At 39.5% G+C, this 71,862-nt stretch overlaps 1 protein-coding gene across 1 annotated transcript; it reads left to right on the forward strand.

Moving 5' to 3' along the window:
- The first annotated feature begins 33,793 nt into the window (after nt 1–33,793).
- DYNLT3 (dynein light chain Tctex-type 3) lies at nt 33,794–43,329 on the forward strand. Its single transcript, XM_004587839.3, has 5 exons — nt 33,794–33,907; nt 35,964–36,005; nt 40,112–40,235; nt 41,139–41,216; nt 41,536–43,329. Exons 1-5 carry the CDS (start codon nt 33,878–33,880, stop codon nt 41,610–41,612), a joined length of 351 nt encoding a protein of 116 aa, XP_004587896.1. The 5' UTR covers nt 33,794–33,877; the 3' UTR covers nt 41,613–43,329.
- The last annotated feature ends 28,533 nt before the right edge of the window (nt 43,330–71,862 follow it).

The following is a 71,862-nucleotide window of genomic DNA, read 5'->3' on the forward strand; positions in this document are numbered from 1 at the left end:
TGTATGAAAATAAACCTACAGATGCTTGTATGTTCAGCTCCCAGATTAGTTGCCGACCTTCCATTCTCTCATGCACTGCTAACCAGTTAAGACAGTAATCTCTGCCTCACATGTACTTGTTTTCTCATAGTTCCTGCCATAGTGCAATGCTGATTACGGTGCTCAGATACCAGTTGTTGAATTAAATCACATTATAAGTTGCCTCACATATTTCATCCACATCATACTTTCCTAAAGAAATGAATAATTTAGTTCAGGTTTATCATGCATGTTTTGTTTCCTAAGCATTCCCTGTTCACTGATTTACTTTTCCCTATATATATATTGGATGCCAAAAAATATAAGGTAATGCTAAAAGGCAGTTGCAAAGCACTCAGAAGATACAGAACTATGTTGTTCTTCTTAACAGGTATACCTATGGTATTGGCTCTAAAACAATGCTCTTGGAACCAGCATGGCAGATTAAGCCACAGACTGTAATGACGGCATCCCAAATTAGTGTTAGTTCAAATTCTGCTGCTCCACTCTAATCCAGCCCCCTGCTAATGCTAGGAAAATAATAAAAGAAAGCTCAAGTACTTGGTTCCTGCTATACATATGGGGGACCTGCATGAAGTTCCAGGCTTCTGGCTTCAGCTTAACCCAACTCTGGCATAACAGTCACCTGGGAAGTGAACCAGTAGAATGGAAGATTGATATTCTCTCTCTCTCTCTCTCCCCCTCCTTCCTTCCTTCCCTCTCTCCCTCCCTCCATCATTCACACACAAACACACACACACACGACATGGAAATGCATATTATAAAAAACTATACATGAATTTAAAAACTTCGTACCAAAATAAATGTATCCTTTTTTTTAAAGATTTATTCATTTTATTGCAGCCAGATATACACAGAGGAGGAGAGACAGAGAGGAAGATCTTCCATCCGATGATTCACTCCCCAAGTGAGCCGCAACGGGCCGGTTCTATGCCAATCCGATGCCGGGAACCTGGAACCTCTTCCGGGTCTCCCATGCGGGTGCAGGGTCCCAATGCATTGGGCCGTCCTGCTCTGCTTTCCCAGGCCACAAGCAGAGAGCTAGATGGGAAGTGGAGCTGCCGGGATTAGAACCGGCGCCCATATGGGATCCTGGGGCTTTCAAGGCGAGGACTTTAGCTGCTAGGCCACACCACGCCGCCGGGCCCAATAAATGTATCTTTTAATTCCACTTTGTAGAGATTTTTCTAATCCCTTCATGTGTGTACTGTGTACACATAAGCTTCATTGAGAGATAATTTAAAGATGTGACTCACGTACTTAAAATGTATAATTAAGTGGTACTTAGTATATTCACAACTTTAAACCCTCACCACAATCAATTTTCAAACATTTGATCACCATCCCCCAAAAAACATATAACCACTATCAGTTAACCCACATTTTGTCCTAATCCTCAGACTCTAGGCAAGGATCAATCTAATTTATGCCTCTGTAAAATTCCCTACTCTGCACATTTTATATAAATGGAACCACATAATTCATGGTCTTTTTCGAGTGGTTTCTTTTGCTTAGCATGTTATTAAAATTCATACATGTAGCATATGTACATACTTTATTCATTTATTTTATTGGATAAAATGTTGTGTTATAAACGAAGCACATTTACTTCTCTAGTTATCAGCGGTAAACATTTTGGTCTTTTCTATTTTTTGGTCATCTTGAATAATGCAATGCACCTATGAACATTCATACATCAGTTTTGCTGTGGACAGGTAGTTTCACTCCAGTTTCTACCTACAAACGAAATTGCTGGATGATACTCAATATTCTATGTTTAAGCTATTTCTCTACATTCTCATCCAACACTTAAATCTGTTTATCATTGCTGTTATGGTAGCCATTCTAGTGGGTATGAAATGGTATCTTGCTGTGATTTTGACTGACATTTCCTTAATAATTAATGATGCTCAAAATCTTTACTTGTACTTAATGGCCATTCATGTGTCTTTTTTGGAAAAACAACTATTTAGATCCTGTGCCCATGTTTAATCAAATAAGTTTACATGACTCTTACACAGAGAAAAATATGAATACAAAAATTTAAAGAACATATGATTCTCATTTGATTTTTTTCACAGTGGCAAGGCCAATATACAAAAAATTTCAAGGATATCAGGCGTCAGCATTTCATAATGAAGACGAAATGGAGAAGGAAACCTCAATGAAGTACAGTTGTAATATGTTTTCTACTGTTTTAAAAACAAGTCAACTCCAGCTCTGCAAGACTGCACATATACCTCAAGCATTAGCAGCACTCCATTTATTTGATTTTCTTTCAGCTGAAAGCAAAGAAACTGTTAAATTGCCAACAGGCCTTCATTTTGTCAGAACTGAGATAAAAGTACCCAAGAGGAGTTAAAACAAATTTTTCCACTGTCTGAAATATTATTAGGCAAATTGGGCCCGGCGGCATGGCCTAGCGGCTAAAGTCCTCGCCTTGAAAGCCCCAGGATCCCATATGGGCGCCGGTTCTAATCCCGGCAGCTCCACTTCCCATCCAGCTCCCTGCTTGTGGCCTGGGAAGGCAGTCGAGGACGGCCCAAAGCTTTGGGACCCTGCACCCATGTGGGAGACCCGGAAGAGGTTCCAGGTTCCCGGCATCGGATTGGCATAGTACCGGCCCGTTGCGGCTCACTTGGGGAGTGAAACATCGGATGGAAGATCTTCCTCTCTGTCTCTCCTCCTCTGTGTATATCCAGTTTTCCAATAATAATAAATCTTTAATAAAAAAATATTATTAGGCAAATTGTATTTCGCTTTTCAATGTTTGTAATTAAGACTCCATATGATTATCCCTAAAGATAAACCAATCTCACATATAGGAGCTATTTGGTTCCAAACGACCTTATTATAAAAAATATTAAAACCCATGTATCATTCAAAATATTCTAGGATTAATGTGATTAATGCATATGTAGTAGAAAAGCTGGCTTATCTTTTTTGTTTGTTCTCTAGTGTGAGCCTCCAATAAAAAGACATAAACAGTTGTCTTTAACTGGACCACTACATAGGCTGACACAAACTCTCAAACTTGAATGCATACTGGCCACACAGGATGCAAAAAGGCTTTTATGAGAGAGAAAACTTCACTAAACAACCTGAAACAAGAAAATGTTTCCAACTGAAGTCCCACAGTGCCCAATGCTATCTCAGCACTCTCTGAGTATTGTCTGGGTTACTTAGAACTCCTGTTACTAACCCTGCAGAACACACCTGCTACCAGTAGTGCTTACTTACTCTCTTTGTTGCTGTTGTTAGTTAAGCAACCTTTGCCAGTCCGACATCTTTCCCTTAACACCTAAGTCATCTCAAGCTGCCCTCAATGCAGCATTCTCAAAAGAAGAGCAAGGTTCTTCTTCCTTGCTGCTCATGACTCCATTTCTTTTTACTGGCTCCCACAATTTCTACAGTAAAATACCAGACCAGAGATTTTCACTTCCTAAGACCTCCTTGTTTATGTTGAAACTACATCTAAAAACTGTAAGCCCACTCTGGAATAAGGTTAAGGTAGACTTTTCTCGTCTGTTCTTAAGACTTGAAACTCAAAGGGATTAGAATGTCAAGTTAGAGTGTAATAAACAACATCAAGCCTTAGAACTGCCCACTGGGAAGCTTTAGGGAGGTATATTATGCCACCTTCAATTTTCACATTTCAAAATCTGCTGTAGTTTAGGCAAGAATGTAATTTTAAAGCAATATATAGAAGCCTACAAAATGCCTAGAACCACTGGAGGACTAGTCTCCTCGTTGAACTCCCAGTAACAATCTGCAAGGCACCAGACACAATAATCCTCTTCAGTTATCTTATCAAGCAGACCAGCTTCCCTACACTCGGCCTTTTTTGCTTCTACACTGACATTTTAGTATAGAACTGTTTAGCATTGTACAGTACAGTTTCGGTTACAAAATAGATCTAGTAGCATTAAAAATACTGACAGTGATCACGTGCTTTTGAAGCCTCGAGTATTTCATAGGCAGTCAAGATAGACATGTGAATAGATTGTTAAGTGGAACCGAGGAATCCAACTCCAAGCTGCTTCACATTCAATTTTGATAGCCTTTATCTCCCACCTCTCTCCAAACTCTCCAACCACTCCAAACACATCTCCTCTGTTAATAGCTCCATATGTCTTCGTATGTAAAAATCAACTTACTATCCTCACTTCTTCTAATTCATCTCTCCACCTCATACCATACTATCAATTCTCCAACAACCCAAAGGACTTAAAAGGTGAAAGGAAAAAGACTGGAAACACAGATAAATCACAAAAATTGGTTCCTATCATAGGTAAAAGTAGGACCTCAGGATGCTTGTGGGCAAATATTAACTCAGTCCTGTTTACTCTCCTCTCCTAATTAAGTCCTGCTGGGGAAAAAGTCAGCTTATTATAAAAGACTTATCTTCCCCCTCTAAACTAAAGCTCTCACACTGTACCTTTCGAATATTTAAGAAATTGAAAGATTATAGGTATTCTGCTTAGTATTACAAACCTTCTAGCTCAGGCATTCCCCATGTTTCTAGAGTCTGCTTTAAACACTGAAAATTCATGTACTTGGCCTCAATATTATTATAAATATTTGCACTAAAGTAGCTCTTATTCCTTTTAGACTGAGGACTGTCCTTGAGGACATTACTGTATTTGTTTTAGGACATAGTGTCACATCACTTTACATATAGTATGTTCACATGATCAAAAATTCAGAAATAAACTATTTTACAATGCATTTGTAATTTTATTTTTCTTCCTTCTGGAATTCAAATGTCCAACATCCTAACATATTATTTGACAGTTTTTTTCCTACTCTAATAAAACCACAAAAACATAATTTTTTATCATCAAACACCAAGAATTTATGCATAACCTTGTAATGACTTTTCTGATCTGAAGGAAACAGTTGTTAAAAACAGGCAACCGCCACTTTTATAAGGAGGAAGTAAACACTTCAACATCCATGATCCTGGAAATAGTTTTAACTCCAGCTTTTATGTTCTCAGTTCTAACATGAGGTTATAAAACAAAATGTCTGAGCATATGTTCATTTAATATGTCATATCTGTACAATACAATCTGTGACTATACTATGCTCATTATAGTTTAATAAAAAAAAATCACTGACATCTAGCATGGATGATCACTCTGCAAGCAAATATTCAAGCACTGCATCCAGCAGGCAGAATTATCTTCTCTTGCTTTTGGAGCTATTCCTGAGAACTGAATTGTAGATTTTGGTGTATTACTCAAAATAATACCCACAGAAGCAGCAGATGAGAAGTATTTGGGTCATTGTCACCCACACAGGAGATCCAGATGGAATCCTATATTCCTGAGTTCAGCCTGGCGTTTGCAGAGTAAACTGATGGATGGAAAATCTCTCTTGATTGCTCTTGCTCTTCGTCTCTCTTGCTCGCTCTCTGTCTCAGTCTCTCTGCCAAATATATACCAACTGACTTAAAACCTTAAACAAGACTGACTTGAAACCTTGAACTTTAAGTATTAGATTGATGAAAGGAGGAGGAGCCAAGGTCTAGGTATTTCCAAATTCCAGTTCCTTAGCAAATCAAAAGCATAGACTTTTATTACTGAGGGTTTTTAATGTCTTACTTAGCATGTCTCTGAATACAGAGCCTGGTATGGAGTTTTCTGTAATCACACACCAAATAGGTACTAAAATTTCTCTTCTGAGCCTATTATCTCTACTAATGAACTAATCACAGAGTGGATTAAAGTACAGAAACCGGTACAGAGGTCGCTCTTCTATATTAAATTACGAGGGTACTAACTGAAAAACAATATACATTCTTCCCTTCTTCCTGCAAAGGAAATCCCTAAATTTCAAATAAATATATAGTCAACTAGCTGGAGACTATATATATCCTAGCCTCTATGCAGCCAGATGAGACCACGGATAAATTCTTGCCAAAGAGTGGATATGATGGGAGACTCGCAAGATGGCCGACATAGGAGGAAGACCTTGAGGGAGCTCACAGACAGAGAGGGCTAGAACGTGACAAAAGCATAAGTGGAGCAGCATAGAACTACAGGGAGAAGAACGTGAAGTTCCTGGACAGTGTGGAGCCAAAAAAATCCACACAACTCGGAAGAGCAACCAGGCAAAAACAAAACAAAGGGCAGGGAAGACGACTTTCCGCTCCTGACCTGCTGAGTCACCTTTGAGTGCAGACGCTGAAAGCCGCAGACCGACCCGCAGACCGACCCGCAGACGCTGTGGCCGTGAGGACTGGCGGTGATTGGGACCCGCTGGCATCTGCTCACCCTGGTCACCAGGAACCGCCAGGACCTGCGCCCGCTGCGGACACCAGGACCCTGAGTCATCGGGACCCGCCGGCATCCGCCCACCCTGGTCGCCAAGCCCCGCCGGGACCTGCACCAGCCGCAGCCTCCAGGTTCCAGCCGCCTGCACCCACCGGGACCAGCAACGGACGCAGAGGCCGGGAGACGCACCCGCAGCTAGGGTTCCCACCAGAGGAAGAGGCAGACTGCAAGAACCTGAGGTTTGAGTGAGTTGGGTGGGGACAGTGGTGGGTTGGAGGCTTCGGGAGTTGGCCCCTCAGGGGCATGCACAGAGCCTGAACACAATTGGTGCTCGTCTCCCCGCCCCTCCCCCCCTGAGACTCCAGCGTCCTTAAAACTGCCAAAACTGTGTCTGGGAGAAAGGCAAAAGGCACACTGAATACTCCACCGTGCCTTTGCGGTCTGGCACTCAGCTGGGCGGTGCTATCCCACAGGAACCCAAGCACGCCTCTGGGCTGGGCAGTCCCGTGCTAGCTCTGGGGCAGTCGGTTCCCTGCAAGCGCTGGGGTGGGTGGGCCTGCGCAGGAGGCACTTCCAGAGAGCACCTGGAACACCCCACGCCCTATAGTCCTGTGCTTGGGAGACACACCAGGAGAGCACTAAGGACCCGCGTGCAGGAGGCGTTCCCAGAGAGCACCTGGAACCTCCACGCCCTGCAGTCCCTGGCACTGGGGACACACCGAGAAAGCACCTAGAATCCTCCGAGTCCTGTGATCCCGCGCACAGGGGGCGCGCATAGAGAGTGCCTTCACTCCCCCACGCCCTGTGGTAGCATACCTGTAGGGGACGAGTTGAGAGTGCACTTTGAATCCGCTGGGCCCTGGAAGTGGCGCCCTGAGGTCCAGTGTTCTGGAGACGCACCAAAAGGGCCTTGAAAATTCCCACACCCTGCTACTCCACGCCTGCAGACTCCGATCTCTACAGGATAGTGCTTGGAGACCCCTCAGCACACTGGTGCCTAGGTCTCTCAAAAAAGAAACACTAACACAATGGGAAGAAATACCAGAAAAGGTAATGATCCAGGTGAGAGTGCCAACACCCTACCAATAAAGAATCAAAAGCCAATGTCTATTTCGGAGATGTGAGATGAAGACATAGAAGATCTACCAGACAAGGAATTCAAAAAAATAATGTTAAAATATGTCAGAGACAATGAGAAGAACTGGGAGGACTTCAAGGAATTCAAGAACCACATAGCCTCAGAAATACAACAAATGAAAAGTAAAATCCTTGACTTAGAGCACAAAATTGAGAGCCTAACCAACAGAACAAATACAGCAGAAGAGAGGATCTCTGAAACGGAAGACACACAAAACGAACATACCCAGTTCATTAAACAGCTGGAGACAAGTCTGAACAAAGCCAATAAGACCATACAAGAAATGAAAGACAACCTCAGAAAATCAAATATTAGGATTATTGGCCTTCCTGAAGGAGCGGAAAAAGAGTCAGGAATGCAAATGGTGCTCGACGAAATTATACAGGAAAACTTCCAAAACACTTGGAACATGAACCCAGCCCAAATCCAGGACGGTCAGAGGACTCCCAGCAGATATGACCCAAAGCGATTTTCACCCAGACATATGGTGCTCAAGTTCCACTCCAATGAAGACAAAGAAAGAATCCTGAGACAAGTACGAAGCAGAGAAAAGATCACATACAGGGGAAAACCAATCAGGATCACTGCTGACTTCTCTGAAGAGACTTTACAAGCAAGAAGAGAATGGACAAAGATCTTCCAAATCCTGAATCAGAACAACTGTCAACCAAGAATATTGTACCCAGCAAAGATCTCATTCGTATTTGAGAACGAAATCAAATACTTTCACAGCAAAGAGAAATTAGAAGAATATGCCAGCACAAAACCAGCTCTACAAAATCTCCTTAGAAATGCACTAAATCCAGAAAAAAAGGAGGTGAATCATAAGCAAAGATGGCAAACAGGAAGGTCTCCCCACTAAAGTCCACACAAGGAAGGGCAATTACACAGATATCAACACCCACAAAAACAAGTATGGCAGGGCAAAATCACAACCTCTCAATTTTAACTCTTAACACAAATGGCCTGAACTCACCAATCAAAAGGCATAGATTAACAGAATGGATTATCAAACAGCACCCAACTATCTGTTGCCTACAAGAGACACATCTAACCAGAAGAGATTCGAAGAAGCTGAAAGTGAAAGGTTGGAAACAGATATTTCATGCCAATGGATGAGAAAAAAAGGCTGGGGTAGCTGTCTTAATTTCAGATGATGTGGACTTCAATCTGACACACATCAAAAAGGACAGGGAAGGACATTATATATTGGTGAAGGGACTGATCCATCAGGAAGTAATTACCATTGTGAACATATATGCACCAAATTCAAATGCACCTAGCTACGTGAAGCAATTACTCACAGACTTAAGGGGAGACATAGATATACACACAATAATAGTGGGTGATCTTAACACCCCACTAACAACAATAGACAGATCAACAAAACAAAAACTCAACAAAGAAACAACAGAGCTCATACAAACAATAGAACAACTGGACATGATAGATATTTATAGAATTTTTTACCCTAAGGCCACAGATTATACATTTTTTTCAGCAGTGCATGGCACCTTCTCCAGGATCGATCACATGATAGGACACAAAGCAAACCTAAATAACTTCAAAAACATAGGAATCATACCATGTACCCTCTCAGACCACCACAGAATGAAACTGGAAATAAGCAATTCAAAATGCCCCAGGAAATACAGAAACTCTTGGAGGCTGAACAATATGCTATTAAACGAACAATGGGTCAGAGAAGAAATTAAAGATGAGATCAAAAAATTTATGGAAACCAATGAAAAGTCGGACACAACATTCCAAAATTTGTGGGACACTGCCAAAGCAGTGCTACGGGGTAAACTCATCGCAATTGGAGCTCATGTCAAGGCTCATGAGAGGCGCCAAATACAGGAACTAAACACACACCTCCAGGAATTGGAAAAACAACAGCAGAAGAGCCCCATACACAATAGGAAACAAGAAATCATCAAAACAAGGGAGGAAATCAACCAGATAGAAATAAAAAAAACCATACACAAAATCAATGAATCAAAAAGCTGGTTTTTTGAGAAGATAAACAAGATAGACACCCCACTGGCCCGACTGAAAAAGAAAAAAACAAGAGAAGGCAAGAATTAACAGCATCAAAGATGAAAAAGGCAACATAACAACAGACACCGCATCCATTAAGGCCATAATTAGAAATTACTACAAAGCACTGTACTCCAACAAATCAGAAGATCACCAAGAAATGGAAAAGTTCTTAGACTTCTACCACCTGCCAAAACTTAGCCCAGAGGCGACAAACGACCTGAACAAACCCATAACTGAAGTAGAGATTGAATCAGTGATTAAAGACCTCCCAACAAAGAAAAGCCCAGGCCCAGACGGCTTCACTCCAGAATTCTACAAAACATTCCGAACAGAACTGACCCCAATCCTCTACAAACTCTTCAAAACAATAGAAAAAGAGGCAACCCTTCCAAACTCATTCTATGAAGCCAACATTACCTTAATCCCAAAACCAGACAGAGAACTAACAGAGAAGGAAAACTACAGACCTATCTCTTTGATGAACATTGCTGCTAAGATTCTCAACAAAATCCTAGCCAACAGAATTCAAAAACACATCAGACAGATCGTTCATCCAGATCAAGTAGGATTCATCCCTGGAATGCAGGGATGGTTCAACATTCGGAAATCCATAAATGTGATACACCACATCCAAAAACTGAAAAACAAGAATCACATGATAGTATCAATAGATGCAGAAAAAGCTTTCGACAAAATCCAACACCACTTCCTACTAAAAACCCTAACCAAGGTAGGCATAGATGGAAAAATCCACAACATAATTAAAGCCATATATGAAAAACCCAACGCCAGCATCATACTGAATGGAGAAAAGCTGGCATCCTTCCTACTGAGATCTGGAACAAGACAGGGATGTCCACTTTCTCCACTACTATTCAACATAGTCCTAGAGGTACTCGCTGAGGCCATAAGACAAGAAAAAGAAATCAGAGGAATCCAAATGGGAAACGAAGAATTCAAACTCTCACTATATGCAGATGATATGATTCTTTATGTAGAAGAGCCAAGAGACTCAATACAGAGACTGCTAGAACTTGTACGAGAGTTTGGTAGAGTGGCAGGGTACAAAATTAATGAACAAAAATCAACAGCCATAGTGTATGCGAACAGCCCCAAGATGGAAAAAGACTTAACCAGCAAGATACCATTCAAAATAACAGAGAAAAGTATGAAATATCTGGGAATAAATCTAACCAAAAATGTAGGAGACTTATTTGAAGAAAACTACAAACTACTTAAAAAAGAAATTGAACAAGACCTCAAAAGATGGAGTAACATCCCATGCTCCTGGATAGGTAAAATCAATATCATTAAAATGTCTATACTGCCAAAAGCAATATATACATTCAACACAATCCCAATCAAATTGCCCAAAACATTCTTCATGGAACTGGAAACAATGATCCAAAGGTTCATCTGGAAGCACAAAAAACCACGGATAGCTAGAACCATCCTGAAGAACAGGAAGTTAGCAGGGGGAATCACAGTTCCGGACCTCTGGACATACTATAGGGCAGTGGTTATCAAAACAGCGTGGTACTGGCACAAAGATAGAGAGGAAGATCAATGGACCAGAAAAGAAACACCAGAAGGAAACCCACAAAGATACAGCCAAATAATCTTTGACAAAAAGACAAACAACAATCCAGGCAAATGGGAAGGTCTGTTCAATAAATGCTGTTGGGACAACTGGTTAATAGCCTGCAGAAACAAAAAAAATAGATCCACATCTCTCACCATACACTAAGAACAGATCTAAATGGATAACAGATCTAAACCTACATCCAGAAACCTTCAAACTTTTGGAAGAAAATGTTGGAAACACACTGGAACACTTAGGGGTAGGCCCTCACTTCCTAAAAAAGACTCCAAATGCAGTAGAAATCAAGACCAAAATAAACAATTGGGACCTCATCAAACTAAGAAGCTTCTGTACAGCTAGAGAAACAATCAACAAAGTAAAAAGGCAACCCACAGAATGGGAGAAGATCTTCGCACATGACATAGGTGATAGAGGGCTGATCTCCAGAATATACAAAGAGCTACAAAACAACCAAAATGTCAAAACAAACAAGCCACTCAAGAAATAGGCACAGGAAATGGGCAAACACTTCACAAAGGAACAAACCCAAATGGCAAATAAACATATGAAAAAATGCTCAAGTTCCCTGGCAATAAGGGAAATCCAAATTAAAACATCAATGAGGTACCACCTAACGCCAGTAAGACTGGCCCACATGAATAAAAGCACCAACAACACTTGTTGGCGAGGTTGCGGGGAAAAGGGATTCCCTACTCCACTGCTGGTGGGGCCTCAGGCTGGTACAGCCTCTATGGAAATCAGTATGGAGAACATTCAAACAACTCAAATTCAACATACCGTATGATCCAGCAATAGCACTCCTAGGAATATATCCAGAACAATTGTTTTATGAGAAACCAACATGCACTCCTATGCTCATAGCAGCACAATCAGTAATTGCAAAAACATGGAAGCAACCAAAATGCCCATCAACAGAGGATTGGATAAGAAAGCTATGGTTCATCTACTCCATGGAATACAACTCAGCTATTAAAAAAAACAAAATGCAGTTCTATGTGGCCAAATGGGCCAAACTGGAAACCATAATGCTAAGGGAAATGAGCCAATCCCAAAAGGTTAAATACCACATGTTTGCCTTAATTTAAGATGATATGATGTTATGTATAACATGTTATGTTTTGAATGTTATATGTTGTGTATAAACTAAAATTGAAGTATAGGTGAGGTGGTCACAGAAGGTGGCTGGGAACTCGCATTTACTTTTAACATATTGGTTACTCATTACTATGTCAATTAATTCCATAATGATGTAAATTTTTGCTGATGGTATGTTGGAGCTTCCAATTGACTGGGATGATACTCTGCTGGCTCTGTCTTCAGGCCAGAGAGGGTATACCTAAGAAGCCGTTGAATATGACCAGACAATAAGATGCTGGACTCTATGTTTGGTATACGCTTGCAATGGGGGAATCTCAACTGAACTTGAGCTGTGGTTATGCAACAAGGTGGAGGAATCCACCATGGTGGGAGGGTATGGGGAGGGGTGGGGAGATCCCAAGTATCTATGTAATTGTGTCACATAATACAATGTAATTACTGAAGTTAAATAATAAATAATTAAAAAAAAAAGAAAAGAAAGATGGAAAGGGAAGATGTCGGGGGGGAGGGGTGACTTTCTTATGAGAAAACATTATCAGCTCCACATACTCTAATAACAGTAAATTGTAATTTATGGTACTTCTTTGTGGTTCAATTTCCTTGGTAATTATTATATTAGAGTGACACTTCTATTGAATTATATGTTCCAATTACTATTAAAAAATCGAAGTCCTTAAGTTAGAGGAAATTATGAAAAAAAAAAAGAGTGGATATGATGATATACTTGTAAATATTTAACAACCAGCTCTTTGTTGGGGACAATAGATGTGTGATGTGTGTCATTCACTGACTTCTGCAATATAAAATAGTACCAGCAGGTCTTATTTCAAGCAATCATTGCAAAGATTTGCAGAACACTATTGCATACTGTTCACCAAACACTGTTACATATTATTTACATGATACACATAACAAACATGCAAATAAGCTCGAGAGCATAGATATTAGCAAAATATTTTTGCACTTGATTTTAGCCAAAATGCCAAGAAGTGATAGTAAAATACTTTTAAAAATCTAAAGATGGGCCCAGCATGGTAGCCTAGCAGCTAAAGTCCTCACCTTGCACTCACCATGATCCCATATGGGTGCTGGTTTTAATCCCGGCAGCTCTGCTTCCCATTCAGTCCCCTGCTTGTGGCCTGGAAAAGCAGCTGAGGACAGCCCAAGGCCTTGGGACCCTGCACCCATGTGGGAGACCCAGAGGAGGCTCCAGGCTCCTGGCTTCAGATCGTGCAGCTCTAGCCATTGCAGTCGCTTGGGGAATTAATTAACAGATGGAAAACCTTCCTCTCTATCGTTCCTCCTCTCTGTATATATTACCTTCCAATAAAAATGAAATACATTTTTTAAAACAATTTAAAGAATTTTTCAATATTCACCTTATTTGTAATACAAAGTTATTTAATGGTAAGTGTGTATAATTTAATTTTTTTATAATGGAGATTTTTCACAACTAGGTCACATTTTTAAAGATTTATTTGTTTTTATTGGAAAGACAGATTTACACCGGGAAGGACAGACAGAAAGAGAGAGAAAGATCTTTTGCCCACTGGTTTACTTCCTAAGTGGCTGCAATGGCTGGAGCTGAGCAGACACAAAGCCAGGAGCCAGGAGCTTGTTCTGGGTCTCCCACGTGGGCACAGAGTCCCAAGGCTTTGAGCCATTCTCCACTGCTTTCCCAGGCTACTGGCAGGAGCTGGATGGGAATTGCAACTGTTGGGACACAAACCAGTGCCCATAAGGGATGTTGGTGTTTGGAAAGGGAGGATTAGTCAATTGACCCATCAATCCAGAACCACAAAGTTTTTGTTGTTGTTTTGTTTCATTTTGTTTTTGTCTTTTTAATTTGAAAGGAAGGGGATGATGGAGGGTGAAACAGATATAGGAAGCTCCCATATGCTAGCTCACTTCCCAAATGCCTATAATAGCTAGGACTGGGCCTGGTTGAAGTCAGAAGCTCACAGTCAATCCAGGTGTCTGAGAGAGAGAGAGAGAGAGAGAGAGAGAGAGAATATCTTACATTGTACCCATGGCTGGAGCAGGCCTAAGTCAGGAGCCCAGAACTCTACCCAGGTCTTCAACATAGATTGCAAGGACCCAAGTATTTGAGCTACCATCTGCTGCTTCACAGGATGCCCATTGACAGTAAGCTGGATCAGAATAGGAATAGCCATGACTAGAACTAAGGTACTTTGTATAGGATGCAGGTTTTAGAAGGAACAACATAAACATTCACCAAATACCCACATCAGATGATGACACTTACTGAATCCTAACAAACATTTGTTCAAGTGATTATTAGTGCATTTGAAGGTAAGCTATTTACCTAATAAGTTGGTAGCTCCTGAGGCAGAGGTTAGGAAAGTCATTTTGTTGGTATGTATTGGCTCCTTTTATCAATATATTACAGACAAGAATTAAACAGACACAAGAATGGACCAGTTGAAAACAAAAATTAAAGGAAATAGAAATATTGTGCTAAAAGATTTTCTCAGTCTACTGTTTACAATCTCAATCAAGAATCAGACAGTTTGTAGCCTTTGCAGAAGGCAGTTTGGAAAAGACAACTGCTTTCATACATCCGAACACTACAGATGTGACAATGGCTCCAACCTTTTCTCAAGAGCATATCATGTAACAGTTTTTGGCTAGGCAACAGGAAGCCAAACCAACACAGAAGTTCAGCTTAAAGATTTTGTCTTCCAGGCCCAGTGCAATGGCTCAGTGGCCAAATACTCACCATGCAAGCCCCAGCATCCATGTGGGTGCTGGTTCATGTACAGGCTGCTCCACTTCTCATCCACCTCCCTTCTTGTACCTTGCAAAGGCAGCAGAGGATGGCCCGAAGCCTTGGGAACCTGCACCCACATGGAAGGTCCAGAAGAAGCTCCTGGCTCCTGGTTTCAGTTCAGCTTAGCTCTGGCCATTGAAGCCACTTGGGGAGTGAACCAGTGGATGAAAGATCTTTCTCTGTGTCTCTCTTACTGCAACTCTACTTTTGCAATTAAAAAAATAGATCTTAAAAACAATTTTTTGTCTTCCCTTGTAAACTCCTTTAGTGGCTCCAAGCTGTTCACCATCACACTGAGGGAGCACAAAAATTGAGGAAGTGGACAACAGCTGAAAACACAGATTGGTGTATAACAGAAAATGGAGACAAATGTAAGGACTGCTTGTCCTTAGTTACTTTCATGTGGCACTGGGTGAGAGCAAATTACTAGCAGATTGCTGATTTTTGGTGTAATTATGATGCCATAAAATACTCAAACCCTAAAACAATCCTTAGTCTCTCAAATCTACATAAGTAGAAATTGAGCTACAAAAAATCTGGGCAATTCCCAAGAAGCATATACTTTTTAATACTCATTGTCAAGTAGCATTCCCAGAATAAGAGACATGGAACTTACTCCCACAGCAGAACTTGGTGTCATTCCACCATTAGGGCAGGGACTTTTCAAAATGCTACAAAGCAAAGTTTACTAACTGCAACAGATAAGAAGTATCACATTTTCTACTCTCATCTTTTCAGAATGGGAGCTTTCAGTGTGGTTATACTATCTCTCCTTGCCATGATATATTAGATGGCAGAAAGGCTGATACATTTTTTTAAAGATTTATTATTATTGGAAAGCCAGATATACAGAGAGGAGGAGAGACAGAGAGGAAGATCTTCCGTCCGATGATTCACTCCCCAAGTGAACCGCAACGGGCCGGTGCGCGCCAATCTGATGCCGGGGACCAGGAACCTCTTCCAGGTCTCCCACGTGGGTGCAGGGTCCCAAAGCATTGGGCCTTCCTCGACTGCTCTCCCAGGCCACAAGCAGGGAGTTTGATGGGAAGTGGAGCTGCAGGGATTAGAACCAGTGCCCATATGGGATCCTGGGGCTTTCAAGGCGAGGACTTTAGCCGCTAGGCCACGCCGCCAGGCCCAAGGCTGATATTTTTTCTTTCAGCCTTATAGGTTACATGACCATGAGAATCCATATCTAATTCTGATTGTCATAACTAATCATCATTTAGAGATGCTGGCTTTTAAGTTAGCAAACGTAGCTGCTTGACTCTTAGGACTACTTTCCTGGGAAAAGTGGTATTTATTCATGGATACTTGGATGTTCAGAGGATAGACTGTGGCATCAACTGCTAAATAATTCAGTCTTTCCTCTTTTTAGTACAATAAATCTCCATAATGAAACATAATCACTAACCACTCAAGACTATTTTTTTTCAGGCTCCTTGTTGTTAGGGTGGCCACTGCATTCTAGTCAAAGCAATGCAAACTGGAGCATACAACCCTTGGGTCACATTTCTAATAGAGGTGTGGCCAGTTAAGGCACTGTCTGCAGCTCCAGATACGCATATGGGCACAATTCCAAGCCTGGTTCCTTCACTTTTGATCCAGCTCCCTGCTAACATGATTAGGAAATTAGAGGAACATATTCCAAATGCTTGGGTGCCGGCCATTAATGGGAGAGACCAGCTTCAGCTTGGTCATGCCCTGATCATTGCAACCTGCCATTAATGGGGGAGACCAAGACAAAGTTCCTAGGTCCTAGCTTCAGCTTGGTCATGCCCTGATCATTGTAATAGAAGAAAAATCTCTGTCTCTGTCTTTCTTTCCTTCCCTAACTTTACCTTTATCTGAAAGAGTTACAGAGAAAGATAGGAGAGACACAATGATCTTCCTTCCATCAGTTCAATAACCAAATTGCCAGGAACCTAGAACTTCATCTGGGTCTCTCACATGTGAGGCAAGGGGCCAAGTACTTGGGCCATCTTCCACTGCATTCCCAGGCAGCTGGATAGGAAGTGGAGCAGCTTGGGCTGAAATTTGTGTTCACGGACGGCATTGCAAGTGGTCGCTCAACCCATTGTAGCACAAGGTTAGCCATAACAAATCTTTAAAAACATAAATAAACTTAAAAAGCCCAGGATCTACTTCTTTTTCTATTTTATCCCCACTGCTTAAAATGGATGTGACAGTTATAAGTCACCTCTGACTCTGAACATGAAGCCGATACCCTAGGGGAAGAACAGAAAAAAAGAAAAGAATTGCAATCCCAGATGAACTTTTTTTAATCAGAGTGTTTATTTTTTCTATGAGCTGTTAAATATTAGTCTTGCTAAGAGTTGGGCTGAAGGTTCCACAGGCTGCACAATTTTGTAATGTTTTTGTTTCTGGCTCCCATGTTACTCTGGCCATCCCTAATACTTCTCCTCAGAGGAGTATTACTGCATCTTGCTCTCCCTTCAGCTGAAATCCAACATACTATGTGGGAACCGTTTTGGCATAGTGGGAAGATGTGAGAAAGAATACAATCTGCAAACATATTAGGATATCCTACTCTTCTAATGGACCCATATCTCCTGTATTTATTTTTCCCCTCTAAAGCAAAACAGAAGGGTGGAGGTAAATGATGTAGGAAAATACCTCTTCTCAGCATGGGATAAGACTCTGGTAAAAGTCTTTTCCTGTATAGAGTAGCCCTTACTGACTCTGAAAGTGCTTAACAAAGGTTCCTCTCTGTTTCCTCCTGTCAGAGCCTCCAGGGGATTTCGCTCAGGTATTTACTCAAAGTATGTGGTGGAGGCCCCTGGAGAAAAAGTCCCAGAAAGTACAGCCTCTCATATTAGACAGCATCCTCAGGAGTTTCTCCCTCTCATCTTAGTCTACCCCTAACCTGCAGACCTTGTTTAAAATTAGCATGAAAATGTATAAAATAGTTTATGGCTCTACCTGCTGCTGCTTCATGCCAGCAGACCTCAGCTGTGACCATCTGAATTGACTCATCTTTCTAGAATTTTGCGGTGGCAGTTTCATTCACCTTAGCTCTTGGAAGGATTCAAGAAAAAAATCACAATTTTCTGTTCCCTTTTCTTGTCATAATGATGTGTGACAACTTCTAAATTCTTCACATGATAGAGCTCAAACAATGAATCTGACAACATGCTGCCCTAATTTTTTATAACATGCATATCTACTATTTTGAGTTTGAATGAAAATTCAATTGTGTTTTATTTGTTTGAAACTTAGATCTGGTCAAAAGGATTTATTACTCTAACAGAAGGAACCCTGTCCCCTGTGGCAAGCTGAATAGCCAGCAAGGTCTACCACCTCAAATCATGCTACACTGATGGCAACCTTACAGAAGGTTCTAAAACAAACAAAAGCAGCAGTTGTTGGCCTATTTCTGAAGATGTTCAGTGACTATCAGTTTTATCTTAGCCTAACTGAATTAATTTCTAGTAATACCAGGGTAGACTCATGGTCTTCTGGAGATTTGAGTACACCAGGTTGGGGAATGAAGCAGGAAAGTGAAAGATTAGGATCATGAACATCAACAGAATTGAGGAAGAAGTTACACTGTAGAGACTCTTAGACATTAAGAAACTGAGTAGTCAATCCTTCCACTGATTAGATAAATGGTGGAAACAAAGTGATTTCATGGATTCCAGAACAGTCTCAGACTCCAGCAAAGTAGACTGAGCTTATAAACTCATCAGTGTGTCCATGAGCTGGGGAAAAATCTCAATCCATGGAATTCTAGATCCCTGGAAATAAGCAGCCTGGGTAATTCCTTCAACTAATTATTGACTATGTGTATTCATTGTCCAGTACTCACTCATTCAATATTCTCTTCATAGCCATATGTTGTTAGCAATGCTGGTTTCCCTCTCCATATCTAGCAAATGATCCAAATCTATTTCCACCCACTCTAGCTCCCTCTTGCACTCTGAAAGTGGAATCTTTCCACTAAAGAGAATCTGTCACTGCTAATTAGGGAGGAAAGCCTATGTAATAATGCGTAGGTTTAAAAGACAAGAAAAGCCCCATGGAGGTTCTGTGGAACACTTTGGATACACTGACAAGTTAATAAAAAAGCTTGATTCAGTGACATTTTAAACACATTGGCATGGCAAGTTCCAATTGGAAATAAAGTGACTTCCAAGGGAAAAACTGTTTCAGCAGCCTGTGTGAAGAGCTTTGACTGATCTTAAATCACTGTTTCATAGCTCCTGGAGTGATGTATCAAAGAACAATTGGTAAGGAAGCTTTGTTCCCCCTCAGGTCTCACAACCTGGTAACAGCTTCTCTGTGGCATTGGGAACATCACTGTTTGAGAAACTCACTCATCCAGAGTAAATAGACTGAGCATTGTGCTTGCAAACCTGTATTCTCAAAGAGCTAACCTGGGGAGAGGGGGAGAGGAGGAGAGGACAGGAGAACGGAGGGGGCGGAATGGGCTCTGCTGACACAGATGGATGCGTGTGTGCTCTGGCTGAGGACAAACACAGCCAGGAGAACATTGGGCAGTCACAGCTTTTGAGGGCATGAAGGTTGATGCTGTTTGTTGTGTATGGGTAAAGGATCATTAAATCTACAAAAACGTTCTCTTTCCTCCCTTTCATCATCTTCATGAAAACAGTAGAAAGCTATTAATCTATGCCTGGGCTTCACAAGTATTCCAACAAGTTGGTTAATCAATCACGCAAATGACAGCCAAGCAGCTCAATGATTTTGTATCATTTTATATGGCCAGAGAGATGAGGCAAAATACTATTAAATCAGTAGCAATTGCTCCATATGCATAATAACAAGGGTTAATAATTCAATATGAAAAAGAATGACACAACATCCTAAATTGTGAATATTCATCCATGTTTATGTCTGTCATTCACTGGTATTTGAACTCTTTCAATCTATTCTAAGTTCTAAGAGAACACACTTAGTCACGCTCTAAGCATTTATGCTTATCTTTGTGAAGTAAATTTATTATTATCTTTGTGATAATATATTATTAATACATTATTATCTTTGTGAAGTAAAAAAACAAAAATTACCCCAATACTCACCTCCTGTACCTATCTGCACTCTGATACCCCAACTCCTTCCACCAAGAGGTAGAGTATATCCCCCCATCTTTGGTATTGGGTCAGCTTTTTAAAAAAATATTTATTTTTATTGAAAGGCAGATATACAGAGAGGAATATCTTCTGTCCAATGATTCATTCCCTAAGCAGCTGCAACTGCCAGTGCTGAGCTGATCTGAAGCCAGGAGCCTATTCCAGGTCTCCCACGCGGGTGCAGGGTCCCAAGGTTTTGGGCCATCCTCAACTGCTTTCCCAGGCCAAAAGCAGGGAGCTGGATGGGAAGCAGGGCCACCCGTTAGATTAGAACTGATGCCTATTTGGGATCCTGGGCGCATGCAAGGTGAGGACTTTAGCCACTAGGCCACTGCGCCGGGCCCAAAAATAAATAACTCTTTTAAAAATGCTACACACAGGCTCACTGAGCTCCAATATCAAATCCCTCTTCCTGGCATCCTACTGCTATGGGAGTTGGAAAGTAAACATTCTGAATTTCTGGTCTCCTTTGAAACAAGGGAAGCAAAGGGACACAGTTCTATCTAAAAAGGTTACAGGATGTCATAATGGAAATTTTCCCACCCCCAAGTAAAACCTTACTAGAAGAAAACCTCTGGCTCCTTCCTCCAACTTCCTGTAAGATAGAGGGATGTCTCAGTTCAGTATCAATATTAAACAAGAAAAATCAAGGCCACAAAACAAAGATGAGGAAGAACAATATACTGACGTTATTATGATGTTACCATGGAGTCCCAGTATTGCCCTGAAGTTTTTCAGAATTTTTGTTACTTGAAAGAAAAAAAAAATTCATGCTTTTACATGTGTAAGGTTTTCTGTTGCTTATGATTGTATTACACATTTGCACTATACAAGTCCCATCCCAATTGGCCCTCCGTGTTCAATATCTCTTGTATTCTAAATCACTATTCTGAAATATTACAAGTCAGAATTTTTCTAATTGTTCACTCTATCCTGGATCTGAATAACAAAGTGTTCTAGAAAAACGCTATAAACATGTATTTTTACCACGATAACCTGAACAGCATCAGCATTAGTTGGTCCTCAAGGCTACAGCAAACCTTACCTATTTTCATCCAGTAGCAGCTATTAATATTTTCACTTTTCTTGCTCTTTATAACATGACTTTGTATAGTATACTGCCCAAGATTTCTTTGTATTTTATATAGATGCCATAATTACAAGAATTCCACAAATGAATTACTTAAAACAATAATTTATATTTCAACACATGCCTATGGTTTAGGTGAGGGAAAGTTGAACTAGGCTGGCTCAGCAGCAGGCAAGTTATTTTTCTGTGAGCTATCCAGGTTTTTCCTTCTGGCAGACAGAAGGACACACTCCTAATCATACAAGCCACTTTTCAAACCTCTGTTTCTATCACATGTGCTAATATTCCTTCGGATAAACATGCTACTGAGATTAGAATCAGAGTTGGAGGGCACTGAAAATGTATGTTACAGAGCAGACACAGGAAGAAGGAAACAGTAGTCATCAATGTAAAATCACCTATTCTAGTGCCTTGCTTTTATACATGTGTGCAATATGATTGTTCCATAATTGCTTTTATTCTGTCTCTTCTGGACTCTTCTACTTTCCATCCCTTGGAAGAAAATATTTTCCAGTATTTCAACTTCTGTGCTCTTTTATATTTTGAATATTCTCTTGGATAACCTATTCCCTATATATTAAGGACTCCAAAATCTACCTCTGCCTGTGTCCTCTGTTCAAATAAGAGCACTGGTAGTTTCCCACAAACATTGCACTTTTTCATCCCTGTTTACCTTTGCACAGGCTATTACTATTTCTTGAAAGCTCCACCTTCCTTAGCCTACATAACATTTCCCTTCCTTCAAGAATTCACCCAACTCAAGCATCATTCCCCTTCTTCCTCTATCCTTCAAAGTGTAGGCCAGTGTTAGAACACAGCAAGTTATCCACAAGCACTTACAGAAGAGTTACTTAAAATAAAATACTATGCATTTAATTCTGTTCCGCAATTTTTGAAAGATACTACATCAAAGTTTGTTTTAACATTAGATGAAAGGTAACATGCAACTAGATTTATACTACTTCCATTTCCTACTTCAAGAAAATTTCACAGTATTATATGTACTAGCTGGTAGAGAATTGCTATTCTATTTGAACCTGAAATATATCCTGTAAATGAAAGGCTTTAAATATTAGTTTCCCATAGTAGGTGACATAATGTTTTCTGGAACTGACCTTTTGTATTTTCACTTCCATTTCATTTATAAGTAGTTAATGCTTTTCTTTTTTTGGAAAGGTGCACTATGTTCAATCATATCATTTGGTATCCAATGCATATATTGTGATGTGCTATTAAATTTCATGGAACAAAATTATAATTTTTCAAAACATTTTCTTATGCAGCTTCCCCATCTGTTTTAGTATTTAACTTCTTGGTAAATAATTAACTGGAAAATTTATACACCAGCAGTTTCTCAGTAGCACAGCATAGTATGGATGTCACAAACTTGACAATAGGTTAAGGATATAGACTCTGTCTTTTGAGGTAGAAATAAAGAAGCAACTGACAGATAAATCTTCGAGTAATATCATTGGCTTTTTAAAATAAAAAGATTAGAATTATGTATGTGGTATGAATTGTTCTGAAATTGTTTTCATTATGCTTTCTACTCTCAATATGACTGTCTATAAAAGAAAGCAAAAACTTTGGATTCCAAAGCATCATTTTGCTTCACCACGAATTCCTTTAGGTTTTTATTCATTATTTAAAAAACAAAAAGCCATTTTATCATGCATTGATCTCTTTACTAGAAATACAACAAGGAGCAGCACAGAACAGTTCCTTGCCTCTCACAACATTTATAATCAGGTGAGCAACACTAAATGAGTATTTTGACAATGATAAGAAAATCTAGAAGGAATGAGACTTAAGACAAACGAAACAGGACGAAAGGTGTATTCCCAAGGTGAACAAGAAACAAGGAATAAATATCAAAGGAACAGAAGGATTAGCATTTGTGTTACAAGAGAAAAAAAGGACAGACACACAAATAAGTTCTTTCATTTGATGATAAAAAGTTAAAGGAGCCTGGCCCTTTAATTGGTGGTGTAACAGGCTAATCCTCCACCTGCTAGTGCCAGGATACCTTATTGGTGTACATCTGTGTCCCAGCTGCTTCACTTTCCATCCAGTTCCCTGCTAATGTGCCTGAGAAAGCAGCAGAGGATGGTGCAAGTCCTTGGGCCTCTGCACCCATATGGGAGACCTGGAGGAGGCTCTGGCTCCTGGCTTTGAACTGACCCAGCTCTTGCTATTGGCAGCCATTTGGGGAGTGAACCAACAAATGGCCAAACTCTCTCTTTCTCTCCCTCTCTCTCTTTCTCTCCCTCTCTCTCTTTCTCTCCCTCCCTCTCTCTTTCTCTTCCTCTCTCTACAATTCTGACTTTTCAGATAAAATATATGAATATTTTAAAAATATTTCTTAAACAGCTTGCATTGTTTGTTGCTCAAGACTTCCACTGTATTCAGAAAGAAATAACTGAGTATAGATTTTTCAAACAGTGAAGATCCCTAATTTTTATACCTTGGAATAGCCAAAGAAATGAAAAATATGTTTAATCATGTGGCCTCTGTACATTGTTCAAGATCAGTATTATCCACATCTTTACTTAAGGAAGAGGGGATATAATGAATCTTTCAATGAGAAATCTATTCATAATCTCTTAAATGTCTATTGGGGTCAATCTATAATCTCTATATGCTTATATTTAATTGCACACTTAAAATCAGGACTCCCTTACATGTAGAATACACATACATGACTGGTGCTAGTGCTTAGCAAATGGTCTATTATATGGAAACTATGAAACAAATGCTCATTTTACATTTAGTGATTTTTTTCTCTCCCTATGTAAGAGTAGCTTTATTTTAAAAATAAGCCACTTTAGAAGTTCTCATCTGGCCTATGAATAAATATATTAAATGTGCTTTGACTATGAACAGAGTCATTAACATATAGACTTGGACAATGACTGAGTTCCTCTCATAAGGCTGCAGATTTTTAACGAACAAAATGACTAAACATAATGAAGCCATTTTATGCTTGTAAATACATTACTCCAGCTCTTCAAAAGCACCAAGAAGTGTCCTTCATGAGACATTGTTTAGAAGAATCACAGAAATTAAGAGCTGGGTGAAACTAAATGGGTCTCCTTGCACCTGCTATTTCCAAGAAAAAGTACAGAACTGACTCATGCAGTACATTCACTTTATTCACACTGGATTATTGTTCCCTTTAGCGCAATAAGCATTATAGTAGACAACAGGGTCAGATTATATACCCTGAATCAAAGGTTTAGCATTTCTTTCCACTAAAAGACCAACAGAAAATAAAAATATATACTTTTTTTCCCTGAAAAAGAAGTAAATAATCTTGAACTTTGCTTAAAGTTTCTAAAATGTGGATAAGATAGGGAATGGATTATCCATAGCACACACAGAACTTTTATTCAAACAAATGATTCAACAATTATGACCTTTGCTAGAAATGTCGGGAGCAAGAGGCTTTAAAATATACACGCGCGCACACACACACAAAATGAATCCTCTCAGACTTAGCAAAAGACATTCTTATCATCATGTAATTATATTTTGCTGAGAACATGGAGGAGATATAAAGCACCTTTGCTTCTATTTACATGAAGAAACAGTACCTCATAATAAAAATGTATGGTAGAGATAAGGGCAGGAAAAAGAGGAAAGGATATGAAAGATACCTCACAGAAACTATGAGAAGTTGAAGGAAAAGCCTTCATATTTCCTCCCTGGTGCCTGCTTACTTTTTGCTACCAAATAGGCTTATCATGGTACATTTTTTAGTTTTCTGCTCAGTTGTCTCTATTCATACTTATCATCATGTATAGCAAAAAGCCTGGATGAGATATCAAGTAAATCAGAACTTGAATTAAACAGTCCTCCAGATATGGCACAAATAAAATTTTTTTCATCTTCTTCTGGTTAAAGAACCTATAGTTGGATAAAAGTGCAATATGAAGAGGATCATAGTTGCTAGTAAGATAATGTTTCAAAAAATTCATTTTCAATTACTATCTCTTATTCTCTTTCTTTCATTCTCACTTTTAGAACTGCCATCTGAGTAATTCTGACTCTCTTTAGACCTTGAATCCAATGATCCTTTTCATTGCCCTTCACTACTCATTCAACTTAGAATCCATGCTCTATTGGCCCAGTTCTCCAAAAATGCCTTCAAAGCCCCTGATCCTCTGTGCTTCATTCAAAATCATCGGGTAAAACAATTCCAACCCCTTCAGACGGAGCAGTGGAGAGCATAACCAGGTGCACATGGTGGATATGGCAGTACATTCGAACTTACAGAGGATACCTGGCACCACAACAGAGGACAGAACAAATCAATCAATTGCCCCAGCCATATGTTGGCAGTGAAAAACTGGGCAAACAGAGACTCTAAGGTGGACTATGTCAATCAGTGGATTCTGCAGCGACTTCATCATGCTTGGAATGGCGAGTTTGGCAGCGATTCATAGCTGCTAACTATCAAAACCATTTGAGCAAGACCCTCAGCATGCCCCACATTGGAGACCTGGGATGGGTGGGAGGCTGGGTGGGGCTTCTCCCTTTATCTTCCCCCTTACCCCAGATACAAAAAAAAAAATGTGGAAAAAATCCAACCCTGGTTAATCCTACTATTCTGCACATGCTTCCAAAAGCTGAACATGGCTGGATAGAACCCATTAACCTCCATGACTGATTTCATTTTAAAATTAGAACCAAAAAATCCAATTGAGTTTCCTGAAATCCTACCACATTTTCTAACTTCTTCATTGTCCCACACTCAAAAGAAACAGATGGCTTCTCTTCACCTTCGCTCCTTCATCCATCATCTAGATTTTCATCCAACTGATTTACACCATTTAAACAATTATATAAACATCATTTCCTCAGAGAAATCTTCCCTTTACACTGTATCTAAAATAGCCTTACCCAGGGCCCAGGTCACCCGGCCTGGGTCCTTGACTTGCCTGTGCAGTGGGTGCCACATCCATGAGCCCTGGGGTTGAAGGGGGTCTGGTGGGGCCTGGGTCACAAGGCCCGTGTCCTTGGCCCACCTGCAGAGTGGATACCTGGGTCGACTGACTCGGTGTTGGGTTCATGAGTCCTGGGGGTGGGTGTCCAGCTGGGCTGGGTTGCCTGGCCTGGGTCTTTGGCCCACCTGCAAGAACTGGACCTTCTCAGTGGAATACACAGAATAGTAGACAGTTGGCCCAGATCCGTATGGAGGATAAGGCAGCCCATAGAGGCCTGCAGAGGACACCTGTACTATGCCAGATAAAGGAGGGCAGAACAAACTAGACAATTACCCCAGCCAAATGATGACAGCAAATATCTGGGCAAATGGAAACTCTAAGGTCGAATACATCAGCCAATGGACATATTAAAAGGCTTCCAGCATCCTTAGATTGATAAGATCAACATTTCAGAACTATCAAATTTACTTAAGCAGAACCCTCGGAGCGTGTGCCACACTGGGACCTTGGGCTGATACTGAGTGTCCATCCCCCATCCCTGGATACTGGGACAGTTGGGAAGTTGAACATGGCTTTTCTCCTTATCCACCCATGTCCGCAGAAACAGGAAGAAACAGAAAATTTGGAAACAATGATCACATCCACTTTTCTGTAACCCTTGATCCTTCACACCCTGATAACTATGTTAACATCACCTAAAATAAAAATAAATAAAATTTTAAAAGAATAAAAATTAAAAAGAAATAAATAAAATCACCTTACCCAAATCATTCTCTGTTCACCTTTGCTTAAAATGCAACTACTCCATTTCATATTCTATATCTATAGATATAGATATATACACACAGATGTTTGAAGGTACTTTAAAAAGGTAAAAGAAAATGAAATTAAAAGATAAGTTAATTTTGATGCAAAATTGTTTCTAATCCATGCATTGTTTTTTCACATACTCAATTTTCATGAACAATTTGAAGACCCCTTGCGTGCATGTGTTTCACACTTTTTGCACCAAAATATGCTTTTTTAAATTTCATCTTTTATGGACTCAGCGAAGTATTTATGCATTGTCTGCCTTCCATTCTGGATAATAAACTGCATAGAGATAGGGAATTTTTCCCGTTCATTCTCATCTTCTGATGACACAGAATTTCTCAACCTCAGCATTATTGACATTTTGTGATAAATTTTGTTATAGAAACTGTCTGTGTGTTGGACCCCAGTGCATGCTAATCATACTCATTTGTTTACAGAAACTTAAAATGTTTCCAGGTATGGGAATGGGGTGTCCCTGGGGTTAGTAAGGGAGCAAAATCTACCCTGGTTAAGAATCACTTCTCTAACACAATGTCTGGCCACAGTGGGTACTAAGTAAACATTTGCTGAATGAATGAGTAACTGTAGGACAAGAAAATACCCCCACCCCCCAAGAAGCAATAACATTTGATTGTTCTAATTTCCAGCGGAACTATGTCAGGGCCTTGACAGTAAAGGTAAATTTATCTTATTTTAATGGCATCTGAAGGAAAACAAAAAAAATTTGCACCAAGGTAATCAACCTAAACTTCATGATATAAAGTTCCCCAACTTCCTACCTGGGGAAGATCAGCAAAACTATTAATGCCAGGTTCCTCTCCACACCAACTAAACCAGAGTCTCAGAAGATGGGGTTCTAACAAATAATTTTTTGTAGCTTCTTCATCTGATTCCAACTTGCAGCCAAGGTTAGTATCACTGTTCTTTTCGGTTCTCCAAAGACAAATTCCATAGCATGGCCACCCTCCTCATCAGGATATTTTCTCTCACACGTGGGCATTAAGTGGTCAGTTCCTTTGAAATGGAAGAATGCATACCTCATCATCATTAACATCCTGCTCCATTTATGTCTTCTATTCTCTGCTCCATTGTTGATCCATGTTCACCCTGAGTAAAATAATTTAACAATTAGTGCTCTACTCTCGATAATTAATTCTGGCAATTAGAAGAAATGTATTATCTTGCAATTTTGTAATAATGCATCATGTTACAGAAGAAAATTCATCCTGTCACGTTGGGACCGATAAAGGTCTTGAAAAAATTGTGTGTGCAAGTCTTGGTACAGCGTTAACATCTTATAAAAAAATGACTATAATGAAGCTGATGCTTAGAACATAAACAGCAGGGAAGCAGGATTAACATTACAAATTGGAAGGTTCTATCAATATTTACCTAATATATGATGGTCTAGTAGCGACAACATTCATGACTATAAGTTTAAGTATCTTCAGGAATAATAAGCTTTCCATTTCCTAAGCAGTACTTTATAACTTGATAAATGAACTCTGATTCTCAAAGATGTGTAGTTCTAAAGCAGAATAAATATTTTCTACTCCTAGAAGAGGTTTCTTATGGGAGTATGTGTCTGTATATGACTTGAAATTGGAGGAGTATCAGTTGCAAAGCAAGCAGACAAAATACCAATTACCAAATCACAAGTATTATTCAAAAGAATAATGCATATTGAATTCCCCAAGTAGTTCTCACAAAATTTTATGCTTCAGAAGAAAATATTTTCTATCATTATCCTGTTCACAGTTCTTTCTACATATGTCAATTAGATCAAACACATTGATCATGTTCTAATCTTATACATCATTTCTGGTATATTTATTTTGCTGACTTGTCATCATTTGTTGAGAGAAGACAATAAAACTTCCTATATGACTATGAGTTTATCTATTTTATCTTTTAATTCTACTAATTTTTACTTTCTAAGTTTTGAAGTGATTTAAGCACAAAAAATGTGGAGTTATTATGTCTCCCTAGTGACTTGATTCTTTCATCATTATCAAACATGCCTTCTGTTCTTCACTATGTCTGAAACAGATACACACGTGTAAACATGTATACACATACACACATACCATATTTGGATAACATCACATGGTATATTTTTCCATAATTCTCTGAAACGTTTATTTGTGCTGTAAACATATAGCTGTGCTATGTTTTGCTATGTCTTTGACTTTTTAAATGGAACACATGATATATATGATTTTAGTATAATTTTGATACATCTAATTTTAAATATATCATCACTATTTCAATCTGTTATATGACCATAATATGTTCTTTTTATTTTCCTTTATTTTTCTTTTTCTCATACAGATTTGAAAAGCAGAGTTAAAAAGCGAGAGGGAGAGATAGACTGAGAAAGAGACCTTTGATCAGCTACTTCACTCTCCAAACTGTCACAAGGTCCAGGGTTGGGCTTGGATAAAACCAGGAGCCTAGAATTCCATCCTGGTCTCCCACACTGGGAACAGGGCACAAGCACTTGGGCCATCTTACATTGCTTTCCCATGTGCATTAGCTGGATCAAAAGTGGAATAGCCAGAACTCTGACAGCCATAAACAGAAGACAGTGGGGTAACCTGTTCTCTTTTTGTTGGCCCCTGTTGTCTTTTTTTTTTTTGAGTATTTTTAAAATTCTATTTCTCAAGTTTATCAGCTTGGTAGTTTACATGTTTTTTTGATATTTCCTTTAGGGTTGGCCCCTGTTGTCTTTATTTTATTGAGTAGTTTTAAAATTCTATTTCTCAGGTTTATCAGCTTGGTAGTTACACAGGTTTTTTTTTGAAGTATTATTTATTTTTATTACAAAGTCAGATATACAGAGAGGAGAGACAGAGAGGAAGATCTTATGTCCGATGATTCACTCCCCAAGTGAGTGCAATGGCCGGTGCTTTGCTGATCCGGAGCCAGGAGCCTGGAACTTCCTCCAGGTCTCCCACAAGGGTGCAGGGTCCCAAAGCTTTGAGCCGTCCTCAACTGCTTTCTCAGGCCACAGGCAGGGAGCTGGATGGGAAGTGGAGCTGCCAGGATTAGAACCGGTGCCCATATGGGATCCTGGCGTGTTCAAGGCGAGGACTTTAGCTGCTAGGCCACGCCGCCGGGCCCCCACATGTTTTTTCAGTATTTCCTTTCGGGTTTACTCTATAAAAGGCATCCTTATCACAATACAATATTGCTTCATTTTTTACCCATTTCCTGGACAACGGAAAAACTTCTGAATATCTTAAATTATACTACTTTCAATTCATAAGCTATTATTATCTTGTATTTTAATTTGGTATATATAGTAAATTCCATAAGATATTGTTATTGCTTCCTAGGGCTCGTAACAATTAAATATGCCACTTTATTCATTTATTTCTGTATTGCCCAAATTCCTAGTTAGAACCACCTGTGTTTTGTTACAAGAGTGCTGGTATTTCTTGAACTTTACTTCAGCAGATACATTTCTCCATTTTTATTGGTCTAAATTTTTTAAAATGTCATGTTCATTTTTTAAGGTTATTTATCTGGAACAGACATTCTACCTTCACAGTTAAAGGTGTTAAGTATATTGTCTCTGGTGGAAAATACATAGATTTTGAATTTGTACTATTCCTGTCAGAAAACAAAAGTCAGACACTCTTTTTATTTTTGATGATACTTTGTTTCTTTTCAAGGCAGATGTTTTTGTTCCTTTTCTTTGGATTCTCTGCCATTTCACTATGATGTGACAAAACACGAGCTTTATTTTATTTATTTTGCTTGAGGGTCATAAGGTTTGGGGATCTCTGTGTTACAATCCTTACTATGAATCCTCTGTCTATCTTGGCAATCTGACTATATGGATTCCAGTAGTTTCTATGCCCTCTGGTTTCTAGTTGGGTTCAGTCAATGAGGAACACTGGTAGAAGATCAGAGGGAGGGAGAAGAGCTGGGGGTAATTTTTACCCTGGCTCCCATTGCGGGAGTTCATCTTGGATTTTTTGCATATTTTGACAAAAGGTTAACTATGTGGCCTTGTAGTCACAAATTACATAAATGTCTTTCCTCATACACTTCTGGTCTTAGGAATCTGGTTGCTCTAGTGTTGCTAGTCCTCGGTTCTTATGCTATAACTTGCTATTTACCTGCCCACATCTTTGTAATTAGGCCTTTTGTACATGAAGTATTCAATTTATGCCGATTTGTGCATGTCATCTGCTTCATCTTAGCAATCTGACTGAAATCATAACTGGCATCAAAAGTAGCCTGCAGTGATTAATTTTATGGGCTAACTTGGCTGGGCCACAGTAGTTGTTAGACGAAGCACACTCTCCTCCATTATGAAGGCAGGCCTCATCTAATCACATGTGCACCTGAGCAGATTGGAAGGCTGCCTTCCCCAGAGTAGAATTCTCCAGTGCTTCATCTGCAACACTGGTTCTTCCTGATGCTACAGAGAACAGGACTCAGATTCTAACTGCAACTCTTCTCTGAGTCAGCAGACTGGCCCAAGCCATTAATTAAGTTTTGGACTTGCCTAGGCTCCATATTTTCTCAAAGAATTGGCTCACATAAGCATAGCCAATTTCATCTGTGTGTGTACATATATGTATGTATATGTCTGTGTTGTTTATGTGCATGTACATTTATGTATGTGCATATATGAATGTGCATATATACATACATACACACACATCTTGTTGGTTCTGTTTCTCTGGAGAACCCTAACACGGGGTAGCTAGCAGCACATCCTCTAGAAGCAGAGCCTCAAAATGAAATTCTAGAGATGGGCTATTCCTAGACTGTAGCACATGAATAATGTTGAGCAGAGATGGGACACAGGCAGTCCATGAATGAGGTGACACCAAAAGTACTCACCTGATCACTTCCCATCCAGCTCCCTGCCTGTGGCCTGGGAAAGCAGTTGAGGATAGTCCAAAGCCTTGGGAACCTGCACCCACGTGGGAGACCTGGAGGAGGTTCCTGGCTCCTGGCTTCAGACCAGTTCAGCACTTGCCGTTGTGGCCGCTTGGGGACTGAATCATGGGACAGAAGATCTTCCTCTCTGTCTCTCCTCCTCTCTGTGTATCTACCTTTTCAATAAAAATAAATCTTTAAAAAATAAATCATAGGGCCCGGCGGCGTGGCCTAGCGGCTAAAGTCCTCACCTTGAACACGCCAGAATCCCATATGGGCGCCGGTTCTAATCCTGGCAGCTCCACTTCCCATCCAGCTCCCTGCCTATGGCCTGGGAAAGCAGTTGAGGACAGCCCAAAAGCTTTGGGATCCTGCATCCGTGTGGGAGACCTGGAGGAAGTTCCAGGCTCCTGGCTCCAGATCAGCACAGCACCGGCCGTTGCGCTCACTTGAGAGTGAATCATTAGATGGAAGATCTTCCTTTCTGTCTCTCCTCTCTGTATATCTGACTTTGTAATAAAAATAAATAAATCTTTTTAAAAAAATCATAAAAAGACAGGTGCTAAAAGAAGCTAACTTGGATCTTTTCTGAGGTTTTGAGAAAATTCTTAAGGCCATCTGGAATTATTTGGTAATTTTTCAATAAATGTACTCATTGTTCTTCTATAGTAATATATAGTCACGCTATGTTTTCCTCTTCTACACCATGTCAGATATTTCATTCTACAGTTAGCGAAACAGGGATATAGGAACAGGGACTTTAGGAATTGTGTCAGCAGCATCTCATTTGCTTCTCGTATCCAATCATCAAGTAAGTATGATTACACACAGAAGCTGCCAAAAGTTCAGGATGGGGCCGGGCGGCGTGGCCTAGCGGCTAAAGTCCTCGCCTTGAACATGCCAGGATCCCATATGGGCGTCGGTTCTAATCCTGGCAGCCCCACTTCCCGTCCAGCTCCCTGCTTGTGGCCTGGGAAAGCAGTCGAGGACGGCCCAATGCATTGGGACCCTGCACCCGCGTGGGAGACCCGGAAGAGGTTCCAGGTTCCCGGCTTCGGATCGGTGCGCACCAGCCCGTTGCGGCTCACTTGGGGAGTGAATCATCGGATGGAAGATCTTCCTCTCTGTCTCTTCTCCTCTGTGTATATCTGGCTGTAATAAAATGAATAAATCTTAAAAAAAAAAAGTTCAGGATGATGGGATTAAAAGAAGACGCAGGACCTGGCGAGATAGCCTAGTGGCTAAATCCTCACTTTGCATCCGCTGGGATCCCGTATGGATGGCGGTTCTTCTCATCCTGGCTCCTGACTACAGAGCAGCTCAGCTCCGGCTGTTGCAGCCACTTGGGGAGTGAACCAGTGGATGGAAGATCTTCCTTTCTGTCTCTCCTCCTCTCTGTATATCTGACTTTCCAATAAAAACTACATGTCTTTTTTTTTAAAGGTTCAAATTTTCTAGTTTCTTTTGTTTTCTTTCTTATTTTAAGTCAGATTTACAGAGAGGAGGAGAGACAGAGAGGAAGAACTTTCGTCCGCTCTTTTTTTTTTAAACAAATTTTCCACATAAGCTTGCTTATGAGGAAACAAGCTATGTTAAGTTAACTTTTCCAAGTGAAGTTAGGAATAGGAAAAACGAAAGTGGCGTGTTTACTATTCTTATTTACTGGGTATAAAGAAAGTTCAGATTACGTGCCAACAGCCACGGCAGGAGCGGGTCTAAACAGAGTGACAACAGGTTAGGCCCCACTCTCATTACTTCTAGTTCTTTACCACAAATTCCAGAAGAGACTGTGAGAAACAGGTGCCGGTTTCAACAGCTGAGGTCACTAGGCCTTTCCATTCCCCTCAAGCAGCCGCGCCCGCGACCTGAGCCCGCCCTACGTTCGCGGCAGAATGACGACACAGAGGCGGGGCCTACGTGGCGGAAGGCTCCGGAGCATAAAAGGGGCGGGGCCTCCCTGGAAGCCAGTGCGCGGCCGCGGAGCTGGAGCGGGGCGTCGCTCCGCCCCCTGTTCGAGTCGGAGCCACCATGGAGGAGTACCACCGCCACTGCGACGAGGTACCGCCCCTCGGCTGCTTGCGAAAGTCCCCCGCCCGCCCCTATGCTTCTGGGCCGGGGGTGCTAGCAGAATGGTCTCCATATGCGGGACGGGCCGCGACAGTTGGGGTGCGGCGTCCACTGAGCCCGGGTCCTTTTCACAGAGCTGGGCGTCAACCCCGCCGGCGCTGGTCATCTTATCTCGAGGTCCTGAGGATGGACTCAAGGCCAAGGTGGCTGGGACGACCAGAAGCGCTTAGGGCGAACAGTGGGATCGGGACCCGAAGGGAAGGATGTAGGGGGAGGCTGAACTGGAATGCGTGGGACGGGCATCGGGTGGTGGGCTCCACCCATCCGCCGGGCCGACCTGGGAAACTGGTCTTTCCCTCTGCTTGCTGGGCTCTTAGGAGTTCGCAGAGCAGGTGCCACAGCCCCACAACTCAGGTGTGGTGACCACCTCCCTCCACCGCCTCCTGAGAACACTACCTGGACTGTCTGGAAGGAGCTGCTTTCTGGACTCAGAGCTTTTGCTTACTGACTCAGGTTTTCCTAGCCCTCAGCAGCCCCCTGGTGATGGTAGTAGTTATGTTTTTGTTACAGACACGACTCTAACAAACGCATGGTGTTTTAAACTTGTCCCATGTTATAACAGCCGAGAACAGCTGATGCTCGATTTGAACCCAGGCCTCTGATTAGACAGCTAAGGTCCTCCTTCATTGTAACCACTAGGAGGATGAGGCCTACTGTATCCCAGACGAACTTGTCACAGCTTGCAGGAGAATAAACAAAGCTGCGTTCTCTCTACTGGTAGCCGCCGGTTAAAGGTGCAGAAAATGCAAGTAGGCACTTACTGTGCATGCATTATTAGATCCTGAAAGGGGCTTCTGGTGTGGTGGCAATCGAGGATGCAGGCTTCTGCAGATGGCTGTCGTATAGGGAGGCTTGCATCCTTACAGGTCACGGGGAAAAGCATTCTAAATTTAGAACTAAAGATTTGCACAGGAATTCCTGGCTAGCCCCCATCAGGCATATTCCACAGTAATGTCTTACAGAAGTTCTTTTCTGCAGAACTTCCTACATATGTATATTTTATAAGAAAGTAATATGTATTGCCATGGCCACCTTGTACAGCCAGATTATTAGATGTCTTTTCATGTTGAATTGAAATGAGTATCATTTGATTCATAGGCCAGTTTTTAAAGTATATGAGGCCCTGATTTTAACACAATGACAGTGGCATCAAGTTCTGAAATCTCTTCTCATAACATTGCTGAATATTTAGTGTAGTCTTTGTTGTTGGAGAATTTTGTGAGGCAGTTAAATTACTTGGAAAATTTTAGATACTGAACACAATTTCAAAATTGGCTTGTTTCACTAAATTTTAAGTTATAGTTTCTACAAAAATCCTGATGACACAAAACATATCAAAACATCTTCGTGGGAACAATCCATGTGCTACCTGAAGTGTCTTGGTCGAGATTTGGGTCTTACCACATAACCTAGTACTGTACTCTAGGACATCTGGATGGCATTGATCATTGCTTGTTAGCTCAGGATTCCACAAAATTACTCCAAGGAAAAGACAACCTTGTCAGACTCATTTATACTCTTAAAATGGTATTAATTGCTAGTGATCAACTATTTTCTTAAGCTTTGAATCAGGAAAGCCACTGTTTCGCAATGCCAATTTTAGAAATTGATAATAATCTATTAAGTATTCTCTTCTTTTGGATCCCCTTTATTGTGCCACTTAGCTGAAACTCTTCCCTGCTTATTTCCTCACCTTTACAACACAATGGTCTCACTAGAACAAAGCACTTTTCAAAAAAGATGCAGTTGCTCTGCTGTGCCCCAGAACTAATGAATCAGAACCTGTAGTGAGGTAGATGCGGAAAGCATTCTGTATTTTGAAGTGTTCAGAAAAGTACTGGCAGCTTTGCTTAGCTGTGAAGTTTCCTGTCGCTGGCACCTGTCTAAATGAGCCAAGGGTATTCTGGGTAGCAACATAGTTGTAAGAAAAAAAAAAAAAAAAAGGAAATCTGTGTTGAAAACCACTTTGTCCTTTGTTTTCCTTTAGGTTGGCTTTAATGCCGATGAAGCTCACAATATTGTCAAAGAGGTGAGTTATAAGTTTTGTTTTCTTATAGCTCGTGGAATTAATGGAAATTTTTTTTCTTAATGGAAGTTTTTAAAAGCTGTGTTTTGACTTTTAGTATAAAATTAGCTGGCTCTTAAAACACTAGTATTTTAAATATTTATTTGTTAACTCTTCATCGGATGCTTCCACATTTTCGTTGTATGCTATTAGCCATTTGGGGCATACTCTTAAAAGGGAACTTAAGAACTTTTGTCATGAAGAAACCTGATTCACTGTTTTCTGAAATTAATGCTGTGTCTGAATAAAGTAACTTCTATATTAGTAAGCCAAACATTATTTTAATTGTTGCTGCTATAAATACGTGTCTATAAGTATATACATACATGCATATTTTTTATATTGAAAAGTGTATATACATGTAATTTGGGATCGTATTTAAAAGAGTTTGTGAAAAAAACAATTAAAATATAGGTTTATTTTGTTGCAAAAAGTTTTGAGACCCATGCATATGAAGAATCATTAAAAAGTTTACAGAAATGTGTATGATGAGAAAATTATGCATGAATTTCAAATTTTCTGCAGCAAAATAAACTTTTAATTGTATCTTACACAAACTTGTTAAAGTATTGTCATATGTCTATTTCATTAAATATAAAAGTATTAAAAAAGTATAAAAGTTCTATAAATATCTGCCCTTGAACATGGCATACTTTTAGCCCAATATAATTGGACAAATAGCACCTTTTAGATACTAAAAGGTATGGTAGGTCAAAATCTTAAGAAAAATATCTGAAACATGGAATCTGGTCCTCCTGTCATGAGGCAAACGAAAGTTGTTCCTCGTAACCAGCTGAGGGACTTTGATTATTGTCATGAAGTCACATACAGACTTCACTTGTGGGTAAGGTGTTTGTGAACACATTCATGGTTCTGGGTTGTCTTTAACTGCCAAATCTCAGGGGAACAAGCTGAGTTGGTCCAGCAGGCAGATGTAGATTATGGCTGTGGCTGTGGCTGTTTAGGATCTGTGTCCTGGCAGATCCTGAGTATGAAAAGCCTGTCCATGAAGAGGTCTACCCTCTGACGTGGTTCACATCATCAGTGCCACCTGAGCAAGTGCCTGCCTGGAGACACAGAGGCAAGAGCCCCCCAGGATCTCATTCAGATCTGACCTCGTACAGCCAGGATTGACTGAAGTTCCGCGAGGATTTACAGGGGCACCTGATAATTGTACCATATTTTTCTAGCTCAGAATCATACATTAGAACAACTTAAACCAAGATAATTTAATAAAACAAAAAAAAGAATGCCAGTATATTTTAATACCTTGACATATGTGAAAGCATACAAGAGGGAAATTGGGAGCTGAAAGAGAGGGTGAAGGTAATCAGAAGGAAAAAAGTGACAATAGTCTCATGTGTCAAGAGGGGCTGTCCTTAGTTAATGGAACAGGAAAGTGTGCTGGAGTTTGGGGATTCCCTTAAATAAGGTTTTCTTCCTCACTCAGATTCTAAACAAAAAGTCAAAAGAATCACTAGAAAGAGAATAAAATTCTCCTTTATTACAAGAAGGATTGAAAAACTAGGATTGTAGTTGTGGCTTGTTTTGTTAAATCGCTCTCAAGTATGTGATTGGGTTAGCAGAAAAATACAGTTACCTACACTGGTGGGTGCTTTTTGGTTGTCTGGGTGGACAAGAAAGGAGAAACAAAACTCAAGTCCAGGATGTTTGGTAGAGTGACTCTTCCAAATAAGATTGGCACAACAATGGTTGTCACTCAGGTACTAGTTAGCTCACTGCATCTCTGTGGACAAGAGACCGGGAATGTTGAGAAAAAGTTCTACCTGTAGAGTGAAACATTAGGGATTGAAAAGAAACATGTTCCCAACAGATTCTTATAATGAAATAAAAATGGCGAATTCACTGTTTTGGGGGAAGTGGGTAGAAGATAAATGCATGGTGATCTCAAGGAAGCAAATTTTCATCCATTATACAGGAGTTCTGTGGATGTGGTCTATGACCTGTGCATCAAGAAATTGTGATATAAATAATATTTGGAGACACATAAGTAACGTTTGGAAAATAAAAACGGACAATTGTACAGTAAAGGTGTTTTTCTTTGGGGAAATTGGACTGACTGGAAAAAATGAAAGGGTGGGGAAGGAACTCCTTTTTTTCATCCTAAGTTCTTCTGTTCTGTCAAGTTTTCAAAACTGTATATAGTTTTTTAAACTTAGAACATTCAGGCTTTTTAATCTGAAATATTCTTGATTAGCAGTGCCTAGAAATTCATTTGCATTTTTAGTTTTTAATTAAAAATATTTTAACATTTAACATTGTACGTGTTTATGGGGCAACACATGGTGTTTTGATATGTGTATATATTGCGTAATGTTCAGGTAGAGTATATTACCTGTTTGCTCAAATCTTCAATATTTCTTTATACTAAAAACTTGTAAAACATGTTTTAAGTTCTTTTCATTGCTTTAATATTTTAAATTTTATCTATATAGATGAACACAGTTAATGTATTTTACAATACAGATTTAGAAGCATAGTGATACTTCCACCTCCGCCTCCCCCCCGCCATGTTCCCCAATGACCCTCCTCCTTCCTTATTTTTTTTCTACCTTATTCCCATGGCATGAAAATTCCACTTCACAATAACAGTCTTAATATTCCATTAGGTAAAGAATTCAACTAAGAAAATAGCAAGTAGGAGGAAAAAAACACTGTTCCCCAAGAGTATACAGAGGCTTTAAGCACTAATCAGATCTCAAAACGTTAGTCTTCCTCATGTAGATAACAATGTTTGTACTCTGTGTACTAATTACCACAAATCAGGGAAAATATAAATTTTCTTTTGGGGACTGAGTTTTTCAGTAAGCATAATGGTTTCTGGTTATAAACATTTTTTGCAAAAGACAGGATTTCATTCTTTTTTATGGTTGAGTAGTATTCCATAGTATATCTATACCACATTTTCTTTATACTTATTTCATTTCTTTTGGGTAAATGCCCAGGATTGGGATTGCTGGGTCATATGATAGATCTGTTTTCAGATCTCTGAGGAGTCTCCAAACTGTCCTCCATAATGGTTGTACTAGTTTATGTTCCCACCAGCAGTGGATTAGGGTATGGTTTTTCTCTTTTCCTTATTACAGATAAATACTTATTACTTTAATATCTGTAACCAGCCTACTGTGCACTAGGACCCCAGAATTCATTCTAGGCATAACTTAGTACCTGTTAATCAGTCTTCCTCCTCCTTCTATCCTCCATTTTCATCCCCAGCCTGTGATAACCACCATTATGCATAGTAAGAATAAGATTATTTTTGTTATATGGTAGAATTATGTTTTAAAATTAGTTCCATTGTATGTTTCTGGCGTCTGAGCCTTAGTTTAAAACCAAGCTGTTTCACAGCCACTCATTAGCCAGTTAACATCAATCCCTTGTAATCTCCCACCCCAAATCCTTTCATGGCATACTTTATCACCCAGGAATGGCCTTTTTTCTGTTAACAGATGTTCGAGTTCTTTCTTTGGTGTCTCTGCTATATTAAGTCTTTTACAACAGAGGCCATGGCATTTTTACCTTAATATGACCCATGTTATCTTAGAAAATGACAATGCATTTAGAAATGTTTTGAGAACTCTTAATACACTATTTTTAATGCTTATTAATTAATTTGAAAAACAGAGCTACAGAGAGACAAGGGGCAGTAGAGAAAGAGAGATTCTGCTGATTGACTACCCAAGTGGCTGCACTGATTTAGCTAGGTCAGGCCAAAGGTCAGTCAGTCACCCCTGTGGATGGCAGGGGACCATGAATGTGTTCCACCTTTCTATGCTTTCTCAGGCACAGTAGAAAGGAGCTGAAGCGGAAGTGGAGCAGCCAGCAATCTACTGGTGCTCATATGGGATGTCGTCAGCATCACAGGCAATGTTTTAACCCAGTTTGCCAGCACTTGAAAACTGAAACACTTGGAGACAGTACATTATAATTAGCAGGTGCATATTTTGTAAAATGTCTTATTGGATAATGCCTATGGTTTGTGTTTTGAATACATTTTTGTAACAATTTGTGTAAAATTCTCTTGAACTAATTCTGCTGTCCTCTATTAGTGTGTAGATGGAGTTTTGGGAGGTGAGGACTATAATCAGAACAACATCAATCAGTGGACTGCAAGCATAGTGGAACAATCCTTGGCACACTTGGTTAAGTTGGGAAAAGCTTACAAATACATTGGTAAGTATCAGTGTCCCTCCACTCACCTTTGTCTTTGTGATTCTGAGTTGTGAAGACATATGACTAGTAAACTCTCAAGTTGGATACTAATAAAATATGAAGAACTTTGGCCACATTCATACAAAGGTAATATAAATAATATCTAAAAATGCAAATTGTTCATTATGAAAAAACAGTTTGATCTCCTTGTCCTTAGTAGTACACCCATTTGCATTTACATAATTTTCTTTTTATTGAAACTCCTTCTGCCCTATTGTCTTTCTTTCTGTAGCCCCATGCCTCTTTGTAGGTGGATGGTGATATTCCACACTGTGACTGTCAAGTGGAATGTTTGCTGTGTTTGAATTCTGTCCACATCACAAAGCACAGAATTAAACTCAGAATTTTCCTGTAGTGCAATCACCGATAGTTATAGCAGTGATACACAAACCAACCTGATCCCACGGATTTAAAATTGTCACGATGGATAATCAAAATGAGAGACTTTCTTTTAAGGTTTTTATAGTTCATTATTTCAAAATTAGAGTTGCAAAAGAGAGAGCAGGAGACAGGGAGGGAGAAACCAAACAACTGAAACAGCCAGGGCGGGGCCAGGCCAAAGCCAGGAAGCTAGAACCCCATCTGGGTTTCCCATGTGGGTGGCAGGGGCCCACGCACTTGAGCCATTTTCTGATGCTTTCCCAGGCACATCAAAAGGGAGCTAGATCAGAAGTGGAACAGCCATAATTGGAACGGGAATTCCACAACACTGTCCCCCCTCCTTTTTTTTTTTTTTTTTTTAATTTGCTTGCTGAATTTATTGTTTTCCTTTTTTTCCCCAGCTTTTAGAGCTCTGAACTCACACTTCAGTATTGGCTCACTTTCTCTTGTCTATAAGTGACCTCACTGTTACTTTATTTGTAGTGACCTGTGCGGTGGTCCAGAGGAGTGCGTATGGCTTTCATACCGCCAGCTCATGCTTTTGGGATACTACATCTGATGGTAAGAGACTTAAGGCTGACTCACACAAAATTGAGTTTGTAGATCAAATAATATACTTTTTGTCAAATACTTATTAAATCTGGTTAAAGTCTTTATCAACAAAATTGGTTGGTACTTAGATCTAAGTATGTCTTTTCACCAATATGAAATATGAAGAGTTAAATGATGTAAGAAATAAGATATTAAAATCTATGAAATGAATTTATATAGAATATATCATATACACATATATTCTATTTATAAATGTATATTCTTTATATATTACATGGTGATTCTGATGTTTTCATGGTATTTCAAGGTTTTGTGTGTATATTTTCAGGAACCTGTACTGTAAGATGGGAGAATCGAACCATGAACTGCATTGTCAACGTTTTTGCAATTGCAATTGTCCTGTAACTGACTAACAATGCTGGTCTAAAAAAGCCATTAACTTAAAAATTTGTCAGTGTATCCTTTCTGGAGTGCGTAATAGTTACCTGCAAATATGCTAGATGACACGATGTGCAATAAGCTTCAGCTATCAACAAAAACTGAATATTAAAAGCAAGCAATCTCATAGTATGTTGGCAGATTATATATTCTATACAGTATAATTTAGATAGGGAAACTTGAATGTTAGTAAAATAAATAAATGCAGAAATGCGGCATGACATGAGTATCTAGTTTTACATTTATACCAGCTTTTCACTAACATTACTATGTAAGTAAAGAGAAGGAAAAATCCACTCCCTGTAAAGGATATAAGGCAGTGTTCTTTGATTTAGAGAGTCTATCAGGGATAAATGTAAGCACAAACAAGCTGCAAAGATAAAAGTGGGGAAAACAATACCAAGTCACTAACACCTCTGAGTTTATTTTATTTATTCCCCTTAATTGCTCAGTGTTTAGTGAGAAGTAATTCTCTTTTATTTCTCTCAACTAATACTACATAACCAAATATGGTCAACCCGTTTATTCTGAGAATTGGTAAATCAACTTTTTATTATTTCAAATTAAACTAAGGACAAAGTAATCTGTGATTTAAATTTCCTGGGTAAGCAAAATTAGTTACCATGTAGAATGAGCAGTATTATGACTCAAGTAGCTCCATTATAATTCATTCATTCGATGAAGGACAAAAATATATAGAAAGCCTATTGTGAGCCAATTTCTCATGTAGGCATTGCAATTATCAAGTGCTGTTCAAATGCTAAGCTCATTTTGGAAACTTATGTGGGAGAACTAACATCTTTATTTTGAGGAAATAAAAAGGTTTCTTAACAAAAGCAAATGGTGAATTTGGTTATCTGTGTAGAAGTAGACAAAATGAAATGCACTTAGTGATGAAAAAATTATAGAAATAATTTTAAGAGTTGCTTATAGCAAGTTAAAATGCATAAAATAAGCAACTCTTAGGTAAAGGCCTTATTAATAGTCTTAAATATACAAGTAGACCATTTTAATGCTTCAGTTGCAATCTTCTGTAAATAACACTAAATGCATATGTGGGGTTCAAATGAGTGGAAGAAAGTATAAATTAAAAGCATACAATCATTAGCAGGTTACCTATTATCTCAGGTCTTAGGGATTGTAATTAATTTTCTTAATAAAATTCAAGAGGGAAAATTAGGGTACATAGCTGGCAACCAAATGTGAAGTTAATCTGCTATTTAACCTTGAAAACAAAATCAATTTGCTGTGTTACCATTGCTAAACACATACACAGAAAGGAATCATGATTCTTTGAATTTGGGAGAAAACGAAAAGCTTAAGATTGGTGTTAATAATTAAAGCAGTGTTCTTGTAGGAGTAAAGTGTGCATATCTGGTATTTTGCTGAATAATGGCAATTGTTCAGCGAAGAAAAAGATTTAGAAAATGTAAGGATAGGGTCTAATGCAGTGATCTATGTTATTTAGCTCATAAAAAAATTCTCAGTCATTACCTTCATGTTATTTATGCTGCTGGCTTTCGTGCCCTTTAAAATTATAATAGTGACCAAAATATCTGTGCAGTTAAGGTTTGTTTTTAATTATTGTTGAAGCCTGTTTTTTTTTTTAAATAATGAAACCAGACTCTGAGCTTGCTATTTGTTTATAGTGAAAATATAATAAAGATTATCTTCTTGCGCTGAATTTTTGCTTGTGGATGATCATTTCAGTATAAAAGAAGGCATTGTTTTATCTAAGAAATTTTAAATGAGAAAAATGGGGAACAAAGATAAATATTGAATCATAGATGTATTATGCAGAGTAAATACCACTAAAATAACAAGCTAAACCCAGTATTATAATCAATAGCTTCTATTTCTTATTAATATATCATTTTAATAGGAGATTTCATTTAAAAGTCAGTGTAAAATATATTTGAAGCTTTTTATTAGCCTTTGATTATTTTATGCAATGATTTTCCCCCTACTTACTAGGTACAGGGAATGTTAAAATAGAGTTGTTACTGTTTTGTTTTTTTAATTAACATCTTTAAGTGTGTGAGATTAGGGTATTCAAAAGTAACTACCAAGTTGGCTTTTTAAAGCTAGAATTTTATGCTTACAAAGTACCAATACACTCCCTAAATGATGGCAACATCTCATTACATTTTCTCTAGTAAAACCTACTTTTCTGCTTTTCTCTAAGTTGGGTGTTACTAATTATGAGTCACTGAATGTATGTTCACCACCTACATTGTTTAAAGTGATCTTCGGAGCCACACTCACAATAAAGAACTATTTATAATGCAAAAAATAATAAGAAAAGTGATCTTCAGATGTTTAGGATTATGTTTTCTGAACCTTTGTGTAAAAATTTGTTGTCTTTTCTTGATAAGGTTTAATAGGAGAAAAAAGTCCACATAGCAGAGAAATTAGTCTTTCTTAGCAGCTAGCAAGGCAAAGTTTGAGAGATGAACTGAAAATTTCACCTATATAGTAGAATCTAACCAAGGAGAATTTGTTTCGTAATCCAGAAGGTAGAGCTATATATATAGATCCAATATCTAGTGATTCCATAAAGTAAACCTTTGCACTTTTATGAAATATGTGAAATTCTCTATAAAGATACAATGCATGTATCCCATATAAGATTTACAAGGCAATCATCAATATGCACTAATCTAAGTGGTCCAGGAGATTCTAGCCTGCCCACCTTGTCTAATTGCAAATCATACGGTTCTCATTGCTGGCTCCACTTCCTGTCATTTCATTCCATTCTTGAATATGTAAAATACATCAGTAGTTTAATTAATAGACCCTAATGGCTTCATAAAGTATGTCTCTTTCCAATATATTTTCCAAAGGTCTCAGGGATAAAGTTGTCTAGACACTATACCAACAGCACCACTGGTATGATATGTATCTTGTACACAGTAGACAAAATGTCTTAACTGGAATCCTTATAAGCTAGTTGCAAAGAAGACAATATCATATATTTCCCCTGATTTATGGTAACTAAAATACCAAGCACAAAACAATGTAATATACATACATATATATATAAGTAAAATTGACATTTTGAAATTTGGTTATTGCTTATAGCCCTCATCTATATTCATTCCTAAGGAATAATGGTTTTTCTACTTACTACTTGTTGAATTCTTTATTTAGTGGAGGATTAAGCTTGCTATTATAAAGCAGATTGACTAATAATCCCCTACATTGTTGGGAGACACCTCAGTGGCAGCATGATGGACTTGTGAAAATTCATGGAAGACATCCATTGTAAGGCTGGAGGGGAGAATGGTGGGGAAGGGAGGAAACTTGGGGAGGGGGAAGGGAGACTACAGTGCCTATTAAACAGTGTCATAAAAAATAAAAGTAAAATTTAAAAAATCAACTAAAAAGTTCTTTGAATCTCTTCTAGTTCCAAGAGCTACATGACTCTAGAATTGTAAATAAAAGGCAACTGAGGTCGCTCAAGAAAAAAAAAAAAAAGCAAATTGAAAGCATGTTTTTGCAGAAATTAAAAACAAAAATAAAATGGGGGATCTGACACTATAGCCTACTGGCTAAATCCTTGTCTTGCACACACCATCATCCCATATGGGTGCTGGTTCTTGTCCTGGCAGCTCCACTTCCAATCCAGCTCCCTGCTTGTGGCCTGGGAAAGCAGCAGGGATTGGCCTAAAGCCTTGGGACCCTGCACCCGCATGGGAGACCTGAAAGGAGCTTTTGGCTCCTGGCTCCAGATCTGCTCAGTTCTAGCCATTGCAGCCACTTGGGGAGTGAGTCACTGGATGGAGGATCTTCCTGTGCTTTTCTCTGTAAATCTGGCTTTTCAATAAAAATAAATCTTTAAAAAAAGAAATAAGATTCAACACAACAAATGGCTAAATACTAAAATGAAATAGACACGAGACAGCTGAACGGTACCTTATAGCCATTTTAAGGTATATAGCAGCCGGTCCTGTGTACAAACTAAAATTGAAATGTCAATGAGCAAATCATAGGTTGTGGTTAAGATCATGCTTCTTTTTTTTTTTTTTTTAACATACTGGTTACTCAAAACCATGTCAATTCCATAATGTTGCAAATTGCTGTTGATGTTATATAGGGACTCTTAATTGACTGGGATGATATTCTACCAGCTCTAACTTCAGACCAGAAATGGTCTCCCCAAGAAACTGTTCAACCCATCTGGACAATAAGTAGCTGGACTCTATGCTTGGTATATGTTTGCAAGGAAAGAATCTTGATGGAATTTGAACTGTAATACTGCATCAAGGTGGAGGAATCCACCAGGGGGGAGGGGCGTGGGGAGGGGTGGGGGGATTCCCAGAGCCTATGAAACTGTCACATAATGCATAATAATTAATAAAAAAAAAAGAAGAAAGGAGGGAGAAGGGAGGATGGAAATGAGGAAGGGAGGGTGGATTAGAATGTATCATTCTTAAAAATGTATATGTAAAATACATAAAATTTATTCTCCGTATAATTTTTTTAAAAGATGAATACAGTGGAAAGTACTAGCTAGCTCTTTCCCAGCCATGTCAGGGAATTCCATTACTGTGGTCACCCAAGAATATATAGTCAACCTTCTTAGGCTAGAGCATGTATCTTTATTTTATTGAATATTTTATCTGTTTAGATTCTGAAGACCCACTTCCTGGTCCATACATGGCACCATCTCTCCCTGTTTTCTACTGTTGTAGAGGGGACAAGGCAGTTCTCTGGAGCATCTTTTATAAGGACATTAATCCCATTCTTGAAGTTTCTTGATCTGATCGCCTCTCCAAAGCCCCACCTTCTGATATCACAGTAATGATCAGGTTTCAAAACATGCATATGGGAACAAGCAAATATTTATTTGTACCATAGGAGCCAGCTTCAAGCCATTTCTCACTTGAAATATTTCAACCTAGTTTTCTCAAGAAGAGTTTAATATTATTTGAATAGTACTTAGTGTTATTATTAAGTAAATGTCTATACACACTAAATATTGTATATTACTATCACATACTTACTAGTATTATCACTTCATCCCCTTATAACACATAATAGAAAAATGCCCATGAAAGTTATTAGATTATGACATGTGTTGATCTTTTTGAAATCTTTAGTTTTGTATGATAGGATTTTGATATGGGTTAGGCAATGTAAGTTAACATAGCTTTCACAGTTAATACTCAAAGAATACCACCTAAAAATAATTAGAATTGGAGTAATTGGTCTTAATAATTTAATTTAGTGAAACATTTCCTGTAAAGGATCAAATATAAATAGGAGAGGATATTTAAAAAGTTCATGGGAAATGTATATCATGAAAAATGCATGGATTTCAAATTTTTTGTGCTAAAGCATCTTTAAGATCTTTTTCTGTATCCTGTTGGAGTGCCCTCATATTTGAGGCTTTGCAGGCATTTGCAATTATTTAATTATGCTGCTTTATTGTGAAAGCAACCATCAATAATAAATATGTGAGTTGAGACCATGTTCTAATAAAACTTTATTAAAAGAGATGGCAAATTGACCTCAGCTTCTCCCACCCCTGGCACAGAGAACTATCCCTTTGCTATTTTAAAAGATGACTATCTTCATTATCAGTTAACTATTTTTACTGTTATAAACAGTGTAACATAAAGCACTGTTATTAAGGAATTTATTAAAACGTTTGATTCTCAGAGTCATAGTGAATATATGATAACACAATTTCGATAAAGTCTGATGTTAATGTGATTAATATAAAGTGAACAGTTTCAGTGTAGTTCATAGATACAATCCTAATAATAAAAGTTCCTTTCTCTTTTTGCTTGTCTTTTTATCTTTTTTTTTACTTTAAAAAATTATTTTTATTGGAAAGGCAGAATTAGAGAGGAGAGACAGGGATCATCCATCTACTCCTTTACTCCCCAAATGGCCACAACAGCCTGACTCAGACTGGTCCCAAGGAAGTAACTAGGAGCGTCTTCTGGGTCTTTCATATGGGTGCAGGGGCCCAAGGACTTGGACCATCCTCTGCTGCTTTGCCAGGCCATTAGCAGGGATGTGATCAGAAGAAAAGCCAGGACTCAAACTAGTGCCCATATAGGATGCTGGCACTACAATGTGAGGTATAGTCACCATGCCAGCCCCTATTTTTTATTTTTCGAGCTAACATTTTTAATTTAGAGTCAAAGAATGAATATTCCACTAAATGTGAAGCTCAAGTAAAAAAGACTAGTTCATTAGATATATAGGCAAAGGAATAAACAATTTTCAAATGAAAATATGACCACTCACATTCAGTAAATTTAAACATTATCACAAAATGTATTTTAAACATTGCTTTGAAAAAGATACTAAGCAGTGTTTAATTGGAGGAACACTAATACACACAAAGCCATTTCTTTTGATATTTATTTTTAATTTTATCTCTGACGTCTAAGATAGAACATGTGGTATTTGTCTTTCTGGGTCCAGCTTATTTCACTCAACATGATGTCCTCCAGTTCTGCCCATTTCGATGCCAATAGTAGAATTTCATTCTTTTTATACCTGATTAGTTTTCCATTATAGGTGTGTGTGTCATAGTTTCTTTATCCAATCATTTGATAATGTTTACATTGGTTGATTCATTGTGAACAGTGCCGCTGTGGTGGTACAAGGATGTCTTTGATATGTGTTCATGTCTTTTGGATATATACCCAGAGGTAGAACTGCTGGATCATATGGCAGGCATACTTCTAGTTTTTGAAGAAACCTCCATACTGTTTTCCACAGTAGCTTCAATAATTTATATTTCCGCCACCGTTCCTCCACATCCTTGGCAGCATTTGTTGTTCTCTATCTTGCGGATTAACAGCTTCTTTGCACGAGTTGAGGCAGCATTCTGACATGCATCTGCTTGATGACTAGAAATGTTGAACAGCTTTTTTCATATATTTTCTGGCCATTTGTATTTTGAGAATTATTTTAAGCTTTTTACTATTTACATTGAGTCTTTATTTCAATTTTAGTTTGTTTTGGTCTGAAGTTTGGAGTGTAAGCGTCTTTTGTTTTTCTAGTTAAGAAGCCCAGTGCCATATACTGAGTAACTCGCTCTTTCCCTTGCTTGGTTAGGATGTTATTTCTATCACATGCCCCCTTCACATACATGTCTGGGTCTGAATCTGATTTTGAGCTCCCTATTCTCTTCCAGTTGTCTATACCAGTGAAGCACTCTGAATGATTATACTGCTATAATAATTACGATTCTTGCAGTATGTGATCCGCATCATTGTTCTGTTCTGCCAGATTTGCCTGCACCATTCTTTGATCTTTGCTATTTTGTATGAATTTTGGAATTAATTTTTCTATTGGTAATTGTATAATTTTTAAATTAAGTGATTAAAATTCCATTATGTTTGCTTATTTAGAGAAAATAAGCAATTTTATTTATTGGCTTAACCTAGCAGTGATCATAATATTGTTCTCCCCTTATTTGTTTTTAAAATATTTCGCTATGTCATCTTTTAATTTTTGTGTAAAGACATCACTTCTTTGTCTTTAGATGTCTTAGCAGCTTTTGTTTACTGTTTGCGTGGATTTTTGCTGTTACATTTTCGATTTATTACTACTGGCATATAGCTACTGGCATATTGCGTTTTGTATGTTGACCTATTCGGAAACCCTACTCTATTCATTCATCGCTACATTTTCTTTTGATTTTTTTTTTTTGTAAGCTGCTATACATTCTGCCAATAAGTTTTCAACTTTTCCAGTCATTGATAAAACTTTCGACATCACATTGAGTAGTAATGGAAATTGTGGCCATTTTTATCTTTGGCAGTGCTTTTCAATGGTCATCTGTATGTATAATATTTGCAATAGGTTTTCACTAGATAAAAAGTTTCCTTTTACTCTTGTGATGCAAGTTTTAAAAACCATTTTTAGCATCCTGCATTAAACTATTCAGGATATTTTCAACATGTAAATACAATTGACTCTCCCAACTTTGTGTTGTCAGTTGCACTGTGTCAAACATACACAGGCCATATCAAAATTCTCAACAACCGGGCCCAGCGTGATAGCGTAGTGGTTAAAGTCCTTGCCTTGCACACGCCCAACATCCCATATGGTTACCGGCTCTAATCCCGGCGGCCCTGCTTCCCATCCAGCCCTCTGCTTGTGGCCTGGGAAAGCAGTTGAAGACGGCACAAAACCATGGAGACACGCATGGGAGACCCGGAAAGAAGTTCGTGGCTCCTGGCTTTGGATTGGCTCAGCTCCAGCCATTGCGGTCAATTGGGGAGTGAACCTTCGGACGGAAGATCTTCCTCTCTGTCTCTCCTCCTCTCTGTATATCCGCCTTTCCAATTAAAAAAAAAATTCTCAACAACCCTGACTAGCTAGGTTTGTTTTTAATGTGTGAATGTGTACTTGCATACTTGCATCAGTTACAAGGAAGTCTTAAGTTATTTGAATGTATCCCACTGTGTAAATGGAAATTCTCATAAAAATCTGCAACATTTTCAAAAATAATATTTCCAGATTGACCTACATTTTGCAGATGACACATATTTTCTACAAGATGCAGTAGGGGCTGTTTATATACTGTTTCTAGAAGATTTGGGTACCATATACTCGCATATTTTTGTTTTATACATATCTGCACTAACGATATCACTGACTTATTTTTCAAAGAAAATGCTGTTGATGTTTGTTTTTTAATTCATTATATTCATTATTAAATATTTCCATACTTTTTCATAAGTCTTATTTTTAATGATTTCTTATTTATTGAAAAGAACTTGTAACAGGGAGAGAGATCTTCCATCTGTTAGATTGCTCTGCAGATGATCACTGTGCAGATCTGGGGCTAGATCAGGCAGAAGGCAGGATGCAGGGACTTCAGCACATTCACGACAGGGACCCAAACAGTTGGCCGTCTTTCATTTCTTTCTCAGGCACATCAGCAGGAAACTGAATTGGAAGCAGAGAAGCCAGTATTCAAACCAGGGCTCATATGGGATCCTAGTGTTGCAGGTGGTAGCTTAAGCTGCTCTAATACAGTGCTGATCTCATAATGAAATTTTAAATAATGTGTGATTAACACATGTTTTTCATGTTCTATGTGCAGGGATGGGTGGTAGTTGCTACTTATATAGTTAGAATTGTTTCAATTAATTCATTTGAAAGCCCAGAAATCGGACAAATTTCACGTTTTGGTTTATTCCTGTTGTCTAATGCTATTTTTCTATAATAACTTCACCTGTGTCCTACTCTGTTAGTTGATTTTATCCTTAGCCCAACTGTAGTCATTGTGGAGGGAAAAAGTGGTTATCTTTTACCATTATCGAAAAGTGACCATTATCCAAAAGTGACCAAAGTAGATCCAGGCTTCATGTTCATATATTTTTTTTTTGGTTTGTGGTTTTAAATGTTCTACTTTTTAATTTTATCATTATAAAGAGAGTGAAATGTCAGGAGATCTAGGTTTCTACCATCCCCTCCCACCCCTCCCAACCCCCGCCATTGATCGGCTAATCTGATCAGATAACTGTGCTTGTTCCACCAATAAGCAATAGAGGACGCGAAACAAATAAAATCAGCTGACTTCTGGACTAAAGGCCAAGACCGTATGTCTTGATACTGCTACCGTTTTTGCAGCCTAAATAGTGTAAATGAAAAACTTATAATAGGACTAATCTATTAATTATTACCATGTTCCTTTTGGAGAGCAATTTGATAGCATCTGTCAAATTTTTACATGTGCAGGCGACCTGAGAGAGGAGGTTGGGAAACTCCTCTGTCATGACACAGTCCTTGCAGGTGAGCACAAGAAGCAAAGCAAGAAGTAGCCTAGACCAGGCCAGATTACAGTACCTGCCAGGCATACTTGTGGGTCAGGTCTGAAGGCAGGCCAATCTGGGCCAGTTCATAACACCCACTAGCAAATCTGAGAACTAGGAAGGACAGGCTGGGTCAGGCCACAACACCAGCCAGTTCACATTAGGGCCGGGACTGGGAGCTGGTTGGGCCGGGCTAGGCTGCATCAATCACCAGCATAAGCTGGAATTGGGTGCAGACCAGGCTGGGCCAGGTTACACCACCTGCCGGTAAATGCCAAAATGAGGTGGGGCATGCCAGACTGGGCCATAGTACCCGCCAGCACATGTGAGACCGGAAGTTGGGGGATTGCATGCCCAGTAGGGGGACTGTGGGGGATCTTCCCTGCTGGGCCACTGCTCCCACTGGTGAGTATGAAAACTGGGATAGGGGGTAGACCAGGCTAGGCAGGGCTACAAACCCCATTGGCCTGCATGTGAATCGGGTTTCGGAGAGAGCCAGACTGGGCCAACCGGTTGTACTCACTGATGCATACAGGAACAAGAGTAAGTGCAGGCTTGTTGGGCTTTTCTACAACATCAGCTGGCAAGGGCTGGGACTGGGAGCAAATTATGTCAAGCTAGACAACAAAACCACCTAGAAAGTGCAAGATCCAGGAATGGGAGTGGCCCCAGTAGGGAATCTAGTCACCTCTCTGATGGGCTGCAACTCCCACTGGTAAGCATGAGAACCAGCGCTGGTGGAGGGCCTGGAGAGATGGGCGGTGGCACTTGCCAGCGTGAGTGTGGGCTGGATAATGGGGTTGGTTGGGTTGAGCTATGCCTCAATACCCATTGACATACATGAGACCTAAATGGAATGTGGGACAGGCTAGACTAATCTGTTACACATACTGGCAAGCCCAGGAACCAGTGCTTGGGGCGGCCCTGGTGGGAGTTATTGGGGGTCGCTTGACTAGGCTGCAGCTCCTGCTGGTATACATGAGGTCTGTGTGTGTAGTGGGCTGGGCTGGGCTGGACCACAGCATCCATTGCTTTGCGTAAGATGGGGCTGGAGACAGAACTGACCCAGCAATTGCAACTGCCAGTGTGTGTGTGTAGGCTGATGTGCATGATGGACAGAACTGGACCCCGTACTGGCAAACAAACAAGAGTCAGGTCTGGGATCATGTCAGATGAGGTCTCTTTGGGGATCCCCCAAATGGAACTGCTGGACTCAGAACTCTAACCATGGAAAGAATTGTAGGATCTGTGGACTGACCGTAGCGTAAACATGACAGAACTGGGCCTCTTCAGTGGAAAAGATGGAACAGTGGGTGACATGCCCAGATGCACATGGAGGATATGGCAGTCCATATCCCCAAACACAGGAAGAAGAGAAAGAAAAGGGCCTGACATGGTAACCTAGTGGCTAAAGTCCTTGCCTTGCACACACCCAGGATCCCATATGGGTGCCAGTTCTAATCTTGGCAGCTCCACTTCCCATCCAGCTCCCTGCTTGTGGCCTGGGAAAGCAGTTGAGGATGGCCCAGAGCCTTGGGACTCCGCACCCGCATGGGAGACCCAGTGGAGGCTCTAGGCTGCTGGCTTCGGATCAGCTCAGTTCCAGCCATTGCGGCCACTTTGGGAGTGAATCTGTGGACAGAAGATCTTTCTCTGTCTCTCCTCCTCTCTCTCTGATTTTCCAATAGATAAATAAATAAATCTTAAAGAAAAAGAAAATTCAGAACCCACCATCCCCTAATCCTCAACCCTTCCCAACTATGTGAAGATTATCAAAATTAGAAAATAAAATTTTTTTACATGTTCATGTGGTGGAACCAATTTCAGGAACCTATCCTACAGAAATAATGAATGGAAAAGAAAAAAAGCAAATGAGAATTTTCATTGCAGTATTGTTTCAAATAGCAAATTAAAATGAAGGCAGTGAAAATGTCCACCAAAAGGAAAAGGAATGAAGGAATAATGGAGAATAGAAGAGAGAATATCAGTTTGTACTTTATGAATGACAGGTTCTAAACTAGCTAAACAATTACACAGTAACTTTTGCAACTTAAGCATTCTATGAATATATTTTTTCATATAACACATTGCCATCTCTCAAAAACCTAACAAACCCTTTACCCTCTGTCTTGACTCATCTTCTTTACCCTGAGGAGATTTAATTTCCAAGTGATTAGGAATATAGTCATTCTGATGTACTTGAATATGCTTTTTGCACTTATAAAAATATTTAGTGGCAGTATTATAAACTGAATGTAAAAAATAAAAATATATAAGTCTTTTCAGATTGTTCTGTTTGGCTTAGGAACTTGTTTCATGTCAATGAAGAGAGCCTCCTTGTGGAGTTTAACAATTGTGTAGTGTCCTATGGTACGGATAAGCTCTCGTTTATTCATTTTTCTTCTTCTGGAACATTTGGATTATGTGCCATGTTCCCATGTTCTGTTTTTACCAGCACTTCTGGTATGTATTTGTGCACAAACATTGTGTATATTTGTATGTATGAATGAATGCTTCTCTAAAACACTGCAGAACTAAATGTGTTGGGTTATGGCATCGCATCGTTTATGTCTTCATCCATATTTCTTCTATAAGTTAAAAATCACACTTTTGATATGAGGAAAAGTACCCAAGTCTTGAAAACAGCAAGTTGTTTCCCTCCCATGTACAAAGAAAAATGCATACATATAACGATAAAGAGATTCCATGCCAGCCCTCAAAATTATCATTCTAAAATGAAATTCATAGTGAATCACAGCATATTGCCCCACAAAAAATTTTTTAAAAACTCATGCAACAAAGGATTTGCTCCTTTGGCATGCTCAGGCTATTTCATCTGCTCTGCTTGTTATTTCTAATTTCGTGTGTGTGTGTGTGTGTGTGTGTGTGTGTGTGTTGCTAAGTTAGTGTTACCTAGCACTGTGACAGGGTTTCTTTTGAGTGACTCTCCTGGAGCACAGCAGTTGCTGTGGACGTAGGAGGGAGCTATGTCTGCTTAAGGCACATCGTGCAGTTGGAATCCCCTGGAGCACATGACTGGCAGGTCTACCATGCCAAGATGCCATATGGTTTGCTTTATGTTGAAGTATATAACGTCACGAGATGTACTGTTCACTGGAGTCATTTTCATTGATGCCCACTTTTACCTGCCTGCTGCCAGCAATAGCACTTGTCAGGATGTAAGAAAGCCTGCATTTTCATCTTGGTTCTACCTATAATTACCTATGTAAGTTAGAAGCAATCATTATACCTTTCTGAGCTATATTTAGTTCACCTAAATATAGATTAGGCCTCTTTTAACTTTGATGTTATGGAGTAAAAAAATCTAAACCAGGAACCTTACTTCTCTGCTTTACATGTCAAATGCATCTTGCATCTAACGAATATTTCATGCTAATAAAATCCTTTGTGTCTTCCCAGAACTTTTCTCATGCTCTTAATTCCTTGATATTTATAGGACTTGACAGAACTAGATGGAACAAAAGAAAACCCAGTGCTTTACAGTGGTACCAAGCAAGGAAATAACTTCACACTTGAAGCTTGGCCACAGTCAACCTGAAGCTGGAGTGACCAAACAACCCTGAACGCTGCCCTAGGCCAGGAGTGTTTGAAACAGAGAGCCATATTCTTCTTCACATCAGCACATAGGACGTTCCTTGTGAGCGAACTAGATTCTACATGTGGTGATTGCAAACTCCTAGATTCTACTTCTGAGGATTCAGGAAAGTGTCAGAGTAGGGTTTCAGAAACTTCTGTTGTGCTACCACTTTGGCTAAGTATAGTAGAGGCCAAAGATTCAGTCCTTGAGGTGCTGAATCAAAGTCAGAGGGCGAGCAGGGAGATAGCTGGAATTTTCCTTATCCTTGGATGCTTTGCATGCATGTCAGAGTAAGAGTCATTCTCTTAGAGAGTCAGTTATGTCAGGAAGTCCCTACGCAGCTCAAGCGATAAGGTTTCTGGCCACACAAATTCAGGAATGAAATATATATTGTTAAACAGAAGTGAGAATCACACAGTGAAAAATCCAAGTAGGGGAATATGTGTCCAGCAAGTGAAAATCTGCAATAGGGATCTTAGAGGTGCCCAGACTCACGGACTTCAAGGAAATGGAGTGGCAGAGGCTCATCGTGAAGTCATACACTCCTAGAGTTGGAGAGACCAGTCACAGTCAAATGTAGCTGCCAAGGAATTATCTTCCATTCACTTGGTCTTTTGTGATGCTAAATTCAGCCAACTAAGGGAGCATGGGAAATATGGGGAGGTAACATTTGGGTAGCACACTGACACCATTGGCATAAGCTTTGAAAGCCAATACCTTGAAATTTTTGTTATGGTGTCTCATTTTTAAGGAATTTACGTTGTTGTGCAGTGTAACTCTTCTGCCACTAGGGGACAGAGAATACTTTTGATTATGTACTCAAATGGAGAATCCAAAGTTTAGGCTCTCCCTGAGATTCAGAACACGAATTCTCTCTCGCTTTGACTCCCTCTACCCAAACATACAGTCAGAGAAAGCATTTTTTTTCCGTAAAGCCTATCCCTTTGTTATTATAATCACGTTTCCCAAGCCCTGAATATATGAAGAAAAAAACCCAATCTTCCCTGGTTTGTAATAGCTTTCTCTGTGTGTCAGAGAAATTAGCAAAATCTTAATTCTTCCTGTTTCTTTTGAAGTCTTCTTTGTGCCTCATTTGTGCTCTGCAGTGACCCTTCTCAGGCCTCATCTTCTTAGCTTCCCTACTGTTCCAGTATCTGGGGATGGGAAACAACCACCTGATGTCATCCCAGGGTAAAAAGCAAAGAGCAAAATGTCTATTTCAGGGAGCACATATTTCTGTAGGGAGACAAATAGTATTTTCAAATAATAATAAATGCCATATAGACATATTAAGAAATAATTCAGAGAATGGGTAGTAGAAAGTGTGTTTTGGATGGGATTGTCAGAAAAAAAAAACCTGTTTAATAAAAATGCCATTTCAGCTCCATCATGAAGGAGTTGAGACTGTCATACAAGTATGTTTGAGAAGAACTTTCTAGGCAAGGGAAACCCTAAATTTGAAGATCTTGATGTGAGGACATTTGAGGCATAAGATGGCCAGTGTGGCTGCTACTCAGAAAGCGACAGAGAATTGGGAGATAAATATATGACAAGGAACCTGGTCATACCGAATCATGTCTTTAGGTCTGCAGCACTCGGGGTTTTTACCAGAACTGTGACATGGGGACCATGGCTGCTGTGAGAAGTGGGATAAGCACTAACCAATGTCAGATCTGGTAAATATTTTGAAGGTCAGGAATGATATGATTTGATAATGAGTTTCATGTGGTACATGCAAGAAAGAAGAGTCAAAAATAGGTTCAAATCTTAAGACCAAGAAAATAATTACCATTTGCTGGAGTTCGACTCTGAGATAGGAAGTGAAGTAAGAATAAACCTAGAATAGTGGCAAGGTGGGGAGGTAGGGCTCTGAGGCCAAGTGAACAAAACTTTGCAAGGAGGAGGAAGTAATTGCTTCCTTCCAGTTACAGCTGTGCCTGTACTTGCACCTGCTTCCCAGTCTCACTGACATCTGTGAGTTTTCTGCCATATTGGACACTTGCTGGGTTGAGAATGAATCTTCCCCTTTAGAAGATGTTAGAGCCCAGTTTCTTGATGATGTACTAGATATAACACAAATGAACTCTCATCCTGCATTGGGAGACAAAGGGACCCAGCAGTCAGTTCCATATTGCAAAACCACTTCTCCACTCCACCCTGTTCAGCTTTTGGAGTTTTCTGTAAGAGTGCTTCCAGGTACTGATTTCCTTTCAGGTACTATTTTCCAACTAGTATACTGCCTGGTGTGCAGCATCGACCTTCACTCTCTCACACAGCTCCTAGGACACCAACCAACACTGCCCCTTCCCCGTGATGGTTGTACTCCTGCCTCTAATCCATGCAGATATCATACGCACTCCAGAACTCGCAGTAGCTCTAGAGCTGGAAACCATTGCACTGCATTTTTAAATCATGCTTGAAACATTTTCTGGAGAAAATAGAGCTACTGAAGTATGTGCAGGTTATTGTCACTCAGTTTTAACTATGTAACATCATGTCCTAATTTTGATCCTGATACACTGTCACAATTATGATTTCAAGCTTGAAATTACCATTCTCTTCCAAGATCATTTTTTTTTAACTCAGACCCCTAGATGCACTGAGCCCAATGAATTTTAGCATCTCCACTCATTTACCTTGATCCTCCACCAATAGTCCATGAAGTTTTTGGTAAGTTTGAAAGGAAATAAACTGTTCAGATACAAATCCTAAGTGCATTATTTCTTAGATGTTTGCCACTGGGGAAATTGCTTGATTTCTTTAAGCCTCAGTTTCATTGCCTGAAAAACAGAGATAATAATTACTGTGAATTTGAATAAGAGGAAATATTTCAGGTTCTTAGCATGTTATTAGAAGCAAGGAGGTGGAGGCAACCTTAGCCTGGGTCCTAGAGAAGGAAGAGGTTGAATAGAGCCCCACCTCCAACCGATATGTAAGGAATACAAAAGAGCACTAAGTAACCTGGGTTAGGTTAAACAATTGAGACATGGAGGTTGGTTGTTGTAGCATCACCTGACCCTGACTGCCAAGCAGATATTGATATTGGAAATAAGGCATACCACAACAAATCATACGATAAATGCCCTTGACCTAGTGGTCACTTGGTAGGTGGTTGAGAAACTGATATTGAAGGCTGAAAAGGTAAAGATCCCTGCTGTGCAAAGGCAAAGCATTTGTTATGTACAGCGCCTGTCGTTCCTTGGGAAGAAAATCATGTGTGTATTAAATGTGTCGATCCTGGGTAAAGAAAGGAAAATGCGATGCTAGCACTGTGCTGCTTGTTAACTGAGAATTGAATGTCTTGTTGGTAGAAATAACAGACACAATGAGTATCAAACTTTGAGCTTAGTGCTGGGACCAGATGGGAGGACTTGGAGGTTGTCAGCTTTGGGCAAGGACTTGAGTATGTTTTATATACAAAAATTATTATGAACTAGGTCTGTTCTTCAAAAGTACCCAGTTAGCACATGGTGGGGCAAGTCATTCCAGCTTCCTTGATATTAAGAGTAAATTCAGGAATTGAAGAAATGAAGCCAAAGAAGCAAACATAAAATCATGATGTTTTCATTAAGCCATTTTAATGTCAAGAAACTGCAGCAACAGGGCACTTTTATTTTTTTACATATATAAATAGTTTTAAATTATTTTATGATGTAATTCCCTAGGCGCTGGGATCTCCCTTCCTCCCTCCCAAAACTTCCTCCCTTCTCCACTGATTCCCCCATATTTTTACAGTGGTATAATCCTTGATAAACAGTCATAAGTCTATCATTCTTCTATTTAAGTATATCCTGACATTGTAGATATGGACAATGGCAGAGTCCAGCATCCTATTATCAAGATAGATCTAATAGTTTCATTGGGAGTCCATATTCGATTTGGAAATAGAGATGCATGGTGCATTGTATCTTCACATCTGCATATGATAGTCTGTATTACACAGTTACTATACATCCCCCTTAAATGAAAAGCCATAAATGAAAATCAACAACAGGAAGAAAAATAGAACATTTACAACGACATGAAGTTAAACAACACACTACTGAATGACCAATGTGTCACTGAAGAAATGGATAAGAAAAAGCAGGGCACTTCTGAAGGCTTCTGAAACAGAGCTGGCCTAAGGTGTGTTGCCCAGAAATGTACTCCACACTAAAACTGAGAAGAGAATACTAATTTGTATACAATGTCTCTGTGCAAATCAGATTACATATAAACTGATCAAAAAAGTCAGCAACAACAAAACAGGATAAGTGGGAGTTCTCAGTTATGCAAACCAAAATTTATTTTATTTCCTTTATATTTCTTCAGTTATTATGTCAATTCTTTGATGGTTATATTTCTATGCCTTTTCTTTTTTTAAGAAATATTTGAAATACAGTGTGTGTGTGTGTGTGTGTGTGTGTGTGTGTGTGAGAGAGAGAGAGAGAGAGAGAGAGAGGGAGAGAGAGAGAGAGAGTCGTCTATCGTTCACTCCCCAAATGGCTGCAATAGCCAGGGCTGAGCCAGGCCAAAGCCAGCAGCCAGGAACTTCTTTCCAGGTCTCCCACGAGGGTACAGGAGACGAAGTACCTGGGACATCCTCTGCTGATTTCCCAGATGTAATAGCAGGGAGCTCGATCAGAAGTAGAGCACCTGGAACATGAACTGATGCCCATATGGAATACTGGTGCTGCGAGAAATAGCTTAACCCACCATAGCACAGCATTAGCCACTTACTAGACCTTTTCTTTAAAAAAAAAAAAGATTTATTTTAATTTTTATTACAAAGTCAGATGTATAGAGAGGAGGAGAGACAGAGAGAAAGATCTTCTGTCCGATGATTCACTCCCCAAGCAGCCACAATGACCGGAACTGAGCTGATCCAAAGCCAGGTGCCAGGAGCTTCCTCTGGGTCTCCCACACAGGTCCAGAGTCCCAAGGCTGTGGGCTGTCCTTGACTCCTTTCCCAGGCCACAAGCAGCGAGCTGGATGGGAAGCAGGACAGCCGAGATTAGAACCGGCACCATATGGGATCCTGGGTGCGTGCAAGGTTAAGACTCTAGCTACTTGGTTACTGCGCCGGGCCCTATACCTTTTAAAAAAAATGGGAACAGATCTGAGTGCATCATCTTTAAAAAATTCATGGAAAATGAGTATCATGGAGTTCAGAATTTTGCAACCAAAGCAGCTTATCTTTTTAATAAATTATTTTATGCACTATGATTAAATGCACTATGATTTACTGATGGAGAATTAGTACATTTCCAATGCTGCAATATCCTTGCATAAATCCATAGTAGGGGCGAAGCCTCTTTCCAAATTGAGACTTGAACAGCATATGGATATCTTCATTTTTCTCTAACAATATTTCTGTTTTAAACATCTTCTATAATGCAGAAGAAAATTTAATTTGCAGTGTTTTAGTATTATATGCATCCATAGAATTTGGGTCACAGGTCCGGAATCTTTCACAAGCCAAGAAGATTGAATCTTTTGGATGGAGGGTTACTTAGCCATATTCTCTATGACATCTCATATCTTTTAGCTACTCCTGTATCATATATATACACATGAAATTATTTCTATGAAAGTGTTCAACCTCATTTCTACTTCCACATATGGAATATTCCTTTTCTCGCTTAGATCTTATGCCCTTATCTTATTGTCAAGATTGAAAACTACCTTGTATCTTAACCACAGTTAAGTCTTTTGCAATTTTCTATTACCTGATTATAAAATTAGGAAGCGAATAAACACTAACATTATTATCACACATTGTTTACTGTAACTAATGAGCTAAGATTTCCCCCCATTCTCTTTAGATGTAGTATTGCTACTACACCATAAAAAGCATATGCCTGCAGTGATAATTGAATGAATTCTCGTTGTTGTTTTTCTTTTAACCTCTCACAAAATGCTTCTGCCATATGCCCAAGTCGTTCCAAATTCACTGTCACTTTTTTTTAGTTCCATCACATTCTCTTATTTCCTGGAGATCTTATTGGAGCACACACTCCTCCTGCTTCTATCTGACACAGCTCCTCTCAAAGCAGACTCTAGAATCATAATTCTGGGACATTTCTCCCTCTGCTTGCTAAGGCGAAAAATCATTGTTGTCTGGGTCTCATTTCCTTGCTTGTTTTAGAGTGCTTCTTCATTTTTCAAAAGTATATCTCAAGTGACTTCTCAAGAAACAATTATGGAAATTTAATTATAGTGCACTTAAAAGTCTGAAAATACTGGAGAATTCCTTTGTTTCATGTCCTCCTCAACACTAAAAAATTTATACTGTAACTGTTGCCTGATGTGAGATATTATTGCCCTGAGATCTTAATTTGCACATTTGTGATGGCTGATTATGTTGAGCGTGTTTCACATTTGTTGGCTATTTATGTTATGAATGGGCTGCCCAACTGTTTTATTTTTAAAAATTGGTATCTTTCTTGTTGATGTGGACAAATTCCTTATGTATTCTGAATATTAGTCCTTTATAGAAATATGCATTGTTAGTATCTTTTTTCTAATCATTCTTTTTTTTAATTTTTAATCTTATTTGTAATATTATTTACATAGTTAAGAGAGATGCACACCCGTGTGGTTCTCTGATTAGGGTGGTCAGAGTCAGGCATGGAAGAAGGCGAGTGGGGCAAATCTGGTTCTTTTTCTTTTTTTCTCCTGTGTCCACAATTATGTGGAGGGGGCAGGGAGCTGCTCCTTGCTGTCAAACCACAGCAGCAACTGGGACTGGAAGATGGCCACCCATGACACCTTAAAGACCCTGGCATGGGGAAGAGTGTAGCAAGGGTTTGCTTGAGTGATTTTGGTAGTTCTGTGATGTTGTCAACTTTGTTGCTCAAGGGTTGAGAATTTTTTTAAGATTTACTTTATTTTTATTGGAAAGTCGGGTACACAGAGAAGAGGAGAGACAGAGAGGAAGATCCGTCCAATGATTCACTCCCCAAGTGGCTACAACGGCTGGAGCTGAGCCAATCTGAAGCCAGGAACCCAGAGCCTTCACTGAGTCTCCCACACAGGTGCAGGGTCTCAAGACCTTGGACCATCCTTGACTACTTTCCCAGACTACAAGCCAGGATCTGGCAGGGGAGCAGGGCCGCCAGGATTAGTACTGATGAGATCCCAGTGTGTGCAAGGCGAGGACTTCAGTCACTAGGCTACCATGCCAGGCCCAGGGTTGAGAAATCCTTTCAAGATCTATTGGTTGACCAAATCCACCTCAGTGCATCCAGGCACTTGTCGCAAACCTTGGACTGGAGAGTTGTCCAACTTGTTCTATTTTCCATCCTCTGACAACACCCTCACTGACCTCTACTGGTCTAGATGAGCTGGCTGTCATGTCCCCTGTGTGCATCTAGGCTGTGCACCGCACAGGTATCAGCAACTAAGGAGGCCTGGTCCTGATACATTCTCTCCAAGTTCAGACTAAGCATCTTTCAATTTTCCCTGAAACAGGTCTTTGAGTCCAGCAATCCAGTTGGGGAGTGCCCCAGGAAACCTCACCTTGGGTGACCTCAGACTTGAGGTGTACACCAGCAAGTTCAGGGTCAGGTTTGGTCTGTCACCTGCAGCAGCTAGTGAATACCAGTAAATGCAGATGCCTGATCAGTTCCCCTAGCCCCATCTGTCACATAAACTGATCTTCACACATACCAGTTTGAGCCCAGCCTAATTAGGGTGACCCCCCAAAACCCTCACTAGACCCATGCCCAGTCCCAGTTTTTGCATATGCTGGCATGTGCTACTGCCTAGCCAGGTCTATCCCACATCCCATCTGGCTATTATGCACACCTTTTAGTTCAACCCGACTCCTCCTCCCAGACCTGACCCTTTATGGAATTAAATATTGTTAGTATCTTTTCCTAACATATTTCTTAATAATGCATTTGAATGAATCAAAGTTTGTAATTCTACAAAGTCCAACTGACATTTTTGTCTTTTGCAATGCATACTCTTTGCATTTTGTGTAAGAAATCTGCCTAACCCTGAGTTCGTAACAGATTTTTTGTAATAACCCCAAACTGAAAATAACCCAAATACATATTAGTCAAACGATGGATAAATTAATTTCATTGGAGTCACACAGTTGAATATTATTCCACAATAATGAAGTGAACAACTTGCTTCATACAACATGGATTAATCTCAGGAATCATTCATGCAAAAGACACAAAAGCATATGTATCATAAGAGTCTACTGATATGAAATGCAAGAATTGGCAAAACAAATCTATGATATCAGTATTCAGAATCTTGGCTACTATTGAAAGATAGCAATATCGACTGCTAAGGGGACAATGGCAGCTGGGCTCTGAAAATGTTTATATCTTGATCTTTATGGTAGCTACATGGATGTGTATATGTATAACATTATGTATATATGCATAACATTATGTGTATATATAACATTTAGCTTTTGCTTTACATAAGTTATATATAAATAAATAGGGGGAAAGAGAAAAATGGAAATCTCATGTATTTTTCCTCATAAGTAAATATTAGTGCTTCATATGAAGAGTCAATTACCTCCTTTCTTTCCCTTTAAAAAATTGTTTTTTTACTTGAAAAGGGAGGTGGGAGAAAGACTCTTCCATGTGCTGGCTACTCCCCAAATGGCTACAACAACCAGGGCCGGGCCAGTCTGAAGCAAAGAGCCCGGAATTTCATGTGATTCTCCCATGTGGATGGCAGGGGTCCAAGCACTTGGGCCATCATGCACGTCCTTCCTAGGAATACTAGCATGAAGCTGGATTGGAAGAAAAGCAGCTGGATGTTAGATGCTGATTTCCTCAGTGGTGGTCTAACCCCTTGTGCCACCCTGAGAGTTCTCTTTCCCTCCTGATCATAGCACCAGCTGTGCGGATTTGTTCTTCTTTCAGTTTTCTGTGAAATGCTTCAGTGCAGTGCATGGGGTCTAGTTCTTGACCTGCAACTGAGCTTTGCTGATGCAGCCCTGAAGTGTGTGTGTGTGTGTGTGTGTGTGTGTGTGTGTGTGTGTGTGTGTGTTGAGGGTGTGAGGAGGTATATTTCTATGAGGTGAATCTTAACCAATGGGCAGACAAGAGGAATATTCCATAGACTCTCCACTTCTATCTTGCCTGCACTATTGGATGATACAATCCCTTGTGAAATCCTTTGAGGAAAAACTCATGCACTGGGTGCACACACCTGCCAAAAGTGGCTCTTTGGAGCCTGTTGAAATCCCAATCGCCCTCTTACCACTTTGGACTTATCACTTTCCAAGCAAAGCATCAACACTTTAATCCTAGGCCAAAATGTTGTTTTCCAGAGGTACTAGGCTTAGCCAACCACATACAGAATTATAGGCTGAAAATAATTTACAGTAAAACTTTGGGGACCCTGGCTCATAGCCTTATAGTTTCAAATATTTCTAGAACCGTTTTGATTCTTGCTGCTTCTTGAGTTAACTGTTTTCATTTGTTTTGTTTTGATATAATTTTTCCTTTCTGGAGACTGTTGTACGTTGCCTTCAACCATGATGTTGGATATTTTACACTAATGTTTAAATGTGAGGACTTATGTTGATTACTCATGTATCACCATGATAACTCATTATTTAGCTCAAATAAAGTATTTTATCAATTCTGATTCTTTACTCCCACCTGCCATCTCCATCCTGTTTCTGCAACTTCCATTGTTTGGGTGATGGATGTTACTCTATTTGGCTCTTTCTACAGTACTATAAGCTTCTGTGGTTTCTGGGATTTCCATGCCCCTACGATCTCTAGAATTCTTCAGTAGTTTTGATTTGTCACTGAAATTGGATGATGAAGTTGAATAGTGCTTTTTCTGATTTATACTTGTTGAATTCTTTGTTTAGTGGAGGATTAAGCCTGTAATTATAAATTGAAAAATTTACCACAAAAATTAAAAGAAAAAAAAAGGATGAAAGGAGGGATGAGGGGTGGAAAGTATCATTAAGTGCTTATAATTGTATATGTGAAATACGTGAAATATGTTCTCTTTTCATAAGTAAATATATCATTTTTTCATACTAGTATAATGTTGTCTTTCAGTTCCATTTTCCATGAGCTTTTTGAAGCCCCTCTCATAGTTCTGGTTTTGATTTCTGTCATTCCAATTCATGAATACCACATCTCTAGTAAATGCCCTGCTTCTAGGAATGTGTTAACTCTCTTGTTAGTTCTATTCTCTTCACATAAGTAACATAATTATTATTTCTAAAATACTCTATGACCTTCTTTGGTGAGAGTGAAAGAAAATTGCTTGGGATCAGTTCAGCATGTTGAACTGGAACTATCTGTATTTTTATATAGTTGAAGCTGTCTTTTCCATGTAGCTTATATGTATCATGACTGCTTGACTGGGCTAAAGCTCTTTAAATGTTAGATGTGCTTTGGATTCATTCAGCCAGTTGGGTCTCTACTTAGAGAAGAGTGTATGGTTCATTGCTGTCTCAGAGCAATAAACACCACCTGTAGCAAATCAGTACTTCCTCATTTCTGAAAATAGCTAATCTTTTTAATGCCATTTAAAAAGCAGAAAGTCAAACATTTGTTAGTATATTCTGTATTTTTTCAGCAGAAGTTTATAGAGTTATTTTTTCAGCAGAAGTTCATTTTTGTTCTTTTTTGGCTCTTTTCAGCTTATTGCATGAAAGGCTTACACTAGTCCAAGGTAAAAGAGGACCGCAAATGGTTACTGTGAGGTTTTTTAAATTCGTGACAATGGAAAAAAGGGCAGTTCTACTCATTGCAAGAAAATCTTCACTTAAGTTTCCAGAAGCCATAAACACTGAAAAGCCATGAACCCTTTGTGAAGTAATTATCATGAACATCACTGCCATTGCACATCATTGTGTGAAATTGTAAATTTTCATGTCTTCAGCCCTTTAGAGTCTAGGCAGTGGCCAGAGAAAAAGTTAGTATGCATAGCATTTGTTAAATAAATGTGTGAATGAGTAGATGGAAAATGTAGAGCAGTGACACTCTTAGGTTCTGTTGAGGCATATGAAGTTGTCTTTCTCCTTATACTAAATGGCTCTGGACTGCTACACTTTTTTTTTTAATTTGAGAAGCATGTGTGCACACACATGCATTTACACACAGACACATGCATGCACTTCCATCCATTGGTTCACTTCCTAGGTGCCTGCAAATACCCAGGCCTGTGCAAGGCCAAAGACAACAGTCAGTGACTCAAGCCAGGTTTCCCACGTGGGTGGCAGAGACCCAAGTACTTGAGACATCATCTGCCCCTTCCCAGAGTATACATAGAAAGAAGCTGAATTAGAAACAGACAGGACTGGAACAAAGGGATTCTGACATGAGATGTAGATGTCCCAAGTGTCATTTTCATTGTTGTGCTAAATACCCAACCCATACTTTTGAGTTTCTGAGTCTACATTGTTTCTTTGCCCCTTCATAGGTTTTCAGATGTCATTTGTTACTTGTGTGTATGTACCTATCTCTAGTAGTCTTTCTCTCCTAATTTAGTACTTGTCATCAACTGTAAGTTTAAGACCAAAATCACTATGTCACAGTGGTTATGGCAAATATATCAAAGCTCAAAGGGAATTTCTGACTGACTGTGTCATCATTTCATGTACCATTTGTGGACTTGGGTGTTACTTAGATTTCTCAAACACTATATCCCATTCTTACCTACAGTTTTTACTTCTATTTTGAGTGGTGATTGCCAGATAACTTATTCCTACAAGAATGGAACAAAATGGTAGTTGCTAGAGTAGAACTGAAATAAATTGCCTGTATTCTAGATGACAACACCTTTGATGTGCACACTGAGACTTTCATACTTTCAAAAACACGCAAGACTATATGTGTCATGACAACTCAGACAACACAGTGTTTTCCTTATAGCAAAGCTAGTATATATTCTATGGCAGTCTCCAGAGAAGTTTACCATGAAGTGTAAACATGAATATAATCATGTATGGGTCTCACTCCAGACCCCTCCATCTACTTCCTCAATTTTTGATACCATTTATATCAGTAGTTTTGTTGCCTAACAAACTACCCTCAAGTTAGTGGTTTCAAGCAACCACCATGTGATATTTCTCATGCATCTGAAGGCCATCTGTGTCGTTCTGTCAATGTGAGCAAAACTCACTCAGGCATCGGCATTAGCTGTGGGTGTACTAGGCACCCACATCTTGGCTTTTCTCTCTGCGTGTGGAGCCTTAGCACTGAAAGGCTCACTCTGACTGCTCCCATGTCGCACCCTCAGCAGCCTGGTATGAGCGAGCAATCTTGGAGAAGGTAGAAGAGCAAAAGAGAATGAATTCATGCCAGATTTCGTGAGGCCTAGATGTAAGGAGTGAGAAAGCAAATTTCTATCCTTGATGAAAGTCAATACAAAGTCACAATGCAGAGCATGAGGGTACAGAGAGAAGTGGAAATATGGGCCAACTTGTAGAAGAGGAAGTTGGATGTGGTTTATTAATTGTGACAAATATATCATACTGATATGTTATTAATATGAAAAGCAGGATGTGAGTCATATGGGAACTCTTTATACTACCTCAAAATTTTTGTTTTGTAAATTTAAAACTATTCTGAAATAAAAGGTTTATTTATTTATTTGAAAAAGCAAGGGTGAGGCAGGCATTGTGGTGTAGCACCTTTGAAACCCCAGCATCTCATGTTGGAGAGCTGTTTCAAGGTCTAGCTTCTTCACTTCTGATCCAGTTCCCTACTAATAAGCCTAGAAACGTAGTAGAGCTATTTGGGCCTCTCCTACCTATGTGGGATTCCAGGATAGACTTCCAAACTGTTAGCTTCATCCTGGTCCAGCCTTGGTGGCTGTGGCCATTTGGAGAGTGAGCCAGTTGATGACGATTCTATCTGTTTCTCTCTCTACCTCTGCCTTTCAAATGAATGAATAAATAAGTAAATAAATATTTTTTTAAAAGGGGGGAAATCGGGCCCGGCGGCATGGCCTAGTGGCTAAAGTCCTCGCCTTGAAAGCCCCAGGATCCCATATGGGCGCCGGCTCTAATCCCGGCAGCTCCACTTCCCATCCAGCTCCCTGCTTGTGGCCTGGGAAAGCAGTCGAGGACGGCCCAAAGCTTTGGGACCCTGCACCCGTGTGGGAGACCCGGAAGAGGTTCCTGGTTCCCGGCTTCGGATCGGCGCGTACTGGCCCGTTGCGGCTCACTTGGGGAGTGAAACATCGGATGGAAGATCTTCCTGTCTGTCTCTCCTCCTCTCTGTATATCCGGCTTTCCAATAATAATAAAATCTTAAAAAAAAAAGGGGGGGGGAAATCATTACTTACCATTTTAATCTTCCCTGTCTTGTTTCTCTCCCTCTAGTTTCTGCTAATGCCACCCATATCTGTTTCATTTTTTTCCCCTTTCATTTCCATCTTTCACTCTTTCATATACCATGTCTTTAAAAAGAAGCGGATTTCTTAAAATACATTTTATATATACGCCTGGAAGCTAAACTTTGCTGATTATTTTCTACAAGGGGAAAAAAAGTACAGAAACCCATACTCTTTATGGATGTCTTGCAGTTTATGTGCTCTGTGAACTGGATATGGTCAAATTTGCTGTGGTCTTTGATTTCAGTAAAGTCATAAACACATTTTGTCCCTAGTGGAATGAAACTGCAAGTAATGAACACAGCAGGAAGTTGGCGATGCAGATGTCAGAGTGTGATGTTTTAGCCCTGGGTGATTCAGAGCCTGGAAAACAAGATCATCAAATAGCCCTGCTGAACTTGAGGAGCTCAGTCTGGTTTGGGGATCCTGTCAATAGGGTACCCTGGTGAGTTTCAGTCAATACCGACAACATTAGCTATCCACAGGAGATTTTTAGATGATATATTTTTGTTTTCATATCAGCCAATGTAAGAATTTCTTAAGATTTGCTCTGAATTCACTCAGGAAGTATAAAGGTGATTCATTTCTTATGCCCTAATTTGCCTGCACCTGACCAAAAATGGTGATGTTTAGCTATTTCCATAAGAGTGGGTGGGTTACAACTGCCAAGGAGGCCACAGGGAATTGGATGCCCTCGGAGGCCGAGTACTCTGAGGTCACCCACCCCCAACCAGAGCTTCCGCAGGGGATGGAAGAAGTCTAAACACTGCCGTGCAGAAACCAACGTCATCGGAAAGACAACCAGCAGCCCTGAGCGGTCCAGAAACAGAAGAACAATAAATGTCCTTCGGGACCAGGGAGGAGAGCTTTCTCTGGTCCGAGCCTGGCTCCACCTCTGGACCCCCACCTTCCCTCGCAATGACCATCGGGATCGCTCCGAAAACCCCTCATAGCAAACAAACAATCATACAAACTAAAAAAAACCTAAAATAAATAGACAAACAACAAAGAGTAGAGCTTGGAATCTGACAGGAAAGAGCTGGCGTGGATTGGCTCATGCCTCGCTGGGTGGGACACAAAGATTAGTCACTCCTCATCATGGTGTTGAGGATTTTCCTGCACACTCCCCCCCAAAACAAATGTTCTGTACCTTAATTGTCGACAAATGTCTTGTCAGAGTTACAAGCCAGTCTAGATTATCCCCAAATCTGCCAAGATCAGCAAAATTATACTTCAACACAACAAATGGCTAAATACTAAAATGAAATAGACACGAGACAGCTGAATGGTACCTTATAGCCATTTTAAGGTATATAGCAGCCGGTCCTGTATATAAACTAAAATTGAAATGTCAATGAGCTAATCATAGGTTGTGGTTAGGACTTGCTTTTTTTTTTTTTTTAACATACTGGTTACTCAAAACCATATCAATTCCATAATGTTGCAAATTGCTGTTGATGTTATATAGGGACTCTTAATTGACTGGGATGATATTATACCAGCTCTAACTTCAGACCAGAAATGGTCTCCCCAAGAAACTGTTCAACCCATCTGGACAATAAGTAGCTGGACTCTATGCTTGGTATATGTTTGCAAGGAAAGAATCTTGATTGAATTTGAACTGTAATACTGCATCAAGGTGGAGGAATCCGCCAGGAGGGAGGGGCGTGGGGAGGGGTGGAGGGGATTCCCAGAGCCTATGAAACTGTCACATAATGCAAAATAATTAATATAAAAAAAGAGTGGGTGGGTTAGTGATTTTATTGTTACTTAACTGGAATTGCATGACTAAAAAGAGGAAGTGAAGTGTAGCAACCAAGTGATTTAAGATAATGGGTAAACTTGGTGACAATGTAATGTTCTAGCATCGTTTTCAGTTTGTGAAGATCTTTTGAACTTAATTTTTCTGTATAACTTAGGTTTTACGTCTTTGGATCAGTATTCTCTGAAGAATGGAGTTTTAGAATATAGCCATCTTGGGCTTTCTCCAGATTCAGCAAGCATGTCTCTATGTTGCTAGAGTAGAATTCAGAAAATAAACTCACAGTGGCTTCTGTTCATGTTGCTAACTTTCACAGTATTTCCTTTTAGCTACAAAACATTTTAGAATTTCTTGCTATAGTTTACCGCGTCACCCTTACTTGAAATCTGCTTCTATATTAGTAAAAATTATTTAGGAAGCTATCATCCAAATGCTCAGACTACCTCATCCCGTGACTAACATAGCATGACCATAAAGACTACAGTTTTAACAGAATCTCACATCATCTGATTGATAATTTTTCCACATTTAGAAATTTCTTGTGGTCCGATTTCCTAGCCTCTAAAAGCAATACCTTTTTTGCCCAATGCCATCTACGGTTGAGTAATTCTGTACAGTTATAATTTTGCTTCTTCCTCATATCGTTTTATGACACACACACAAGTATGGACAATAACTGGCCTTTTCTTGAAAGACAGAAATATTTTAAGTAAATAAATATAAAAAAGAAGTGTTAAATATTGTTGAATCACCTTAGAACAGGAGTGGGGAATATTTTTGCCTTTCAAGGGCCATTTGAATATGTGTGGCATCATTCATAGGCCATATACAAAGTTATCAACTTAAAGATTAGTCTGTTGCACATCGATACAATTTCTAGTCCTGCCTGTGGTTGCCTTGGCCGAACCAGACTAAATGCCTGTAGACTGGGTGTTCCCAACTCCTTCCTTTGAGCTTCCTTCAAGCAAAATAATTCCATTTCTTGATGAGTTATATTTTCGTAATTTAAATATAAAAATTAACATGAATAAAATAAACCACTTTTTATACAAATACTGGGGCCAACATCCCATATGGGATGTTAACATTATCACTCATTACTTACAGGATCTTTGTTTATTATAAACACTCTTTCAAGCTGTTTTTTTTTATAAAAAAATAGGAATAAAATTGTTACATCGTAGTGTTAGTGAGGGTTTAGCTGAAATGTAAGGAAAATGTTTTTGTGGTGAGAGATATATACCAAATGTTACCTATTTCTGCACTAGATCTTATCCAAAAGGCTGAAAAGCAATAGCCATTTCTCTAATAGCCATTTGTTTTAGTTAATGTTATTTCCCTCCATGGTAATTCTTGTTGACTCCCACAGCAACATACCACGTCCACACCCCTATGCCTCTTAAGCATTTCTTAAACCCTGAGGATTGCACGTTGTTGACTCATTCAGAACAGTGGCCAAGGCAACCATGAGCATGTATATCCACAGTTTCACTTGGCAATACACAGTTGTGAGCTTAGAAAGAGAGTTTGTGTATGGGCCTTCTTTGTCTTCAAAATTCTGTTTGGGACCTGCAGCAATACTCACTTGTCCCTTCAGTCAGCCTCTGAGGGTCACCAGGATGCTAGCACATAACTCAGACCTCAGCTGCCCCTTTCTAATCCATAAACCTTGTGATGTTTGGCAGGTCACATGCAGAAACAGGCAATCTCAGCCCCCTCAGAGAACAGAAAATTTTTGCTAGC

The sequence above is a fragment of the Ochotona princeps genome, chromosome X (assembly GCF_030435755.1).
Source record: "Ochotona princeps isolate mOchPri1 chromosome X, mOchPri1.hap1, whole genome shotgun sequence".
NCBI lineage: Eukaryota > Metazoa > Chordata > Mammalia > Lagomorpha > Ochotonidae > Ochotona > Ochotona princeps.

Bases quoted from the DNA above. Each gene is read 5' to 3' on its own strand.
- DYNLT3 (XM_004587839.3), top strand. From the start codon at position 33,878: ATGGAGGAGTACCACCGCCACTGCGACGAG. The intron at 36,006-40,111 runs GTGAGTTATAAG...GTCCTCTATTAG, and splicing joins CTCACAATATTGTCAAAGAG to TGTGTAGATGGAGTTTTGGG. The intron at 41,217-41,535 runs GTAAGAGACTTA...GTATATTTTCAG, and splicing joins TTGGGATACTACATCTGATG to GAACCTGTACTGTAAGATGG.